We start from the raw sequence: 62920 nt of genomic DNA, 5'->3' as shown, positions 1-62920 counted from the left end.
CTTCCAAGTAGCTGGAACTACAGGCGCGCGCTACCACGCCTGGCTAATTTTTGATTTATTGTAGAGATGAGGTCTCGCTAATTTGCTGAGGTGGGTCTCGAACCCACGGGCTCAGGCAATCCACTCACCTCAGCCTCCCAAAGCGCGGGATTACAGGCTGAGCCACCAAGCCCGGCTTAAATTTTATTTTATTATAAATATGTGGGGTACAAGTCAAAATTAGGTACATGAGTGACACAAATCTCCATTTTCTATTTTTACCAAGAATGGAGCAAATATCCACTGCCCTCTTTGACTTTCATTTTATCCTTCTATTGATAATGTTTGTTTTTAATACTGCTTTACTTAGTGTAGAAAGTGTAATTTTGTTCCTGAGATTCCAAAGATAAGTGACAATACTTTCTGATACTAAGTTTTTTACTTTAACCCTTTGGAGTATTTTATGTCTCATCTCTGTTGTGCGCTACATGATTTACGCAATTACTGCCTTGGCTTAAGACACTTAAAAATAAGATACTCCTTTGCATCCCAAGTAATGTACAAAGTTCCAGACATTATCTCAGATATCATGTGATTACTTTGGGGAAAAGTGCTGCCTCAGCAGAAATGTTGTAGCTGTGATTGATTTGTGGAGACATCAAAAGGCAATGAAGGGAGACCAAAGGCTGAATAAAGCAGTCATTTCAAGTATAAGTAATCCCAAGAACAAAGTTTTGCTCATTTGTAGTTTCCACAATTTTAGAAAGTTAGTTAGTGCCTGGAAATTTTTCTTAGCCCCTTCTGTTTGTGTACAATTTTCTTGAGACTGATTTTCTAGCATATGGTATGCCCCGACATGAGAGTAATTCCTGAGAATGTATTTATTTGGTGACTCATTAAAAACTAAATTCACATTTTTACTAAGCTCTACAGTTTTGATTTTCTATGAAAATTGTTGGGCATAGCATTATATATTGTTATATATATGTGTACACACACACACACATATACACATTTGTCTTGGAATGCTTATATTTAATTCCTGTGAAACTTTGGCCACTACTTCCTTTATCAGTCTAACTTTCACTTTTGTGTCTTTACTATAATTCCCTCTACCTCTACCTCTCTTTCCTTCTGTTAGCTCTAGTTCCCTATCCTCCTCTTAGGAATCCAAAAGCCTTATTTGGGAACCTAAATTTTCCAAAAATTAAAGACTTTTCTTGCAAAGCATAGCCTGCGACCATTCCAAGTCCCTGTGCTGATTATCCTCCCATGTGGCCTCCATACCAATCCATATCTCTAATGCCTTTCTGTGCTAACTTCCCACCCCTGACTCTGATTCATTTTGGCTTTAGGTTCTAGGAGTCCAATATAAGCATTTTTTCTTTGGTGTTGGTGGAATCATGTCCCTTCAAAAGATACATTTAAGTTCTAATCCCCAGTACCTATGAATGTGAAAATGGGGTCCTTGTAGATGTAAGCATACTAGATTAGAGTGAACTGAACTCTGGTCCAGTGACTGGTATCCTTATAAGAAGATTTGGACATAGGCAGACACACAGAGGGAACACTACATGAAAACAGAATCAGGGATTGGAAGAAGGTACCTGCAAGCCAAGGAATGCCAGGAATTGTCAGCAAACAACAGAAGCTAGGGGAGAGACATGGTGCAGATTCTTCCTTAAAGTTTCCAGAAGGAGCCAACCTGGCCAATACTTTAGTTTTGGACTTTTAGCATCTAGAACCATGAAATAATACATTTCTGTTGTTTTAAGTGATCAAGCTTATGGTGATTTGTTACAGTAGCCCTAGGAAACTAATACCCCTTCCTTTCATATATTTATAAAAATTATTTAATTTTAACAAAAAATAAAATCAAGTCTGGGTGTGGTGGCTCATGCTTGTAATCTCAGCACTTTGGGAGGCTGAGGTGAGAGGATTACCTGAGCCCAGGAATTCGAGACCAGCCTGGACAGCATAGAAAGACCTTGTTTCTACAATAAATAAAAAAATTAGCCAGCTGCAGTGAATTGTGCCTGTAGTCCCAGCTTCTCTGGTGAATGAGGTGGAAGGATCACCTAAGCTCAGGAGATTGAGGTTACAGTAGCCATGATCATGCTACTGCACTCACGCCTGGGGGACAGAGTGAGACTCCAACTCAAAAAAAAAAAAAAAAAAAAAAAGGTACCTCATCTCATACTAGGCGAAGCAGGGACCAAAAAGGAGGCCCAAACTTGATCTGCACAATGACCACTTGCATACCTAATCCTGAATTGTACCCCACATCTTTAAAATAAAAAAAGAAAAACAATAAAACTCCAAAAATAAAATAAAAATTAAGTAATGTTGAAACTATTGACCAGACTTCTGGGTTGCAAACAATGGAAACTAATGTTGGCTACTTACAATAGAAGTAAAATTTATTAGAATGATAGTATCAGCTTACAGAATCAATAGGAAGCTGGATAACTGGGCTGGAGACCAGGGTGCAGAGACAATAGCCATGGCAATGCCCATAGATCAATTTTGGAATTTCATGGCTATTGGACACACCCTATCGTCATGGCTGGACTCTATGTTCACAGTGAATTTTCTCTATGATTTTGCTGTTCATTAACTTGAGTTAATCCTTCAGAGCTTCACCTGCTGGTAAGATGTTCCAAGTGGAGCCTAGGTCATGAGACTGGGACTTGGCTGTGAGGGAGCAGGGACATGCCACATTTCCTGTACCTCCAGGAATGGGAAGCAGTGCTTTCTAGTGAATCATGTCTTAATTTGTCTTTGCATCTGTGTAAAAAAAAAAAGTGCACTGGATGCTTGTTAAAAATGGCAAGACCGATTTTATCTGAGCTACTGTAGTAGGAGAGAGAGACAAGTATAGAACTGAGCTCAACTCTGAATACAACAAAGACTGCTGTGGATTTATAGTCAACAAGCAGAGTGAGGGGGTCAGTGGATTACTAAAAGAACAGAGAAGAAAAGATAATTTTCATTAATCTGAATGTAGCAGAAGTTTGAGCTAAAACCAAGAACTCAATAGGCTAAATTTAAGACCTGGCTGAGAAGCAGGCTTAGAGGAGCCTGACTAAAATTTGGTCAAGGAGAGACTCTTCCACTCTGTTCACATCCAAAGGATGTGAACAATAATAATACTGAGGTAGTTATTTTGAGAATTATCTATTAAGAATTTGAAAGTGGCAAGCAGCACCTTTAAAGGGAATCTGTCTTGACTTGAAAAATAAGTGGTAATTGCCACTGATTGAAGTTCTAAGTAATGTTGCTTTGTTATTATTCACCCTCATGATTCAGCCCTTATGTAGACTTTTCTGTAATTTTTCTGGCTGGAGAAAATTGCAGTCCTTTTTAATGTTTGCATTTTCTTTTCTTTTCTTTATTATTTATTTATTTATTTGAGTTGGAGTCTCACTCTGTCGCCCAGAGTGGAGTGCAGTGGCCGGGAGCGGCCACTGCAGCCTCGTGCTGCTGGGCTCTGGCAATCCTTCCACTTCAGCCTTCCAGGTAGCTGGAACTACAGGCGCGCGCTACCACGCCTGGCTAATTTCTTGATTTATTGTAGAGATGAGGTCTCGCCTGCCGGGGGGTCTCAAACCCGCGGGCTCAGGCAATCCACTCACCTCAGCCTCCCAAAGGCGCGGGATTACAGGCTGAGCCACGAGCCCGGCTGCATTTTCTTTTAAATCTCCCAACTTTTTCAGCATTTAGAGAAGACAGGATAAACTCATTCCCATATAGTATTTCTTCATTTGCATCCTACAGACCAATTCTCAGTCATTTTCTTCCAGCTTCATTCTCCTGAAACTGGCTCCATAGGGACAAGCTTCCAACTGGGGTTAGCCAGTAGGAGAGAGAGGTCTTGTTCTCTATTTGGTGGGTTGGTTTTGGTAGCAGCTACGATATTCATGCCAATGGTTTCTGGTGAGCATTCAACTCTCACTAGACCCCCATGATACTTTCTTGCTTTTATCCATTTAGTCTAGGTGTGGAAATGGCTTCTCACTGGTTCCCTTAATCCTGCTCATAACGCTGCAAGGAATCCCTTCATTAAAATCACTTACAATGATCCATCAGACCTGTATCATTTTCCTACAAATCTGCTGGAACATTGGCCCAATTATCCCCATAGCCTGATAGTTTCCTCCTGTCAATTATATTCTTGCTATTCTTCAAAATTCGAGTCAAAACCTACTTTATCCTTAAAGCCTTCCCAGAAAGCCCATTTCCAGATAATTTTGAGTGAGTGCCTTTTCTTTTGAGGTATTTGTGTACCTATGTATTTTCACTTCTAATCTTCCCAACTCTGTAATTAGATTTTAAGTGACTCAAGGTGGGGGGCAGTATATACGATCTAATTTAAAATGTTCTTTTTTAATATCCTGCCCAATAGACCTCTACAAGATCTTGCATATTCTGTTGTGATCAATAAAGTAGCTGATATAATGAAGCTAAGTACATAAAAAGTCAGATTTTCTTACATCATAGCAGTGTAAGTTGCATTTAATATTTATTGAGATGCTTTGAATTCCTGGAAATCAATGTATAAACAATTATATTCTCAAACTTTTTTATGGTTTAAAGAGGAGGGGAAAGAGGAAATTTCTTTTTGTGTGTGTCAACTACTATGACTCTTTTAACTAGTTACTATTAATAAGAATTAAGGAAGTCTACAACTTAATAAAAAAAAAAACTAAGAGATTATCTAGCTAGTGATTTTCCAGAGCCACATTATTAATAATATAGTAGAAATGAGAAAGAGATTTGCACTTCTTTTAGTGCAAAGACAACCTGGCATAGTAGAATATATATAGACCTTGGTATCACACAGACTTGGATTTGGAACCCATTTTCACATCTTATTATTTAGAATATTTCTTAACTCTTCTGGGCTTCAATTGCCTCACTTGTAAAGGGAGGAAAGCCATTTACCTCTCAAGATTGTTATGAGGAAAAATGAATCATAACTTAATATTCCCTAAAGGAACTGGTTAATGGAATGACTGACAAATATGCTTTTTTAATCACTTCCTCTGGCCACTGACATTTCCCAGCTGTCTGTGTCAGAGAATTCTGCTGGATAATAGTCTTTGTGGAGTGGTTGCTGGTGTCTGATAAGCGACTGCATAGATATGGTACCCATAGCATTCATGGACTGGTGCATGTCAAATGTCTCCTTTCACCATGAGAATGTGAAGATTAAAGAGGGCAATGATTGTATAACAGAGCTTCTTATGAATATCTGGAGAGGCAACTTTTATGTGACCTTTGTACCTCTTCCCTGTTTTGAATTACCATTGAGGTCTCACTAGAAATGGGATGTTAGCTTTATATCATGAGAAGAGCATTACTTTAAGTCAGGGCATAAATCTGACTTAAATGTGAATCTGTATTTAGGCTTCATCATGTACAGTTTGTAGCTCTTGAAAAATTATTTAATCTTCATGAAGTTCAGTTTCCCCATATCTCAAATGTGACTAAATTTTATTTTGGAGTTCAAATGGGAAATGAATACACACACATGTATACACACACACACACACACACACACACACACACACATACACACACACACACACACATATTTATATATGCATACAGGTGAAGTATCATACACATACACAGATACATGAACACACAAACATATATAGGTTGAGCAATTCTTATCCAGAATGCTAGGGACCAGAAATGTTTTGAACTTCAGTTTTTTTTTATTTTAAAATGTTTGTATTTTATCAGTTCAGTGTTCCTAATTGGAACATTTGAAATACTAAATTCTTCATTGAGCATTTCTATTTATTTATTTATTTTAAAGATGTGGGGTACAATTCAGGGTTAGGTATACACATGTTCATTAGGCAGGTACCCTTGTGTTGGGAGCCGGCCACAGAGGCCCACTGAGCATTAGGGATCAGGAAGGGCTGTTGACCCCGAGACCACTAGGATGCGTTCGGGAGCTATTGACCCCATTTCTTCCCCGTTTCTACTCAGCACTAACCAGATTAAGCTCCTGTGAGCTCAAAACATAAAAACTCTGAGATCGGGATGAACACAAGCTAACTTTAGAAGCTCATTGCTCCCATTCTTCCACAAACTGCAGTTTTGACTTTCACACAACTTATAATTCAAACTTGTGTCATATCTAAGAGCCTTAGTATTGGTCACAGGCTTCTGGGTCATGATCTTAGGATTTATTGGAGGTGTAAATTGTAGAATATAGTTTTAGAAGACAGTCATTTTGTTGAAAGAATGCAGCTGGGTTACTTGCAGGTAGCTCACTGTGAACTTTGGACTGGGCCACATTCCAAACATTCTGGGATGGGCCACTTTCATTTATAAAGTAAATACTTAAGCTTCTATAGAATTGTTTACCTTGGCATAAATCAATCAGTTTAGGATGAAAAAGGTTTATAGAATATGTCAGTCACAGATTAGGTTATCCTTTGTTATGGGATTTTAAGATCATCATATGAAAAGGGTTTAAAGGCAATCATTGATTAAGTTTTCATGGATTAAGTTTTCTGGTGGGTGGGGGACACCCCTCCCACATCTGACTTTGTGTATAAAAGACCCGTTGTAATTCCCAATAACACACATCGCTTCTGCACTAGACTGGAGTCCAGTCTCTTCTTTCTCTTCTTCCCCCCAATCACCGATGCTGTCTCTGCCTTTGGGGTACCCTGAACCCGGCTGGAGCTGGTCCCCAGCACCTTGTTGATGAGGTGTGCCCCTCCCTCCCCTGGCAGTTTCCCTCAACTGCCAATCCCACTGCCCCTCCCTGGCAGTGTCCCGCTACTGCCAATCCCTTTCTTATAGTGTTATGATAACTGTTCAAGATCTGCTTATGAGTTAGAACACATGGTACGCTGTTCTTTGTTCCTGCAGTAGATCACTAGGTATGATCAATTCTAAATCCATCCAAGTTGTTGCGAAGTGCATATGTTTGTCCTTCTTTATGGCTGCATAATATTCCATTGTGTACATGTACCATATTTTTTTAATCCAGTCCAGCTTTGAGGGGCAGCATGGTTGGTTCCATGTTTTTGCTATTGTGAATAGAGCTGCAACAAACATACGTGTGCAGGTTTTTTTTTTTGTAGAATGATTTGAGTTCATCTGGGTATATTCCCAATAGATTGCTTGGTCATATGGAAGGTCAATTCCTAGTTCTTTCAGAAATCGCCACACACTCTTCCAAAGAAGTTGCACTAGTTTGCATTCCCACCAACAGTGTAAAAGCATTTATTTTCTCTGCATCCTTACCAGCATCTGTTGTTTGTTTTATTAATGATGGCCATTCTTACCAGGGTTAGATTGTATCTCAATGTGGTTTTGATTTGCATTTCTCTGATGATTAGTGAGTCTGAACACTTTTTCATGTGTCTGTTAGCTGTCCGTATACCTTCTTTTGAGAAGTGTCTATTCATGTTTTGGCCCACTTTTTAATGGGGCTATTTGTTTTTTCCTTTGGTGTGTTTGAGTTCCATATAGATCCTAGATGTTAGGCCTTTGTTAGATATACAGTGGGCAAATATTTTTTCCCATTCTGTGGGTTGTCTCCCTGCTCTCTTGATAGTTTATTTGACTTTTCAGAAGGTCATCAGTTTGATGAGGTCCCATTTGTCTATCCTATTTCTTATGTTATGGGCTCTTAGGGTTTTCATCAAGAATTGGCTGCCAGTTCCAATTTCCAAAAGGGAGTCCCCTGCATTTTCTAAGATTCTTATAGTTTCGGGTTTTATGTTTAAGTCTTTGATCCATTTAGAGTTAACTTTTGTGTGGTGGTAGGTAGGGGTCCTGTTCCAATCTTCTGCATGTGATCAGTCAGTTTTCCAGCACCATTTCTGAATAGGTTCTCTTCTCCCCAGTGGTTGTTGTTGGAGGCTTTGTCAAAGATGAGTTGGCTGAGAAATTGAGGCGTTGCTTCCAGAATCTCTATCCTGTTCCATTGGTCTATATGCCTGTTCTTGTACCAATACCAGGCTGTTTTGATTACTGTAGCCTTATAGTAAGCTTTGAAGTCTGGACGTGTGATACCTCCTGCTTTGTTTCTCCTGCTAAGGATTGTTTAGACTATTTGTGGTCATTTATGTTTCCATATGCATTTCTGTATTGTCATTTCCAGATCTGAGAAGAATGATGTTGGTAATTTAATAGATATTGCATTGAATCTGTAGATTGCCTTTGGTAGGATGGACATCTTAATGATGTTGATTCTTCCTATCTATGAGCATGGAATATTCTTCCATTTGATTGTGTCTTCTTGGATTTCTTTGAGCAGTATTTTGTAATTCTCATTGTAAAGGTCTTTCACTTCTCTGTTTAGAAAGATGCCAAGGTATTTTATTTTATTTCATTTTTGTGGCTATTGTGAATGGGATTGTGCTTTTTATTTGGCTCTCTGCCTGCTTGTTGTTGGTGTACAAGAATGTAACTGTCTTTTGCACATTTGTTTTATACCCCAAAACTTTGCCAAAGTCCTTGAATAGTGCAAGCAGGTTTTTGACAGATTCTTTTGGATTTTCAAGGTATGAAGATTTTGCATCATATCTCAGCAAAGAGAGATAACTTGACTTCCTCTTTTCCTATTTGGATACCCCTGATTTCCTTCTCTTGTCTAATTGCCCTAGCTTGGACATCCAACACAATGTTGAACAAGAGGGGTGAGAGTGGGCAGCCTTGTTTTGTTCTAGTTTTCGGGGGAAATGTTTCCAGTTTCTGTCCATTTAGTAATAGCTGTGGGTTTATCATAGATGGCACTTACTATTTTGAGGTATGTTCCTTCTGTACCTAGGTGTTTGAGGGTTTTTATCAAGAAGGGACACTGGATTTTATCAAAAGCGTTCTCTGCTTCTAATGAGATAATCGTGGTTCTTGTTTCTACATCTGTTGATGTATTTAGTTATATTTATGGTCTTGCAGATGTTGAATCAGTCCTATATCCTGGAGTGAAGCCTACTTGGTCATGATGGATGATTTTTTTTTTGAGTTGGAGTCTCACTCTGTTGCCCAGACTGGAGTGCAGTGGCACGCTCCCAGCCACTGCAGCCTCGACCTGCTGGGCTCTGGCAATCCTTCCATCTTAGCCTTCCAAGTAGCTGGAACTACAGGCATGCACTACCACGCCCGGCTGATTTTTGATTTGTTGTAGAGATGAGGTCTCACCAAGTTGCCCAGGTGAGTCTCGAACCCATGGGCTCAGGCAATCCACTCACTTCTGCTTCCCAAAGTGCGGGATTACAGGCTGAGCCACCGAGCCCGGCTGATGGATGATTTTTGAGATGTGTTTTTGGAGATCTGAATTGCTAGAATCCTGTTGAAGATTTTGCATCTATGTTCATAAGGGATATTGGCTTGTAGTTCTTTTTTTTGTTGTTGGATTTTTATCTGGTTTGGTTATCAGTGTGAAGTTAGCTTAGTAAAATGTTTGGGGAGAATTCCATCTTTCTCAATTGCCTGGAATACTTTCAATAGGATTGGTATCAGTTCCTCCTTGTATGTTTTGTAGAATTCTGCTGGAAAGCTATCCGGTCTAGTGATTTGTTTTTTTGTAGGTAGTTTTCTTGTGACAGAGTCAATTCCTGGGTCATTATTGGTCTATTTAGTCTCCTTGTTTCAACTTGGAGAGGTAGTGTGATGTTACAAGGCCCTCCATTTCATTTAGGTTATCAAGTTTGTTTCCATATAAGTGCACATAGTAATCTCTGATAATCTTTTGTATTTCTTTGAGGTCAGTTGTGATTTATCTTTTGTATTTCTGATTGTGTTTATTTGGGCTTTTTCTCTCTTTTTCTTGATCATTCTGGTTAGGGGTTCATCAATCTTGTTAATTCTTTCGAAGAACCAACTTTTTGTTTTGTTGATGTTTTCTATGATATTTTTGTCTTCTATGTCTTGGATTTGGGCTCTTACTTTGGTGATTTGGACCCTTCTGCTAAAGTTAGAGTATTGGTGGTCTTCTCTTTCTAGCTTCCTTAAGTGATTTGTTAGGCTCTCAACTTTTAATTTCCATTTTCTTGATAGGTGCTAGTAGAGATATAAATTCTCCTCTTAGAACTGTTTTCATGACATCCCAGAGGTTTTGGTAGGATGTTTCTTTATTTTCATTTGTTTCCAGTAATCTTAATTTCTGCTTTGATTTCAGTGTTGACCCAGTAGTGGTTCAGCATCATGCTGTTTAGTGTCCATGTCTTTGTGGGGTTTGGGGAAATTTTGTGGGAGTTGATATTTATTTTTATTCTACTATAGTCTGAGAAGGTGCAAGGTAATATTTCCACCTGATGGAATTTGTTTATGCTTGATTTATGGCCAAGGATTTGATCGAATTTGGAGTACATTCCATGTGGTGATGAGTAGAATGTAAATTCTGTGGTTGTTGGGTGGAATAATCCGTAGATATCTATTAAGTCATTTGGTTGAGTGTTGAGTTTAGGTTTTGGATTTCCTTGTTGAATTTTTGCCTTGATGACTTGTCTGGGACTGTTAGTGGGGTATTCATGTCCCTTGCTATAATAGTGTTAGAGTCAATATCTTTTTAAATATACTTGGTTGTTGCTTTATAAATGCTGGTGCTTCTGTGTTGGGTGCTTATATGTTTAGGATGAATTTTTCTTATTGATGGATTGAATCTTTTATTATTGTGTTGTGTCTTTTGCATCTTTTTAATTTTTTTTATAGTTTAAAGGATGTTGCATCTGATATTAAGTTCATGACTCCTGCCTTCTTTTGTGATCCATTTGTCTGGAAACTTGTTTTTCACTCTTTAACTTTGAGTCTCTGTGCATTTCTTATGGTGAGATGAGTCTCCTGGGTGCAGCAAATAATTGGGTCATGGTTTCTTATCCAGTTGCCATTTGGTGTCTTTTCAGTGGTGCATTTAGTCCATTCACATTCAGGTTAAGTATTGAAATGTGATTGTTTATCCCTGTCATGAGGTTCTCTTATAGAGTTTTTCTTTGTTTGCTTGTTTTCTTTTGACTTTGGGGTTGATGCATGTTTGTGTTTTCAAGTTTGTTGTTGCAATGCACTCTCTTTGATTCTATGCTCTGTTGTTCTCTTGGGAAGTGTATGGTCATTCTTTTTTTCTGTCTTCTTTGCTTAATGCTTTTTAAAAGTGTCTCCTGTAGAGTTGGCCCAGAAGTTACAAAGTCTTTTAGGGATTGGGTGTCTGGGAAGGATTTAATTCTCCATCACTGAGGATGCTGAGCTGGCTGGGTAGGAAATTCTTGGTTGAAATTGTTTATCCTTGAGGACTCTGAATATTGGACTCCAGTTCCTTCTTGCTTATAGTGTTTCTGCCAGTAGGTCTGTTGCTATTCTGATTGGTTTCCCCCAGTAGGTAGTCTGACCATCCTCTTTTGCTGCCTTTAGGATTTTTTATTTTGTGCCTACTTTGTGTAGGCAAATTACTATGTGTCTAGGAGTTGGTCTCATTTTATGTCTTGTGAGGAGTCACTCTATCTCTTGTGTTTAGGGCTGGTCACATCTCTGGTGATATGGGGAAAGTTTTCTTGGATTATCTCCTGGAATACTTTCTCCAAGATGTTTTCTCTTTCCCTTTCTTCTCCTGGGATACCAATCAGGCATAGGTTTTGTCTCTTGATATAATCGCACATCTATTGTAGGCTTTGTTCATTCTTTCTGAGTTTTCTTTCTATGTTTTTTACACATCAGGTTAATTCCATGTTCTGGTCTTCAAGTTCTGAATTTTTTTCTTCTGCTAGATTAATTCTACTTTCCATGCTTTTCATTTTGTTATTTATTTCCTTGATGACATTTTTTATTGCCAAAATCTGTCTTACAAGTTCTTTCAGTGTTGCAATTTGTCTTTCTTGAGTCTTACTCACTCTTTCATTCATTACCTAATCCCTGTCATATTCTGGTGCCAGTCATTGGTGACTTCCATTGTTTGGGCTCTGAGGTTTGATTTTTCAGGAATTTCCCCTTTGTTACACTTGAAATTACTTGTAGTGTTCCTTGGTTTTTCCTAATTTATGACAGATCTCTTACTTTTCTCTTTAGTTCCATTATTCAGTGTCAGTGGGAAAGGTTTTCACTTCTGATGTTAACTCAGGCCTCTATTCTTCTCTGATCTGGGGTCTGGATTTGTTCTCTTTTGAAACAGGACTGTGGGTGGGAAGCTTTGCTGTCTCTTGTAGTTTTTAAAGTCGAATAAGGTAGGGGATGGGGAACTAGGATTCAGAAACTACTTACAAATCTCAATGTTCACTGATTGTGTTATATGTTCCCTGAGACTCACTCCCCATCTCCACTCTATATGATGATGTAGTGAGTCCATGTGTGTAACCCTTGAGTCCAAGATACAGTGATAGTAATGAGGAGAACAGAAAAAAATAGAATAAAATAAGATGGACAAGAATTTAAAGAAAGAAAGAAAGAAAGAAGAAAAAAAAACAGAACAATGAAAGCAGAAGCCAAAGTAAAAAACAATTGAACACACACACAGAGACACACACACACACCTAAAAACAAACTGGAATAACATCAAAGTGAAACAAAACAAACAACAACAGCAACAAAAACAACAACAATAAAAACCCCTGGGAAACTAAACACACACACACACAGGCCTCACAAAATGAATGGAGAAGAAAAAGAAAGACTGGAATAAAAAAGAAAAAAGGAATTCAGGTTGAACCCTCTCACATATATTCACACACACCTTAAACTAAAAAAAAATTAAAAAAGAGAAGAAAAGAGCAAAACAAACTAACAACAACAAAAAAACTGAAAGAAGAACACTCAATCATTCACATGCACAAACAGAAAGCAAAAAATGAAAGAAAAAAGTAAAAGAAAAGAGAAGAAAAGGTGGGGGGAATGCACATCAAAACCTCACATACACATTCATGCACAAAGGAAAAATACTTAAAAAAAAAGATGAACTAAGAAAGTCAAAAATTTTAAAAAATAAAAAAAAATTCAATATTAAAAAAAAAGAAAAAACCCTGGCCTCTTGGGCAGGTTCTGTAATTGTTCCTCTCGTATATACTCGTTCCTCAGGTATATGCTTGTGTGAAGAGCCCCAGTCAGGCTTATCCTGGAATGGGGTTCTCCTGTTGCAACTGAGGTCCAGATTCCACCTAGGTTTGTCCTTCTCATAATACCCCAGCTGTGTGGGTCTGATGTTCAGAAGGTTGCAGGGGAGGAGGGGGGGTTGGGTCAGCCCTGGACTCATCACTGATCTCTTTGGAGTTCTTCCTCATCCCTTTCTGGCCACATTCTTTGTCCTGTGATGGATCAGGGTAGGGGGTGGGGCATCTGATACTCAGCACTCATCAAATCCCTCCGAAGTTTGTGCTTTCAGGATATTCCCTCTGGGCCATGATCAACCCCTGAGTAGTCGATCCTCCGGTCACAGAGATCAGGTCTGTTGCTCCATAGTGAGCAAGTCAGGGCACCTTCCTGTCCCAGTGGTGAGGTGCCTGTTTTGTCTCCTCTGGTGGGACTCCCTCTGCAGCCCTTGCTGCCAGTGTCTGGCCAGATGCTTCAGTGGTGAGGTAAAGTCTGGAGCTGGCATTCTCTTCTGCTGTAGTGGTGAGGCATAACCTGGAGCCAGTAGTCTCCCCCCACTGCTTCTTCACAGGAAAACTTTTGTCCATTAAAAAAAATGGTGCTCAGCTTCTGTGACCTGGGAAGTGCCAGGGACCAAGCAGAGCAGCTGCAGCACCAGCTACTGCACCAGAAGGCCCTGACCACTTGCTCACGAGTCCTCACTTAATTAGTCTCTCCCAGCATTTTCTGCCCAGGAAAGGTTTTGTTGATTTTAAAAAAAGGATGCTTGGCTTCTGTGTCCCAGGAATTGCTAGGGTCCAAGCCAAGCAGCTGTGGCACCAGCTGCTGCACCAGGAGAACCTTGGCCAGTAGCTCCCTAGCCTTCACTCATTCAACCACTCACACACCCACTCACTCACCAGCACGTACCCCAAATTTTCCATACACTCACTCACTCACACCAGAACTCACATATTCTGACTGACTCTGCTGCCATCTTTCCCCATAGAGCATTTCGTTTGAGCATCATGTCAGTGCTCAAAAAGTTTCAGATTTAGAGCACTTCAAATTTTGGATTTTGGGATTACACACACACACACACACACACACACACACACACACACACACCACACAATGAGCAATGTAAGGAACTGAGGAGGGAAACAGTTGACTATGAAAGAAATGCAAAGTTCCTGCCATATGACATATCAGATAAAGACCTATGCTACTAACAGTGTGACTGTGAGCAAACCACTCACCCTCCAGGAGAATCTAATGTAGAGTTCTGATCCATTTGAATTCAATGAATATTCACTTAGCATATGACTCATTTAAGTCATTTAGCTGAAACAGAATCTCTATCTTATGTCAAGGCTTTATCCTCCTAGGTGGTCTTTTGAGTTAATTAGTTATTTTGAATACTATATAAATGTTTTTCTGAACTATTAAAAAACAAGGAAGCAAAATATCCTCCTTAGATTGGGACTGTGCAAAATATTTTACTTAATAATATTTAGATGTTTCCTAATCTATGTACTCACCTTCCTTAGCAAAGGGCAAACAGAACTCTATGTTTTTTTGGTTAGACTTCCTTAGTTTCCATTAAGTCATAGGAATAACCTCCATCTCAGGAAGCCACGGCCCAAGAGACTCCACTCAGAATCAATTATCTTAGATCATGTGATATTAGCTCAATCTCTGCCTCATATTACCATAGCTCATGCTACGGCAAAAAGCAGTAGACAAACTCTAGGTTGCCCCCTTATAATCTTTCCCTGTTGACGTTTGTATCCTTATTATTTTCTCCCTTTAGGTGTGGGTAGAAGGTGTGACTTGCTTCTAATCAAGAAAATGTGATGAAGGTAATGAATGTCACTCCTGTGTTTATGTTATATAAGACTCTGTCTTGCTAATAGTCTTGCTCTAGAAACTCTCTTCCCAGCTGGATTTGAGAGAGTAAGCAACCCATGTTGGGAGGTACTTGTGGCAGGAAGCTGAGCAGCCTCTACTTACTGAGAATAACCTCCAGTGACAACAGCAAGAATCTAGGGCCCTCAGTCCTATTGCAAGGAAACAAATTCTACCATCAACCTGGGTGAACTTGGAAGTGGATTCATCTCCAATCAAACCTCCAGATGAGGCCTGAGTGGACACCCTGATTACAGCCTTGTAAGGCCCAGAGTGGACCCGCTAAACTGCACCTGAACTTCTAACCCATAGTAACTGTGAGAGAATAAATATACATTGCTTTAAATCTCTACGTTTATGGTCATTTGTTACCCAGTGATAAATAATATAAAAAGTACATTATTTTATGCAATTTACTATATACCTATTTATAATCAGAAAATGCATTTGGGGTCTAAATTTTTCAAGATTTTCAAGTTACTTTCTTTCTAGTATAAGAAGCAAAGAAGAAAATAATGGTATCTTAGCAAATATTATAAATCACACCTAAAGTATTATGCTTTTAAATGTGTTCAATATTTTAAAGATGTAAAACAGTTGTGACCTTTGAAAAACAGGTTTTCTTCTTCATTAATATAGCTTGATAATATTTGGGGTTACAAGAGAATGAAGATATTATTAAATGTTCATTGATGAGGATTACATTTGTTGCATATGATAATTTCAGCAAAATATAGTTCATCAACCATGTTGGGCTTTAGTTAATATTTTTTCTTAATATTGAAACTTTTAGTTGCGTAACATGGAAAGATTGACAAAACCCAGATGGTTTGGCACAATTATGGGTTATGGGGACCTCATGAATTAGGCATTGCTCTCATAAAGCCCCAAAGAGTTTCCACAAGTAGGAACTTGCCATATTTTTTTTGAACGATCTATCACAGAAACAAAGAAACTGAGTACCACATATTCTCACTCATAAGTGAACCTTGAACAATTTTCATAATACTGTATGAAAGGTAATGGCAATAGTGGGAAATTGCCAGAAGGAGGAGGGGTGGTTTTGGCAGTAGTGGGAAACTACTGGCAGGGGGTACACCTCATCAACAAGGGTACCTGCATAATGAACATTTGTATATCTAACCCTAAATTATACCCCACATCTTTAAAATAAAATTTTTTTTTAAAAGAAGGAACTTGTGTCTCTTTTTGGTGGTCTACAACATCTCAGCTTAAGCCCCAGAGATAGGAAGCGAGGGTCTAAGCGCTAAACTTTAATGAGCCAGTCATACAGTAGCAAGAACTAGCTCCTCAGAGTCTGAGAAAGTTTCTGCTTCATTGCTCAAAGTCACTTAGTAAAAATATGTAAAACTTTTCTTCCAGAGAATGTACAGAATTTACCAAAAAAGAGAACCATTACCCGAACTCAGAGTGTTTTTTCTTTTCAAACAGCATATCAATGAATACAACCATTTGCCAGTGGCCATACCATATTTTGTCAATAACAAATTCTGGTGTGTGTTATTCAAATCTTGATAATCGTATGGAATATTGCTCTGGGCATTGCCATAGGAAATCTTGAAGCACTGTATATGAACTAGTGATTCTTAACCTTGGTTGCATATTGGAATCTCCTGAGAGCTTTAAAAATCTCTACTCCCAGGTCATACTATAGAATTAGACTAGAATCTCAGGGACTGAGTTGAAGTCATCACATTTTTTAAAGCTCCCTAGGCGATTTCCAAGGTGATGCCAGTGTTTAGAACTACAGGGACTTTAATTTATGTTTTATATTAACATTTTCCCTGTGGCCACACATTTGATGATTTCAACTAAAAGGTAGCACAGGTAAAAATCAGGAAATAAGCAAAAACACACACACAAACTAACAAAACCACAAGAACAAAACAATAGCAATAACTACAAGCTTTATCCCCCCACCAAAGTGCATTTGCTTTTTCATTACATATTTGCTGAACATTCATTTTAATCTATACATGCAGCTAAGGGTGGTTAGTAAGAACAATGACCCAGGCCCTAACCATGTAGAATTTTTAATGGGGTAACTAATATAGATAAAATATTATAATATATATACTACACTATATACTATATATATGTGTATATATATATATATATATATACACTATACTATATAATATATAGTATAGAGGAAAGGAATATAATTCAGATAGGGCTAGGGTGTGTATGAGTAATTGAATTAGTTTACACTTGATTTGAGTCTCAAAAGAAAGGAGGACTATGATGAAGTATGGAAAAGAATTACAGACTGAGGGAACAGCATGTATAAAAATACAGAGACAAGAAAGAACTTGGTCCCTGTAGTAGGCAGAATAACATTCTTCCTCATCTCCCCAAAGATGTCCATATCCTAATTCCTGGAACCTATGGATATGTTATGTTACGTAGCAAAGGGGATTAAGATTGCAAATGGAATCAAATTATGAATCAGTGAATCTTAAAGTAAGGAGATTAGCCAGGATTATCCAGATTGGCCCAATGTAATCACAAAGGTCCTTTAAAGTGGAAGAGGGAGACAGAATCAGAGAGAGAGATGAAAATACTATGCTGCTAGCTTTGAAGAGATAGGAGGAGACCAGGAGCCAAGGAATGCAGTGGTCTCTAGAAGCTGAAGACAACAAGGTAATGAATTATCCTTTGTAGCCTGTGGAAGTAACACAGTCCTATTGACACCTTAATTATAGACTTCTGACCTCCAGAACTATGGAATAATATATATGTGTTATTTTGAAGCCATTAAGTTCTTAGTGATTTGTTACAGCAGCAGTTGGAAGCTAACATGGCTCCTTTCAGGGAACTGCAAGTAAGGATATGTATGGAATACATTGTTAGCGAATCATTGAATGACTTTGGCAGGGGAGGAAATGAAACAGGGTCATATTACAGAAAATCCACACTTATAGCAATGTTGATAATGAACTTGAAATAGGGTCAACTGCAGAAGAGAGCAGGATATGAGGTAGAAAAATTAGAGAGGAGACTGTTGTAATTTGAGTAACATAATAAAAAAGAATGATAATAGCTGTGTTTTATTGAGGGTTTTTGAATGACCCTGTATTTTATAGCTTACATTCTAATCTTTTATTCTTAAAAAATTCTCAAGAAAACTAATACTCAAATTTTATAGGTGAAGTGTCTGAGACTTGGGTAATGTAAAGAAGTTGCTCAAGATTATGCAGCTAATTAGTGATGAGCTAGGTTTGGAACCTGTCTATTGACCTCAATGCCTATATCACTATGTCGAAAAAGAAAGGCAGATAGTAATGCACTGGAGAATGAGTGAGAAGATTTTTAAAAGGATAAGAAATCAGGGCCATTGGAAACAGTCTTCAATACTACAGAAGCACTTGAAGGTTTCAGAATAATAACCAAAGAAAATGAAGCTAAGTCATGACTAAATAAAAGGTTAAACATTGAATTTTTTCTCTTTCTTTCTTTCTTTTTTTTTTTTTGAGTTGGAGTCTCTCTCTGTCGCCTAGACTGGAGTGCAGTGGCCACTCCTGGCCACCGCAGCCTCGACCTGCTGGGCTCCAGCGATCCTTCCATCTTAGCCTTCCAAGTAGCCGGAACTACAGGCATGCGCTACCACGCCCGGCTGATTTTTTGATTTATTGTAGAGATGAGGTCTCACTGCCCAGGCGGGTCTTGAGCCCGCGGGCTCAATCCACTCACCTCAGCCTCCCAAAGGCACGGGATTACAGGCTGAGCCACCGAACCTGGCTGAATTTTTTCTATTTCTATTAAATTCTCAAACCCTTTACAACTGTATCAACAATTTTTAATCAATATGTAAAATATTTGCTACCACTATGCATCCACACTGTTTAGTGCTGTTTGATGGGTGAGAATTAAACTGATAGAATCAATGGAAAGTGAGTGCAACTGACTGTAATAGGTAGCAAATTATAACACCCAATCCAAATCAAGAAAGATGGCTTGCTTTTTGGGAATATGCAGGAACTTTCTGTAGGACATTAAAAGAGATCACAATAAAATAAAAGATCACATAAACACCTACATAATTATGAAAGCTGACCATGTATACAATATATGAACCTCTTCTTAGTGTGTCGTCAAAAGTTCCAACACTCAAAAGTACTCATCAAACTCAAAAAGGCTGAAAAAATTAGTGGACTATGCTTTGTTTGCTCATCTCTGTCTCTTCAATGCCCTACATGGGGTCAAGTTAATATTTATTGACTTGACTAAATGCAGCATGTTTAAGTACATTTTCTTGTAATTATTTCCTATAATTTGGTTATAGGATGGGACCATAATAACTTGAGTGGTCTGGATTACAAAACCACAAATATTTTCTATGGGGGGGGGGAAACAAATAATTAAAAAAAAAAGGCATCTGAAAGAGGAGAAAAGAGCAAATAGGTCTTTACCACTGTGGTCTCAAATTGAACACGTACCAATGTTAAGATAGATGAAGAGACACAGATCCCCAGAACGATAGGAAGAGTGAAATCGATGAGCAGACTTGGAAAGTGCAGAGCAAAACAAAACCGTGCAGACTGAACGGCAAAGAAGCTGTCAATAGGTCAGAGGTTCAGAGACGCTAAGTTGAAGAGATATGACAGACTGCTGAGACCGAGAAATTTTGCTTACTGATTGCATGGATCAATATGAGGGAGGTTACTAAAATACCTCCCTACACATCATGTTATATGTCTGTCCAAAATGGGATTCCCCTTAATCTCAAATTGTTCCTCTTCATCTTTTAGACACAAGTTTTGCTATCAAGCTTAGCCTCTGTCATATTCTCAGTTTACAGCTTTCAAGTGTTGGGTATGCATTAGGCATTTATTAAATGCTAAAACTAATTGAATACTGTAACTGCTTATATTTAGTGTAATTGAATACATTGTATCAGTTTCTGGATGTTCAGTCGTCCTCAAATGCTGGCTCAGGAACTGGCTGTGTCAGAATCATCTTGAAAGAATTAGACATTATAGTTTTGTAGTTCCTGCCCCTGGAGATCCCAATTCAATGTCTGATGATGTTCAGATTCAGATATCTGTATTTTTATAAAGTGTCTCAAAGGACTCTATCAATAATTCAAGTGTCAGCACGTTTTTCTTTATAAAGGAAGATAGTAAATATTTCAGACTTTGCAGGCCATATGGTCTTTGTTAAAACTACTGAACTCTATCAGATAGCATGAAAGCTACAATAGATAACACATAAACAAAAGAGTATGGCTATTTTCCAATAAAACTTTATTTACAAAAAGCAGGCAGCAAGTTACTCAAAAGGTTGAACAATAGAATTACCATATGATCTAGAAATTCCACTACTAAGTACATGCCCCCAAATAACTGAAAGCAGATACTCTAACACATATTTGTACACTGACGTTCATAGTGGCATTATTCACAACAACCAAACAAGGAAGCAGCACACGTGTCCATCAATAGATGAATAGAAAACAAAGTGTGATGTAAACATACAATGGAATATTATTCAGCCTTAAAAAGGAAGGAAATTCTGACACGTGCCATGACATGGATGACCCTTGAGGATAATTGTTAGGTGAACTAAGCCAGCCACAAAAAACCCCCAAATACTGCACAATTCCATTTTTATGGGGTACCTAGAATAGTCATATTCATAGAGAATGAAAGTAGAATAATAGTTTCTGGAGGCTGTGAGGAAAGAAGAATTAGGAGTTATTGTTTAATGGGTACAATTTCAGTTTGGAATGATGAAAAAGTTCTTGAGATAGATGGTAATGATGGTTGCACAACCATGTGAATGTGCTTAATGCCACTGAATTGTACACTTGAGGAAGGTTAAATGGTTAATTTTTTTGTTGTATATATTTTACCACAATAAAAATAATTTTAAAACATAATTAAAAAGCAGAAAGCAAAAACAAACACATGGAAGGAGGCATAGATTTGGCCCATGGTTGTGGTTTACCAATCCCTGGTCTCATGTACAGTCAGGGTATGTAATCACTAGCAACAGTTCATATCCTTTTAGAGTTAGTATGGCAGTCAAACCAACCTTTACTTTCCTTTGATTTGGGATTATTTTCAGAAACAGAAATCCCTGGTGTTTAACAACATGCAATCTTTGCCAACTTCCATGGAAAATAAAGTCTTCTCTGTCATACTCAGATCAAATGGCATTCTGTATTATTATGATCTACTCTAGTCCTCCAAAATCTATCTGCCACTAAATACTATATAGGTCAATTTTTACCCCCTTCTGGAAATATACCCAGAGGAACTCAAATCATTCTACAAAAAGAATACCTGTACATGCAGGTTTATTGCAGTACTATTCTCGATAGCAAAAACATGGAACCAATCCTGCTGCTTATTGAAAGTGGACTGGATAAAGAAAATGTGGTACATATATATACAATGGAGTACTATGCAGTCATAAAGAAGGACAAAACTATGGACTTCACAACAACTTGGATGGATTTAGAGTCTATCATACTCAGTGATCTATCACAGAAATAAAGAATGAAATACCTCATAAGTGGGTCTTGAATATTTATCGCAATGCTACAAGACAATGATCGGCAGTAGTGGGACACTGCTGGGGTTGGGGGGAGCATATAATATCACTAAGGGTACCTGATCCTAAACCAGAGGAAGTGAGGACAAGTGGGAGACCCAAACTTCACCTGCATATAGACCACTTATGTACCTAATCCTGACATGTACCCCACATCTTTTTTTAAAAAAATACTAGATAGGGTTTTCCATGTGGAGATATTCCAAATACATTATTTGCCTCCAGTTGATTTTGTCCAGCCCTTTTGTCTCTCTCTCTTGATTCTTGTGTCGGTTAAACTGCCTTTTATCCACAAGTGAGGGCAGAGAGACCCAGTGTTCCTCTAAAACTACTCCCTGTTGGGCAGTGGGGTAGAAGTTCTCTCTCACTTTTGGGGATTTGAGTTTGGTGGTAAGTTTTCTCCCTCCAAATGCTATCAAGTTACTTATTTTTTTCCCCAATGATAGTTTAAATAGTAAACTTTAGCAGAGTGCCTCTTCAGTTACAAACTTAAAATTAGTGAATAACTACAATTTAATTAGGTTTTATTTATAAAGAAATGACCTATTATTTTTATGTATATAAGTAAAACTAGAATGATATTTAAAATGAGGTAATCACAGATGTTTCATCTACAGAAATTTCTTCAGTCCAACAAAATTTTGTACTTTAAGGATTGAAGTAAGAGTGACAGGATATAAAACTAGTTTCCTGATTCAGAACAGCATCCTTTGTCCCCTCAACTTTCTGATCAAACATCTCAAAGAAGGTCTAAAATAACTTGTCCAATCAGCTTAGTAGAATAATGTACTTATAAGGTAGAGTATAGATTCATACTTAAAGAAAAATACTTTTTATGTTTGCAGCAAAACCTCACAGTGAACCAAACACTGCCCTAAAAAATAAAGTCTACAGAACATAAGAGGAAGTAAACTGACTCAATTGGCATGTTGGATACTTATCTCATTGCTTTGTTAGAATATGGTTTATTTTTCTCATATTTGTCACTAATACTTACACACCTTAGAAAAGTATAAAAACAATAAATGGTGGGAGTAAGGAATTAAGGGAAGGGGTGCCGTGTAATTGTGTGTGTGTTTGTGTGTGTGTGTGTGTGTGTGTGTGTGTATGCTGAACATATAGTTGTTGCAAAGCAGCTTACTGTGAGAGTAGTGGAACTTTACATATTTTTTATGTATCACACATAGTGAGTTTAGGTACTGCTATGGTCTGAATGTTAGTGCCTCTCACCATCCCACAAATTTATATTTTGAAACCTAATCCCCAATGTGATGGAATTAAGAGATGAGGTTTTTGGGAGGTGCTTAGGTCATGAGTAGAGCCATCATGAATAGGGTTAATGCCCTCATAAGAGGATGAGGAACCTGGAGATCTTCCTTTTCATCATGTGAAGACATAGTGAGAAGGTAGCACCTGTGACCAGAAAGCAGGACCTTATCAGATGCCAAATCTGCTAGTGCCTTGAAGTTGTAGTTCTTAGAACTATGAGAAATAAATATTTGTTATTTATTGTCATCTAGTTTATAGTATTTTGATAGCATTTTGTTATACCAGCCTGAACAGACTAAGACACGCACCTAGTCTAGACATGTTCCTGTCTTACTTCAGTTTCCCTGAGAGATTCTGAAATGGCACACTATGATACAACTCTCAGAGAGCACTCCCAGAGTTGGCTGTTGTTTTAAAACTTGTTTTTCTGAGGGTCATATCTATGGTGGTAGTCAAACCATCTGAGTGAGCTGTGGTCTACACAAAGTTCTATGTTTAAGTGCAGGTACTGATGTGGATGTGCTCTATTCATTCACGTGTTTATGCAACAGCAAAAATCAGTACTTCCTTTGTCCGAGTAGGCAACGTGCTGTAGCTGCCAAGGATGAGGAGATGAAGAAAGTCTAATTGCAGGAGTAGGAGTCCTGGATCAGAGTTAGTGGAAATAAATAGGAGTAATTGAGATAAGGGGTAAGAGGGTGAGCCTGAAGAGATTAGAAAGACAATATGACTTCACAGGTAAGAAGTTCCTCCTATATGCCAGTCTCGTGCTAATTGCTTAACAGACTCAAACTCTTCTAGTCTTTCACAACAGTATGCAAGTTCTATGATTATGCTCATTTTACAGGGAGATTGAATAACAATGGTTACTAGTAGAACTGGAATTCAAATCTAGTGTCTAACTCCAGAGTTGAAACTCTTCAACATATGCTCTTTAGTAAAATATTTTCACAATCCTTGCATACTGTAGACGGATAGAATAATGCCAACACTAGTGCTGTAGAAGTTAATGCCTTAAAAACTGACAACATAAGGGGATTTATGATGGGAGTGGAGAGAGTGTAGATTGACTCTAAATCCTAACTCAGAGAAGCTGGTGCCGACATATGGGTCCATGAGAGTATTGTTTAACCCTTCATTTTTCTCATTGCTTAACCTCATTTTCCTCAAGTGTGATTGAATGTTAATTATATTATATAGTTTATAGTATTAACATTCGAATTAAATGAGATAATGCATAAAAAGTGCCTTGCTCAGTAGAAAGAATAGAATCTTAATAAAAAATCCTTTATTTTCATGCCTGGCTAACTCCATATTCCAGAGTTACTCTGCCATTGATTTTGTTTGAGTAAATGATCAGTAATCATTGTTCATAATTTTTTCTATGCAATATTTATGTGTTTGAATAAGGATCATGAAAATTGTGAACTGAAATTAAAAACAATATACCTAGAAGGAAAGAAAATCAAAAAAATATCCATTGAGTCAGCTTATGTATTACAACTTCTTTTTAATAGTGACAGAACATAAAAAGCACAATTTAAATTGCATTTAAAATTAGGGCCATAATTTTCATTGTTTTAGAGAGCAGATTACCTTCCCAAGGACTTCTGAGTGTGTTGCAGAAATATATATTTTTAATAGACAGGGTCTTTCTCTGTTGCTCAGGCTGGAGGGCAGTGTGCTATCATAGTTCACTGCAGTCTCGAACTCCTGGGCTCAAGTGGCTCTCCTACCTCAGCCTCCTAAGTAACTGGAACCACTGGTGTGCACCATCATGCCTGCCTAATATTTTATATTTTTTTTGTAGAGATGAAGTCTTGTTATGTTATCTAGACTGGTCTTGAACTTCTGGGCTCAGGTGATAGTCCTACCATGACCTTCCAGCCTACTGAAATTATAGATGTGAGCCACTGCGCCAGATTGAAATATATTAAAAAACTCCCCAAACTAGGTCAAATTATAGACCTACCATTACCCATCTATTGACTATGGGATCTTTAGTCTACTTATACTTTTTACCTCACCAAAAACCAGTATTTTTAGACTCAAATTGATGAAGAACATAAAGTGTATTAGCAAAGTGTGAGACAGTTTATGTCAATAGCAATAAAGCTCTCCTTTCCCATCACTTCAAAGTAATACAAAATTCTCTAACAAAAAGTTTTCTTTATTCTTTCCACAAAGTAAAGAATGTTATAGAAGCCTCAATGTCTGGGTCTCGTGTTTGTCATATTGTTCTTGAAAAGACTCTCAAAATACTAACTGCTCTCTCTTCAAGATGGATGGTTCCAGCATTTTAGTTAGGAATGTTACTTATAGAGTTCATAATTTTTAAAGAAGGAACGTATTTTACAGTTGAGTGGAATTGTGTCTTACAGCTGGTAGCTCTGCTGTATTAGGGAAGTCATTGCTGTATCGCCCAAAGCAAACTTCTAAGGCTATCTTTGTGCCTCAGAGATCAGATAGCCAGTGACAAGCTGCCAAGAAAACAGGCTGGAGGGGCTACATTCAGTTTCTTCCAACTCTGAAAATTGGTCGACCCAGCCCAAGCATATTGTCGGTGTTTTATTAAAAGTGTTGATTTAGGGAATGTTGTGTTTGCCATGCATTGTCATGCCTCAAAGCCTTGGTTTCCAGCCTTTATTTATATGCCTAATTGTTGCCATGGAAATTCAATATTTAAAGAGGTAATTATTGCTGATCTTGTTGCATGTGTCCATTTCTGATGTCCAGCTGTTAGCTCTTTAGCTCCAGTCTAGCAGATTAATTACTGCTATTGATTACTTTGAGCTTCTCTCTTCACACCTGCAGTCTGTGTAATTAGCTGGTGGCCTCCTCTGAAAATTAGGAGCAGTTTCATTCTGGCATTTTGCCATTTCCCAGCCATGTGAACTGCACTGACGAACAAAAGCAAATCTATTTTAAATAGAGATATCTGGGTAATGAACTCTTTGTGTTCTTGAACTATCCGTGGATAATTCAAATTACCCTCTGTTAGCAAATATTGCACCTCATTTGATGACTATCTGCAAAGAAAAAATTCCAAAACACTGGTTTTTATTCCCATTTCCACCTTGCAGAAATTTGCTCCTGTGTGTGGTTAAAAAAAATGAAAACAACTTTCTAAGTCTGCTTCTGAGGGTATTGGGGTACTGAAATAAGTTTCCTAATGGAACCCAGTGGAAGCAGCTGTGTTTGCACTCTTAAGTATTCCTCACATCCGGGTATTAATATTTATCCTTTCATTGGATTCATACTCCCAACTCCGAAGACATTTGAATCACCATTCTTGGGAGTCACTAAAATTCATCAGGAATAAAAAGTTTTCTATTAAAATTAACTTAGAGATATGAAAGAAATATTGGAGGAGTCTTTGAATTTTTCTTCCCAACTGTATTTCAGCCAGTAAGATTTTTTTTTTCTTTCCTGCTCATTGGAAACCAAATTTGGCATTGCCAAACATTAAAATCTAGAGTTCTGCCTCTGATGTCCTGTTATGATACTTTCTCATCTGTTGTATGTTACTGCCTAAACACTCAGGAAATACAAGTTGGTAGTAGAATTGGGAGTGGACTTCCCAAGTAATGACATGCAATGATTTCTAACATGGCCAGCTGTTCCTCTCCATGCTGACAGGGTCCCACCAGTGGTCCCTTTAGCTATTTAGCTTGTGTTGAGTTATTATCCTAAAGGCTATTGCTTATTATAGAAAAAAATAAAGTACTTTCCTCCTGCCCATTGCATGCATCTGCCAGCTTTCATTTGATGCTTAAAGTGGGTAAGTATGTCCCCAAAACCACTTAGCACATGGAAGGAAAAAAGTTCAGAAAGTTGTCATTTGTCAGAACGATAACAATATCATTCCACTATGTCAAGCACAAATGCGCTTGGTTGGATCACAGCAACATGGGAATGTTCAATCAGCTCCAAGACAGCCTCTGTGGAAGCAAAGAAACAACATCCTGAGGTTCTAGAGAATCAGGTGGGAGATGGGTATGCAGTGGAAAAGAGTAAAACGAGTACAGGCATCCACTCATCAACTCAAATGAAGCTTTGGGGCATCTAATGGGGAGGCTGAACACCGGCCCTCAGACCAGAAGGTCCCCAGCTGGAATCTCATCATTTCCGCTGTTTCCAGATTAAAATTTAAATTGTGTGCTGCCATTTGGAGGCCTTCTGGGCAGGGTCTCATAGAGTCACCAGTTATTAGGAATGCCTCCTATTATCACAGCCCTAAAAGCTATTTGAACAGCAGCCTAATGTGACTGTGATTTCCAAGGACCATTTGCTGTTATTGCAGCTCTGCTCGGATGTGAGTGGGAGCAACTAACCAAAGTTGCCTTCTCATAGTACCAGAGAGGAGGATCAGAGGCACCAGAGAAATATTTAACTGGCTGTAAATGTAAATTCACCCAAAATAAACAATCTTTTGTTTTCCCCATTTGGGCAAGGTCATCTCTAATTCCGGCAAATAGCAACACTCCCTTACAAGGGTATAAACTTTAGAAATTTACATTAATTATAATTTCAACTCAACTGAAAATATGAAAATTATGGAAACATTAGTTTTAAAGGGGTAGTACAGTAAAATAAAAAGGGATAATTGTACATAATATTCCATACTTACGGATGATATATTTTCTTTCAAATAGAAATTTATACATGTATACAGTTTCTCTTTGAGTGCCACCACAAAATTAAACATGTTAACTTTATGGACATGTATAGGCAGTGCGCATATACAGTATATGCAGTGTGAAGTTAGACGTGTCACAGGTCTCTGGTATATGAAGTGGCTTCAGCTATTGGATTTTTAGCACCTGCATAAGAGAAATGAAAAGTATTTAGTTTTGCTTTTTAAACTTGATTTTTAAAACCAGTAAAGTTTCTAAAAACATGATGAAGAATATCTTAATTTGTGTACGTATGTGTTATATCACCATAGGGTGTTATAAAAAGCTATGTGAAATGAAGGTTGAGAAATTATCTAGTGAATAATAAAAATACTGCGTTGACATATATCAGGTACTTATTATACGCCAGACATTGTGTTAAGTGATTTAAATACATCATCTATGTTAATTCTTATAGTGGATATATATTATGAATGTTATAATTCTCTGGATTTTACAGAGGAGGACATTGAAGCTTAGAGGTTTCATTACTTGAACATGGTTACATTTAGTAAACGACTTCATTTTTAAAAAATTTGCCAGGCTTTCACTTACTTCTGGTTATTTTACAGTTTTGATGATGTGCTCTATTTGTAAGAATTCTTTAATATTTGAATGAATGAAATGAAATATCTGCTCATAAACTTGGTGTCTTCGGACCCAACTAATATTAGGTAATCCTTAGTCTGACATTTAGTTTTTTCTTAATTTATTGTTACTTATTACAAGCAGTTGTGTAAGGAGTTCCAACATCTTGTTATCTTGTCCATAAGTTAACAGACCACTTAACAAAACAGGGAAAGAGCAGAACTGGGCATTTGTGCCATTGTTGTCTGACCTGGGTCAGGCAGAATACTCATTGACTGTCATAAGTTCTCCTGTGGGGAAGACTTTTTGCTAAAAAATACAGATTATTATTGATTCCATTACTGGAAATGCAGGGAAAGTCTCCTTCCCATGATCTTGTTACTGTTTTATTTCTTGCTGTGTACAATGATTTTTTGTTTCACTTTGATGCCTGAAAAATTCATTCCAAGAAGATGATCAGAATAATATTTACATTTATGTATAATACACATATGTAGAATATACTTTGCTTTTCCATATATATGGGAAAACAATATATAGCTATATATAATCATATATAAATATATTTATATATGTGTGTGCATGCATTGCTGTACCATACACCACACATAGATGCACAAACACACAAAATTGCTGTTTCATGCAGTGTTTCTAAGATGTTTTCTGCCAAAGACCTTTGAGGGAATAAAGGGCAGAACTTTCTGAGTGTCAGTATGTACATAAATATCTTCAGATTCTATGAAAACATCTTCAGTTTTTTAGGCATAGATTACTGTTAGAAGGACAGTCATTTTATGATCTACAGTACACATTAGATAGTCATCAAGAAGTTCTCTTGGAAAAACAGAGGATGTCAGAATTTTTTTATCTTCTATTTTCCCTTTCTTTGCCTAAAAATGTCCCATCTCTAGCATCAACTTTTGGCCTAATGAGCGGAAGCTACATTAGTAAAATCTTAGGCAGATAAATTGACTCAAACTTTAGTTTGATGATCCTACTTAAGACATTCAATTAATTCTGTTTTGCTACAAGCTAATTTATGACTTTGTATTTATTCAAAAAATGTTGAACACTCAAAGCAGTAGGAGACAAAGTAATGAATTATTCTACCTTCTTTCATGTGCTCTCATGTGTTCACTACACCAAGTGAGGAAGAGAAACAGGAAAGAAACCCTTTTGATGTAAGAAATGTGGGTATTTTCTTGTCACATCAGGCAGCCTTTAACTGATATAAATACATACTTGGGCCCTCTAGGAGATGATAATTAGTGCCACAAATATTAGTTTATTAATTGCTATTACAATTTTCTTTATTTAACCTGTAAATAGTTTTTAAAAATTAATCCTTCCTTCCTTCCTTCTTTCCTTCCTTCCTCCCTTGCTCTCTCCCTCTCTCCCTCCCTCCCTCCTTCCCTCCCTCTCTCCTCTTCCTCCTTCCTTCCCTCCCTCCCTTCTTCTCTTCCTCCTTCCATTTCTTCCTTTTCCTTTCTTTTGTGACAAGACTCGGTTTAGCATGGTTGTAAAACCTGTTTTCTTTGTGGTATATGATGACTGACAGTTTGATAAAGTTGTGCTGTATTAACAGATATTATTATCCACTTTTCTGTGACAAAGCTTAATAACTGATCTGTACAACTTGAGAGAGAAGATAAAAATCTGAGTGTTTTAAAGTAATTTACAGCCCCATGCCACACTCGGCGTGTTTTTAATGAGCTTCTCTAGATCTACAGGTAGTGAAAGTTTTCTCTGCTGATGTGCAGAGCAACTTGTCAAGACATCCTGCAGGGAAGTGTGTTCAAAGAAGGTCAGTCAGGGAATGAAACTGCATGAGGTGATGCTGTGGTACATAATTGACTTCCTCTGTCTCTGGAATGTGATAGAAGGCGAGGTTGAGAGGAAGCTGCCCCTTCTCAATTTCCTTTCCTTCTTTCTCACTTTATTAAAACTGCTTTTCTTACACCCCCTTCTATCATTTATCTTTCTTTTTTGTATTCTGCCGACTAAAACTCTAATTGCAACCCATGTTGCCTTTGTTGCTGAATTGAGAATACGAAACATTTCTTACAAATAACCCCACATTTCCAGACTGCCTTGTTTTTTAAGTCTTATCTTTTTCATCCAGCTTTCTAAGGGCAAGCAAAAATCATGTTCCTCTCCCTAGCATAACAGGTGGTGTTATTGTGTGTGACAGGTTAATCTTGCTATGCTGCAAAAGAAAGTCATATTGTTTCAGACGCTTTGCAGTGATTTTTTTTACTATTCCTACTCTTGTACTTTGGAGCCTTTGCTCTTGGTCCACCAATCTCAACAGACTGCCCTGGCCCCTCCTGCTAATCAATAACTGTGAACAAAATATGCATTGTCAAAGTAATAGATTTTCCAATATCTTCCCATACTAATTGGAAAAGTAGGTACTTAAGATGGGAATATATCAGTCAATTTAAAATAAATTCTGTTTTCATGGTGCGAAGAAAAGTAATTGTACAGAGTGTATTTATTTTGCTGTGTTTTTAAACATAGTTGTAGGTCCTTACCATATTAGACAGTATTTTGTGAAATGACTGCTTCATTCTACCCAGAGACATTCAGAAAGTAAACTTGGATACAGTCAGTCATAAAATCATCTGCCAACAGAGTGACAGTTACCTTGACAATGCTGATAAAAAGTAGAGACAGCTCTACCAGCGGGACTTTAAGGTAGCAAGTCTAACAGAAGTTCTCTGCTCCCAGACGCTGGTCCCTGGGCTTCCTGTCTCAGAAGCACAGCAGCAGGCATCATGGATGATGAAGAGATTCCTCAAGGATAACTTTTCCAAGCCTGTCCACCTCACAGTTTTCCTAGGATACAAGGCTGGCATGACCCATATTTTGTGGGAAGTTGACAGGCCAGTATCTAAGGTGAACACAAAGGAAGTTGTAGAGGCCGTGACCACTGTGTAGATGCCACATGTAGGCATCGTGGGTTGTGTGGAAACCCCACATGGCCTTCAAACTTTCAAGACCATCTTTGCTGAGCACATCAGTGATGAGTGCAAAAAGTGCTTCTGTAAAAGCTGGCATAAATCCAAGAAGAAGGCCTTCACCAAGTACTACAAGAAATGGCAGGATGAGGATGACAAGAAGCAGCTGGAGAAGGACTTCAGCAGCATGAAAAAGTACTGCTAGGTCATCTGTATCATCACTCACACCAAGATGCATCTCCTTCCTTTGTGCCAGATGAAGGCCACCTGATGGACATCCAGGTGAATTGAGACACTGTGACTGAGACACTGGACTGGGCCTGGGAGAGGCTAGAGCAGCGAGTCCCTGTGAACCAAGTGTTTGGGCAGGAAAAGATGATAGACATCATTGGGGTAACTGAGGGAAAAGGTGACAAAGGGGTCATCAGTCGTTGGCATACCAAGAAGCTGACTCACAAGACCCACCAAGGGCTGCATAAGGTTGCCTGTATTGGGACATGGCATCTTGCCTGTATGACCTTCCCTGTGGAATGGGCTGGACCAAATGACTATCCTCCACTACACAGAGATCAGCAAGAAGATATATAAGATTAACCAGGGCTACTTTACCAAGGATGGTAAATTGATCAAGAACAATACCTCCACTATTTATGACCTGTCTGACAAAAACATCAGTCCTCTGTGTGGCTTTGCCCACTATAGTGAAGTGATCAATGACTTTGTCATGTTGAAAGACTGTGTGGTGGAGACCCAGACGTGTTTTCTTTTGGGTAAAGTTTTAGTGGAGACCTCACTCCCTCTTCCTTTTCTTTCTGCTTTCCTTCCTTCCTTCTTCTATCCCTCCCCTCTCATCTTTTCTGGTTTGTCTTTTCTTTTCTCTTCCCTTCATAAATATTGACTGAATACTTTCTATGAGCCAAGCCTGATGTTGTGGAGATGCACATCAAACAAGACATATAAGTCAATTACTACCTGCTTTATCTCTTAATCTTGGAATCTAAACAGTAATTCCTGATTTATTTTTTTTCCCTCAACCTATGCCACTATCAGAATGCTTGCTGACTCTACCTCCAAAATTTGGAATCTGGATCTGTTACACCAAATCAACTTTTACACCCATCTGCCTTAATGTCAAGCCACCATCACTTTCCCCTAATCTATTACATTTGCCATCTAACTGGCCTACCAGCATACACGATTGCTTTTCTTATCATTCATCTTCTAGTAGCTAAAGTGATATTTAAAAATATAAATCAGAGCTTGTCATAGTCTCCATTTTTTTAATCCTCCGGTAGCTTCCAGTGCTTTGTATTTGACAATGAGTTCCTAGTTACTTTGGCCTTACATGGTATGGCTCCTTTCTATCTCCCTGATCCTTTGCTGGTAGCTCTCCCTCTTGCATGCAACTCTCCAATAATACTCATGCACTTTCTGATTCTCAGAAAGCATGTGCCTGCCTTAGAGTCATTTCCTTTGACATTCCCTCTGCCCAGAGGGATCTTCTCCCTTATTGCTATGACTGGTTTCATCTCTTCATTCTTGTCTTAGTTCAGATGCTACCTTTCTAGAGAGATCTTCTATCATCTGCCTCCACCCTTAGTCACTCTCTATCACATTGTCTTATTTTATTTTTCACATGACTCTACCTCTAATAAAATTATTTTATTCATTAATTTGTTTGCACATTAATTTTTTCCTGCTCTCACTAGAATGCAATCTCTATGACAGCAAGTCATTCTCTGTTTTGTTCATGACTATATCCTCATTCATGACTATATTTCCAATGCTGAGCATTGATAAATTTTTTTTGTATTAATAAACCCTATGCCTAATGGTTTCTTTTTTTTTATTTTGTAAATCTGATGAAGGCTAATGGCTTCTGCTTAAGAAACTTATATCAGTGCTTCTTCAAAATTCAAGTCTGATGTAACAAGAGTATATTTGTCTGCTCGGGTTGCCAGAACAAAATACCACAGACTGGGAGGCTAGGTATCCAAGATCAAGGTGCTGATAGGGTTGGGTTGATTTCTCATGAGGCTTCTCTTCCTGTCTTGTTGTCAGTTGTCTTTCTTTCTTTGTCCTTACATAGCCTCTCTTCTCCATGCATAGACATCTAGTATCTCTTTCTCTTCATACAAGGAGCTTAATTCTATCAGATTGTAGCCCCACCCTTATGTCTTTAATAACTTTGATTTCATCCTAATGGCCCTATCTCCAAATACAGTTACATTGGGGTCAGGACTTCAACATATGTTTTTTTTGAGGGAGAGAGGGTTACAATTCAGTCCATAACAGAGGGTGAGGAGAAAGTCATTTTTATTTTAGTTGTCTAAACTATAACGGATTTGTGCAATTCTACATGGGAACAGATTGAAAATTTGGCATATGTGCTTTGACCAAGGTATTACTTGACTTGTATCGTGTCTCAGTGCATGTTATGGCACAAATTGTATATTTTAATGTGATATTTTATTGAACTTCTCTTGTTGATGTGCATAATGGAGCACAACCATTATAATTTAAATTTTAATTCGTTTTTTTTTAGCATAAAGTTTTGACTAGGTAACATGCGATGTTAATCACATGGAGTTTGCCTTTCAATATTTCCTGAAGCTTTTAATGAGCACTGATACTATGATGTGCATAATTTTTCCACAAACCAAGCTTATCTATAAATCCTAAATAAAGTCATCCCAAAATAGATGAAATATAAATTATGAAATGGTTATTATTCTTATTTCTTTTCTCTCACCATGATTTCCTTTTTCTTCTCATGCTTTCTTTTTCAGGAGGGAATATTGGGTGAGAGATGATCCTCTTAATTCATTTTATTTCCTATTTTCCTAGGCATGAATATTTAGGCGGTACCTAAGGATGGTTTCTAGGCAGTGAAAGAAATGGAAATTACTTACCCCAGGAACCCTGCTTATATTCTTATTAATTCAGTTTCATACTGTTAAATGAACAACATCGGTGGGATCAGAAGATTTGGAAATCCTCTACCACAGACACTCCATTTTTATTCTGCGTTTTTAGGGTGAAGATATTGTTTGCTTACCTAAGTTACAAGGTACTCCAATATATTTACACATGGAACAATTAGTTGGAAAGAATCATGTATGAATTAAGTTATAGCCTTGTTTTGTTTTCTTTCAGGAATCTCAGACAGAACAAATGAGCCTACACAGATAACAGTTTTCTGTGGCTAAATCATTTAATAAGAAATTTAAAACATTACATCAATATGGTTATGATCATTGTGTGCACAGGACAAAGCCAAGTACATTTATAGAACAAGTCAAATTGAGAAAAATTTGGAAGGGGATTGCTTAAACACTGAAAAGCTCCTGGAGCAATTGATTACAGAATTTATGGAACTGAAATTTATGAAAACCTTCACATAGCCCCTGATAAACTGGCTGCTCTACTGTAAGATAGTGTGGGACAAACACTTGATAACATATTAATTTTCAATTCTAACTTAACAAGCAACATAAATATTAAGGAGTAACATAAAAATTGTCCTATGCATATTCAAGTGGCATATAACTAAATTTAGTATTGAAAGTGATTTGGCTGGGATGGGGTGAAATTTTGAAGAAAGAAAAACTGCATGTTTTACGAGATCAAATCCATTTATATGGAATCCATCTGAATGAATGAGCATCTTATTTAACTGGGTAATGCTGTGTATTCCAGCTGCAGAAGAAATGATTACTTCATTTCAAACCTCCTGACTGCCATGGAACCATCTGGTATGTGTGTGTGTAGGGGTAGGTAAGACTCCAGTTAACACTAAAGTCTAATTCTTTCTTATTTACCATTTCATATCACACCTGGGTACAGAGTCAGAATTAAAACTAGTCTTGAATCCTTTCCACTCACATTTAAGCACATTCTTTTCTACTTTTCAAACTTACATAAAGCTGCCCATTCTTAAGGAAGATAGTTGGAATGGAAAAGAATAGCAATTATAGTTGAGGAAATCTAAACTGTAAAGCAGGCAAGATTTTATTTCATTTCATCTACATTTAGAGGTTTCTTTTATTTATTGCTTTTAATCAAGAGGAAAAAGGTTTATATATGTTTATTCTCCATGTGCTACTTTGAGCAATGTTCATATGTTATGTGAAATGATTATGCTAAATGTCTGTGAGAACTTGAGTCTTGGTGTGGATACATAGTGAGTCTATGGGACCCAAAAGAGAACAACAGGAGGATGGCAGGAAAGTCAAGGGACTGTTAAAAAATGAAGAACTAGTAAGACATGGGCAAGTGGGAAATTTCATGAGAAATGGAATGGTTTGAACAGATTGTGTGTATGTTTTTCTCTCTGAGACCCCTAAGATCCCTTCTTATATATTGCATGGGGAAAAATAATCTTTGCTTTCTTTTTAGCTTCTTGAGTATGTACTTTCATCTTTGCTGTACATCCTTTTAAGCATAGCTTAGAAAAGAAAGGGGGAAAAAAAAGGATACTATAATACAGGATCTCAACATGGTAACTGAAAGTTGGTTTTAGATATTTTCCTGGCCAGGTAAGACACAAAGGAGATCATTATTAATGCTTGCTATTCATGTTAAACTATACATATGACTGCAATAGAAAAGACTGGCATAAATCATTCTACATACAGAAACAGCATCTTTTAGAACAAAAGACTGTCTGAACATGCGTCTTATGGTGTAAAATGCATACGAACATGGCCCAGGGGCTTCCTCTATCTGTTTGGTCTTTGCTAGACTGCTGGTAGTGCCCAATTCACTTAGTAATCAGAGATGTCATCAGTGATTGCTATTTTGTGACTTTCAGAGCCTTGATTGTGAATTATGTTTACAGATTGCTATTTATTTCTGAATAAGGCCCTTTGTATTTCAAGGATCTTTTTTTTTTTTTTGAGTTGGAGTCTCACTCTGTCACCCAGACTGGAGTGCAGTGGCCTTCCCGGCTATGGCAGCCTCGACCTGCTGGGCTCCGGCGATCCTTCCGCCTCAGCCTTTGGGGTAGCTGGACCTACAGGCGTGCGCTACCATACATGGCTCATTTTGATTTATTGTAGAGATGAGGTCTCGCCAAGTTGCCCAGGCGGGTCTCGAACTTGCGGGTTCAGGCAATCCATTCACCTCAGCCTCCCAAAGGGGATTACAGGCTGAGCCACCGAGCCCGGCTATTTCAAGGATCTTAAGAGTCTTACAGTCTGTGGTAAAATTGAGTTTTCTTCATATACTAATACATCATATGTCATTGTATTTGTCAAAATTTTGGTCCATAGAGCCAGGCAAAATTCCTATGTGTGAGCAATGAATTTGTCCAAGTTTTGTTTGTGAGAATAATTTTGTTAGCTACCTTCTTTCTGCCCTACCCCAAATGGGATATGTAATAACTAATGCATATAATTTCAAAATAACATATAATTTCAAAAGAGAAACACCCTTGGCTTTAAAGTCCATAAATGTTGAGCTAATTAGTCCATAAAAGTTGAACATATCTTACTGATGACACTGTGTTATATCTGATGGGGTATCCAAAAAGGTAAGACATGGTCTTAGCCCTGAAGAGGATTTCAGTGTTTGGGATGCCAAGCTCTATACAGACTTCAAGCAATAAATTTTATATGATATTTTGTGATTAAAGTTATAAGTATATGGCATTTAATAAGCAGTTTTTCTATAGAGGCCTGTATGTTGATTGCAGAGTTTAAAATGAACTTATTCTAAAGTGCATCTACGTGTTTTTGTGACTTTCAGAGCCTTGATTGTGAATTATGTTTACAGATTGCTATTTATTTCTGAATAAGGCCCTTTGTATTTCAAGGATCTTTTTTTTTTTTTGAGTTGGAGTCTCACTCTGTCACCCAGACTGGAGTGCAGTGGCTTTCATGTGGTTTGAAAGCCATTCTATCTATGAATTTGTACATGGACCAGTCTCTCTATGAACCAGGCAACTATGAAAAGTCATTAAAAACAAATATCTTATTCTAGATGGGAACACGATTGCAAGTTAAAGAGTTATTAAAGACACTATGAGAAGGGTGAATATTTGAGAACTTTTGTCTTAAAAGAGTCAAATAACAAATATTTAGGTATTTCCAAGCTCATGGCATCATTGGCATGTGGTCTTGTTGTGTGATTTATATTCATAAACACATCAGAAATTGGAGAAAATCTGGGAATTTAACCCTTCATTAAAGTCATCGGTTTTGTTCTTCCCTGCAAGATAACTTTTCCCACTAGGAAAACTGTTCAAACAGGTTTTGCCTATTTCTCTGCTTCCAGAAAATATAGCATATAATTCCCATGCTAAAAAATGCATCAAAGACAGAAACACCAGCTTGCTGACACCCTCATAATGGAGTATGGCCAATGCAATTGTTGATCTCTTACAGCTTTTTGAAGCAGTTAAGCTCTGAATAGGTCCACCCTTCTGTTATTTAGCCAGCAATCTGCTCCCTTCCAGTGAATGGAATAAAAGCTGAGAGGCAGAATTTCATTTCTGTTCAAATTAGAAACCTGTCTCCTTGGGAGCTGGGTCCTTCCTTCTCCATTAAATCTTCTACTACCAAGGAGGGAGAGAGAGAGGAAAAAAAAAAGATCTTGGTTATATAGTATAATGATCCTTCCAACAACTCATTTTGTGATTTTTTTTCTTTAATTGAGTACTAGGAAAGCCAAAATGTGAGCGCTATAAGCAAATGCATTATTCTTAGTACTGCTACCTATAATTAACACCGCCCAATGGAATTTTAAAAATATTTATAAAAAAGGCAACAGAGTAACAATTACCATTATCCCCAGCTAAACTCTTCCTCCTCTATGTTTTCATCAAGAGAGCGGTGTTGTTACTTCAACAGGCACAGTGTTGTGGTGACTTTTGTGATACAAATAAAGCAAGACTAAAATTTTAATTGTGAAGTTTAAAAGGAAAGTAATTGCTTAGTGTTGGCTAATTCCATCTTTGTGCGATGACAGCAGCTGCGTTTCCCTGCCTTGTGTATTTTAACAGATGGCATTATTTCTTATGGAGTGTTACAGTAGCGACCGAGGTGACACTGAAGGAAAATTCTGTGACAGTATGTTAAGTAAGATATTACTGACAGCCCTGCTGAGCGGTGATGCAGAACTGCACGTTGTGGATCTGTTCTCACCTCTTCAGCCCCCACCAAATGGTCTTCATTTGTGGCATGTGGAACCAGAATGGAAAGATGAATGGAAAATTATGTTCTTTTTTCAAATTCACTTGTTTGCATACCATTAATAGGACTGAGATGAAGGCTCAAATATGGCCACAAAAAAAAAAGATGCATTTATCAATCCAGCACCATCCTATTGTGCCTTTCCCAAGGCAAGAAATGGAGAGACACCAATAGGCCTGAGTTCTCGGCCAGGATCTGCCTCAAGCCACTTTTCTCTGAATTGGTTTTCTTTGTATAAAATGCTGGAGTTGTAGTAGGGCAAAACAGTCCCTTAGGATCCTTTTTACTCCAACTTCCTACGATTTTGAAAGTCCCGAGCTTTGTTATTTCATAGCACAGAACGCAAAGCAAGTAAATGCAGGATCGAAATTAGATTACACTTTGCAACAAAGAGAAAAAGTCAGCGTGTCACAGGTCAGAAGCTCTGGTCACAGTTTAGCCATGAAGCAAGTTCCTGAGTCACTCTGTCAGTGTCTTCACCTCCTTCACAAGTCTGTAGTCAAGATCTAATGAGATTATGCCACTGAAACATGCTTATTAGTCTAAGAAACATCGCACAACTCACCTGTGCTAGACACTATGCCACTGGGGATTCAGTGGTAGAGGATGCGGAATCCTTATTTTGGAAGAGAATGTCTAGTGGAGGAAACAGATATGTAAATGAGAAACTACAGTAGGTATAATAGAAGCTTTTTTGGGCACATATCTAGGGTGATAGAAAAGTATATTAGAGGGCAGCTCATGTCTGGAGCCACAGAAGGCTTCCAGGAAAAGGTGGATTCTTAGTTAAGGCAAAACATAGGTGGAGGGTGGAAGAATAAATGGCTTGACCAGAAGCTTCTTGAATCAGTATTTGGAAGTCATTATGCTTTGGTTTTTCTTCATCGCTGACCTTAAAAGTAGCAGCTTACTAGTATCTTGAGTCTTGATTAGCAGTGAGTACTATTATTTAAATATTCTGCCTCATTTCTAAAACAAATGGGTTTGGATGCCTGAAAAATGATAAAGAGAATACCATTGGTGACTGTCAGACTCTAAATGAGATTCGAAGCACTGTTTCTAGATCTTCCTTTTCACAAATGCTTATGTGAGGCCCCAAGAGTTGTTCAGTGTGCCTTGAAGGCAGGTACAGATGAATGTACTTTGGTTGGTGGATGGAGAAATGACGGTGGCTTTATATATAAGATGAACTTATGTATTTTAAAACAATCTTTTCTAAGAGAAGGGCTATCAACTTGCTGCTTAGTGACTAAAAAACCCGACTCATTTCCTTTCCCTATAGCCTGACCCTTCTCCACAGTAATGCTTGACATTCTAAAGTTTAATTAAGATCACCCTCTTCGTAGCATACCGCTAAGAGAATAATGGATTTTCTTTTTGTAATATGATGCCAAGTAAAGGGCAAGTCACCAAGTCTGTCATTGTCTCTGTCACTTTCTGTGGAACCACATAGAGACTTAAGTGACATTTTTGATAAGAATATGAACCTGGAAGAGAAGAGAGCCTTTGATATCTGCCACAAAAACTGAGCAGCATCTCAGTGAGGGGATATCCTGCTGTACCATTTCTTCTTCAAGCTTTTGTCCTTTCATGAGACCGAAAGCAATAAATAAGAAGAAAAACTCTGTGAGCCCCTTGTACTTCACCTGAGTTATCAGTATTTGCAATTTGGATTCAATTTCTCCCTCCAAATTGGAAGAAAGAGTCAGAAGTAATTTAAAACTTCTGTAGGATGGTGGTTTTTAGTTGGGCTTCAATGTTACAAATTTTCAAATATTTCTAGTGCTCCAAATCTTCATATTTGGTCTATCAATTTAGATGTCTTAAAAATAACTGAAACTCAGTATGGCCACGCATGAATGTATGATATCTCACCCTTCCATTAAATCATCAACTTTGGATATCTGCATCAGAATTTCAAAGGAGAAACATTTTTGTTTAGATGAAATCCTTGGCTGTCCTTTTTCCACCTGCCAGGAACCTAGGCATCAGTTGCTATCAAGACCTCAGTATGGGAGAAATCACATATATCAGGAGAAACTCCCAAAAAACCAGAATTTATTTATAAAACATTACATATTTATTCCTACATGCTTAAACTTCAGTCACCTTTAAAGTACTACCCATTTGATGCAAATAAACCTATCAAGATGCTTCTTCCTAATATGAATAGAGAATATACGGCAGGCTGTTTTGAAGACTTACAATGGTTTCATTGGGCATGTCAATATATTTCAAAGATGTAGTGTTTGTCTTCATTTGAAATTGGATTCAAGTATTTTTAAAGATCTCATCAATCTAGAAAAATAAAAGGAATTCTTATTTTTTAAAAAAATATGATTTTTCCACTTCTCAAACAGTTTTTGAACCCATCAGATTTGATGCCACTTTGATCTTCAGATTTGAAGAAAACAGTGCTTCTACTGTTTTTTGTTTCACCTCTTCTCTATCAGTTAACTGTTTCTCTTTGAGGACTTGTTTCATCCCAGGTAATAGATACAAGTTGCTTGGGGCAAGATCCGGTGAATAAGGAGGGTGGGGCATGGGAATTATGCTGTTTTGGGTCAAAAACTGCTGAATAATCAGTGTGGTGTGGGCAGGTGCAATCCTGAACCACCCATTATGAAATGGGTGAACACATTGAAAGAATCTCTGAAAAATTTTTTAATGGAGCTGAATACAACCTCTCATAATGCTAACTGGTACACTGATGCTCATGGGTTCCTCTTACCTAGCAGCGAAGCCTGTACTACAAGAGGCCTGTCCTCCAAAATATAACTCCATTTTTTTGCCCCCTTGTATTTCCAATGTAGAAAACTATTGTGTTATTTCTCTCCTGAAAAGGAGGAGGAAAGTGAAAAGAGAGAAGGAAATTAAAGCAAAACTAAGAATGAAGAAAGGAGAAGTCAAGAAGATAGGGAAAAACTGAGATGAATTGAGAGCCCAGGGAAATTTCATAGTGATTGGTGAGAAGGTCAATAGATATTTTAAGAAAAGAGATGCTTGAAGTTCTCAATAAAACATTAAAACATAAACTCTTCCTGATCTCCTTTATGAAAATTTGTACAGGCTGTGAATACATGTGTGTGTGTGCGTGAGTGTGTATGTGTACCAGGTTGGCATGAGGTACAGCAGAGACAGCAGGAGCAGAGAGGGATGCAAAGGAGGAATATGAAGAAAAATGGAAGGCTCTTAGGAGTTCCAGTCACCTCTATGAGGACATCAGACTTTTATGGATTGTAAAATTGGAGGTTCACATTTTGTTTCACTTCTTCCACATTGGCAAAACATTTCCCTTTGGCTCAAGAAAATTGCTTTCATTTTAGTAGGATAATTGGGTCTTCAGGTATCATCTTAGTTATCAGCTATGTCTGTTTGCTACAGAAGGCTAGACACATAAAATTTGACCTTGACATTCTTCACCTTTCGCAGTATACTCATCTTCCATATCAAATATTATTACCCGTTCAGTCTGGTTTCTCTTTCTGAATTACTGCTTGTCTTTGGAGTCTAGAACTCAAAAAGTGATATTCTTTGGGCAAAGTAGAATATTGTGTTCAGAGTATCTGTAAACAGGAATGAGCAGGCTTTTATTGGAATTTTTTTGGGGGGCAAAACCCACTGTGGGGTAATTCCACTCCAAACCACTATATCATATAACTTATAATGATGAGATTGACTCAAAAGAAGCACCACGATTGCACTACAGCATCTGTAGGAGAGATGACTATGGTGGGTTACAGATGGCTGCAAATTCTTTGCTGTACCTTTTATCAAGGGGTGATGTATATAGACCCTTTTCATGAATTTGAACTGGCCCTGTAATTGATTTTAATCAATAGAACATGGAAAAGAGGTTGCTATAAAACATTTGAGAGATTGACATCTCCTTCTTAGATTATTTCCTCTTGGTAGCCAGTAGTTACCTAGGTTACTACAGATTTCTACCGTAGTTTTCTGATATTCTTGACTCTGTAATGCTATGAGTATTATCAAGCTATTTACTTGGAGGGAGAAAGAGGCATATAGAGGTGCACTGGGACACCAGACATGTGAGTGAAGACTTGAACTTTTAGCCTCATCCACTCACCAACTGAATGCAGCCAAGTGAATGGCCTCAGTCAACACTACCTGGAGCAGAAGAACTACTCAGGTGCGTCTTGTTAAGAATATTGAACCATAGAATTATGAGCAAATAAAATGTTTGTTGTTTAAGTCATTAAGTCTGGTGATATTATTTATGATGATATGCAAAGGCAAAAGAATTAGGTTACATGGATCTAGAAGAGATGTTTTCAATAGTTCTGCTGATATTTGACCATTAATACCATACCTACTCTATGTTAAGTTTTACATACCACAGACTTCATTGCCTTTATGATAACTCCAGAATTTTTGGCAAAAATTAACTGTTTTAATAAAAAAAGAGTAAAAAGTAGTTGTATCAAGTCTTACTATAAAGCAATAGTAATCATGACAATGTAATATTGGTGAAAGAGTAGACAAATAGATCAATGGAACAGAGCAGAGATCCCAGAAATAGACCTCTGTGCGTATAATCAACTAATCTATAATAAAAGATCAAAAGTAATATAATGAAGAAAAGATACGCTTTTCAACAAATGATGCTGGAAAAACAGAACATTCACATGAAAAAAATAATGATAATCTAGACACAGACTTTGTACCTTTCGTAAAACTAACTAAAAATAGAACATCGACCTAAATGTAAAATGCAAAACTATAAAGCTTCTACAAAAAGTATAAGAAAAACATAGATGACTTTAGGCATGATGATGACATTATATAAAACACCAAAGCATGATCCAGGAAAAAAGTAGTTGACTAGCTGGACTTCATTAAAATTAAAAATTTTGGTGCTGCAAAAGACAGTGTCAAGAGAATGAGATAAACTACAGACTGAGATTAAATATTTACAAAAGACATGTTGTGTAAAGAAATGCTATGCAAAATATACAGAGCTGTTAATAGTTAACAATAAGAAAACAAGGAACTTGACTAAAACATGAACCAAAGATCTTAATGGACACCTCACCAAAGAAGACAAACAAATGACAAATAAAAATATGAAAAAATGCTCCATAAGATAGGTCATCAGGAAAATACAAATTAAAACAAAATGACATGCTACTACATACCTATTAGGATGACCAAAATCTGAAACACTGACAACACTATATACTGACAAAAGTGTGGAGCAAAAGGAATGCTCTTTGCTGGTGGGAATGCAAAACGGTACAGCCATTTTTAAAGACAGTTGGACAGTTTCTTACAAAGCTAAACATACTCTTACCACATGATCCAGCAATCATACACTTTGGTATTTACTTAAAGAAATTGCAAACTTATATCCATAAAAACACCGGCATGTGGATTTTTATAGCAGCTTTATTCATAATTACCAAAACTTAAAAGCAAAGAAGATGTCCTTCAGAAGGCATACCTTCTGTATGATACTATAATGGTAGATACATATCATGGCTTATTTGTTTAAACCCAAAGAATATGCAACACCAAGAGTGAACTCTAATGTGAACTATGGACTTTGAGCAAAATGTGCCGATGTAGGTTAGTCAGTTGTAACAGATGTGCCCTCTGGTGGAGTTGTGGATAGTGGGAGAGGTTATGCATGTGTGGGGTTGAGGGTATATGAGAAATCTCTGTACCTTTCAATTTTGTTGTGAACTTAAAACTGCTCTAAAAAGTAAACTCTTATAAACAACAAATAAAAAAAAAAAAGTAAATGTAGTCAAAACTATATAATCCTAATATTAAGAAGATGGGTGACAAGAAAAAATAATGAATATAGATGTAGTTTTCATGGTTTATCCAGCACATTTTCATTTAATTCTTATGATAGCTCTCTGAGGTAGACCTTATCTAAGTTTCACAGATAGGGGAATTGATTCTCAAGGGCCACATAGAGGCTGTATTCAAATCCATGTATTCTGCTTCTATATTGTTACTTCTAAATAAGTTTAAAATCAGTCAAGTCTTGAAATATTTCCCTACTAGCAATTTAACAGTTGTTGACATAGAGTTGCAGGAATTAGGCAGATCTCTCTCAGTACTTCACTGAAGCATCCCTCCTAATCTGTTCTACTGTAATCTGACCAGTTGCTTGAACAAGAAGTGGCACAGGTTAAACTGGAACCTTGAACCAAACTAAGTAAATTCAAAACTACCGTCAGTATTTGGATTGTCTGGAAATTTGTATTCCAAATAATTGGCCCAAAACTTTTTAGCAGAGGTTTATGATAGAGTTAGTTCTTTAGAAAGAAGCCAGCCACAATCAACAAGATCATTCTCTGACTTTTCAAAGTAATTATGAATTCTTAACTAAGGCTTCTTAGTTCCTTTCCCTGTTAGAGAAAAAAAAAAATTTTTTTTGGATCATGCCCAATAATGTGGCATGTGCAATTCTACTTTATTTTTTAGTATTATAATCAATTTCAGATAAAAAACCGTCCATATTCAAAATCTTGGAATGAATGATTTCTAAGTGCATTGCTTGTAGTGTGACCTAGATAATGTGATGACAGCCCTTTGGAACGACGTCAAGACTGCTCCATACACATGCCCTTTATGAACAGGCATCACAAAATGACAGATTGAATTACACATCCAGTTTTTCCTATATTACTATATACCCAAATATCTCCCAAACTCATTTTAAAACATGAACCAATCTGAGATACTTCCCTGGTTAATTATACATTTTGACCTGGAAAGATGGGCCTGGGAAGTAATCTTAGATTGTAACTTTAAACTAAGGAGACACAAAGCAGCAGTACTTGAGAAGTAAAGATAAATTGAGCCATCATGTGCAGCAGGAAAATAATGCTCAAGCAGCAGTTATAAATACTAACATACAATTCAACCCTCCCTTTGTGCAACAGAAGAGGTGTTGGTTTGTGATTACTAAATATTTTGTTTCCTCTTTTAATTTTTATTTTGCAATTTTGGGGTACAATTCAGGGTTAGGTATACAGATGTTCCTTTTGCAGGTACCCTTATTGATGAGATATGCCCCCCTTCCCCAGGCGGATACCGGCTACTGTCAATCCCAGCTCCCCACTCCCCACCCCCCTCTCCCCGCAGTTTCCTGCTACTTTCAATCCCTTTTCTACAGTAATATGGTAGTTGTTCCAGGTCCACTTATGAGTGAGAATTTATGGTACTCAGCTCTTTGTTTCGTGGGTATACTCATAAAGGAGCTGTGGAATTTCTTCACCCTAGTGATGCCACTATTTCTATAGTTAGCTCTGAAAATTGCCATTTTATAGAGAGTTAGCTTTAACGGATTTTAATGACCGCTAGCCATCCAAATTCATTTATCCGGCCTCTTATTGCTTGGGTATTTAGTATGTTTTCATGTTATTTTTTTCTGTTAAAAACAATGTTGCACTAGAATTTGTAAAGAAGTTTTTAGACTTACACGAAATTTTCTTAGTGGAAATTTCTAGAGTTAGAGTGGCTGGGTGAAAGTGTTAGGCATTTGAACTGCATTATCATATAAAGTAGCTATTTAGTAAGTGTGTCTGATATTGTTTAGGGTAGTCATTATCTGCCTCACTGGTTAAACTTACCTTAAAGTGAAAATAACCCAGATTACCTCCATATTTGTGGGTATGCTCATGGATAGTCATTAATGTAAAGACAGCTGGCCTCCTAGAACTGACATTAGAAATGAAAATATCTCCTTATTTCTTAAATCTTAGGGAGAACAGGATTAAACATCATACAGTTTTTCCTGAGGGAAGCAAATCTGGTCAGAGTTGAAATAAGATAGTATTAAAGCACAAATAAATATTTAATTTTAATGTGACTCTCAGCACCAAATATTGCACCTAGAGGTGGTATTTGACCAGATTTAGACCAGAAGGATGAATGAATAAGCATCGACTATGAATGTTGTTTTATTTAAACTGTTCTTGTGTACTACTATTCCAAATCCATCCTATACTTTAATTCTTGATTTTGAATTTTCAAATTGTTTTCTGTTTTCAACCTTACCTTTAGAATCTTTTATGGTTTTTCATCCATATTCATAATCAGTGTTTGTTGCCTTGATTCCTTCTATTTTTTTCCTTTCTTTTGTGTGCCACACTGATGACTTGCTTGGACACTAGGGGATTCTTAAAACATGTTGATGGCATACTAACATTATCTTTTCTTTTGTTTCTTTCTAAATATCCAAAATAATGCTGATTTAAAATGAAATCCATTTACTAAAACTACTAAAAAGGAAATAAAAAGCGACTTATAATTGGAGTATTATCAAATTATCTCTGCTTCTGTTTCTATGTCATTTTCAAAGTAAAGAGGAAAAGGAATAAAAAAACTGAACTTATAGAAAGATTGTTTAAATAAGACATTTTAAAGTAACTTTCAGTCTGGGCTTGGTGACTCAGCCTGTAATCCCAGCCGCTTTGGGAGGCCGAGGTGAGTGCATTGCCTGAGCTGGCGGGTTCGAGACCCTCCAGGGTAACTTGGCGAGCCCTCATCTCTACAATAAATCAAAAATTAGCCAGGCGTTGTAGCGCACGCCAGTAGTTCCGGCTACTTGGAAGGCTGAGGCAGAAGGATCTCAGGAGCCTAGCAGGTCGAAGCTGTGGTGGCCGGGAGCATCGGGGCAATGGAGTGAGACTCCAACTCAAAAATAAATAAATAAAAATAAAGTCACTTTCTGTATGTGATCTTAACTTGAATCAATTACCACATTACTATTAAACTCTCATCTGATTGAATGACTCATGTTTAAAAAGTATTATTATTACTTTAAAACAGAGAGATGCTTATTATTTTAAAAATTCAAATTATTAAATAAGAATAAAGATTAATGTAAAAATAATCACACAAAATGTATACATCAGAGATAATGACTGTTAGAATACTAGCGAAAAACTCTTTTAGATACCTATATGTGCATAGGCTCATGTGCCTGTGCATCCAATTTTATGTAATTGGGATCATGCTATAAAAACTGTCCTTTATATAGATACTTAAAAATAACAATAATGAGTACATGTATACAAATTTTGAACATTAATTCATGAAAAACATTCCACATTATAGTTTTAAATGAATGCATGGTATTGCCTAGTTTATGCCATAATTTATTGACGTTTGAAAGAACATTTATTTTTACTTTTTCTCTCTTTTCTTTTTTTTAATTTTTTTTTATTTTAAAGATGTTGGGTACAATTTAGGGTTAGGTATACAAACTTTGATTATGCAGGTACCCTTGTTGATGAGGTATGCCCCTCCCTCCCCTAGCAGTTTCCCTCAACTACCAATCTCACCCTTTCTCCCCTGGCAGTTTCCCACTACAGACAATCCCTTTCTTATAGTATTCTGATAATTGTTCAAGGTCTGCTTATGAGTGAGAACATATGGTACTCTGTTCTTTGTTTCTGTGATAGATCACTTAGTATGATTGATTCTAAATTCATCCAAGTTGTTGCGAAGTCCATATGTTTGTTTTTCTTTATGGCTGCATAATATGCCATTGTGTATATGTACCACTTCTCAAAAGAAGATATACAGGCAGTCAACAGCACATAAAAAGTGCTCAGCCTCACTAATCATCAGAGAAATGAAAATCAAAACTATATTAAGATACCCTAACCCCAGTAAGCATGGCCATCATTAATAAAACAAACAACAGCAGATGCTTGCGAGGATGTGGAGAAAAAGGAATGCTTCTACACTGCTGGTAGGAATGCAAACTAGTGCAACCTCTTTGGAAGACAGTATGGCGATTTCTGAAAGGACTAGAAATTGACCTTCCATATGACCCAGCAATTCCCCTATTGGGAATATAACTGGAGGAACTCAAATCATTCTACAAAAAAGATACCTGCACATGTATGTTTGTTGCAGCTCTATTCACAATAGCAAAAACACAGAACCAACCATGCTACCTTTTGAAGCTTGAGTGGATAAAAAAAAAAGTGGTACATATTTTTCTTTCTTTTTTCTTTCTTCCCTCCCTCTCTCCCTCCCTCTTTCCTTCACTTCCTTTTTCCTTTCTTCTCTTCTCCTTTTTTCTTTCTAGGTGTCTATCAAAATGATTTCTAGAAAGGGTATATGAACTGAAATTCTTATCAACAACTCATGTGTGTCTGATTTTTCTACTCTTTTTCAAAACAAATTTTGATATAATTCATCTTTGACAATCTGCTAGTATAATCTATGATTGCTTTGATTTGCATTTCTTTGCTTATAAGTTAGAAAGAACGTCTTTTTACAATGCTGACCATCTTAAAGTTTTTTGGGGGGAGTAATTGCCTGTTCATGTACTATATTTAAAAAATCGTAAATAATTTGTTTGAACTCTTTGAATATTAACTCTTTGTTATATGCCTCACAAATGTCATCTCCCAGATTGCATTTTTATTTTTTAAAATATATTCCATATGCTTTATTTTCCTCTTATAGTGAAGTTTTAATTTCCGTATGGTCAATTTATTAGTGTTTTTGCTTTATGCTTCTGAGTTTTTATGATATGCTAAAAAGTATTCATTGTATTATTTAAAAACAAAAATCCATCCAAATTTCAGTCAGCAATTTTATGTCTTAATTTTACTCTTTAAATAAATGAGATGGTGTACCAGCATTATCATTTTTCCTTTCAAATGAATAGCTTGTTGTCCCAAACATTTGGCAATATTTTTCCAACAAATTACTAGTTTATTGCCACAATGACTTTAAAAAATAATTGGAAATATTTTTAAACTCTCTTTTGCCAAATTTTCAAAATTATTTATTGGATTTTTGAATGGGTATTTGAATACATTTCTAAAAGCTTTTCAATGAACTCAATACATGAATTAATTTAGAAACATTTATAATGTAATATCTATTTAAGAGAACATTAATTCCTTTACTTATTCAATTTTTTTTCTGTTGCATCCTTTAGTAGAATGTTACAGGATTGCTAGTAAATTTACAGATTTATTAAGATGATGTCTAGTTGTTTGTTTATTTCTTTGAGAATAACTGAAAAAGAACATCATTTCATATTACTGTTGATCACTTTCTTTTTTCCATGGGGACCCACACTACTTTATGTCCTTTTGAATTAAAAAAATAATTTTTAAGAATCCTTTGCATATTAAGGCTAATAACCCCTTGTCTTATGCTTTGTAAATATTATTTCCCATTTTGATTGTTCATAAAAAATGCTTATAGTGCTTTTATTTTGTCATTATAAGGATGTGTTTAATTATATACCCAATTTATCAGTCTTTAATGTTTCTTGATTCTTGTGACAAACAAAATTAAGTATATTCTGTATGGTCAAGCCTTTAAATTTCAGCTATTCTAGAGGGTGTGTAGTGGTATCTCATTGTGGTTTTAACTTGCATGTCTCTAATGAATAATAATGTTAAGCATCTGTTTATGCATTTATTTCCCATCTGTATATCTTCTTTGGTGAAGAGTGTGTTCAAATATTTTGCCCAGGTTTTATTGTGCTGTTTGTCTTCTTATGAGTGAGTTTTACAGCATTATTATATATTATAGGTTATAGGCTCTTTGTTGGGTATAGTCTTCAAATATTCTTTCTGTTTGTGTTTTGCTTTTTCATTTTTATCGCATTTTTATTTGAAGAACAAAATACTTTAATTTCAAGTTTGATTTATCAATGCTTTCCTCTCTTGGATTGTGAATTTTGGTGTCCCATTTTAAACATCTTTACCAAGCAGAACGTCTCTAACATTGTCTATAGTTTATTCTGTAAGTTTTATAGTTTCAGCTCTTATATTTGGTGCTATGTCTTATTTGAGTGATTTTATTTATTTTATGAGTAAGAACCAAGTTTCACTGCTTTTTTGCACTCAGCTAGTTAATGAATTGTTCCAACACCATTTGCTGAAAAGATGATCATTTCCTTTTTTAAATGGTCTTACCACATTGTAAGAAATCAACTGACGATATATTTGCAGGTTTATTTCTAGGTTCTATTCTGTTCTATTTGTTTTTACGTCTATATGTCGACACCATACTGTCTTGATTATTGTGGCTTTATTTTACATCTTGTAATCAAGTAGTGTAAGTCCTCTACCTTTGTTCTTCTTTTAAAAAAATTATTCCAAGACATTTGCATTTCCATATAAATTTTAGAATCAGCATGTCAGTATCTATAAAAAAGTCTGCTAGAATAACATATTATATAAGAATCTTACAACCATATACTTCTATTCACTTCTCTTGGCCTTTGTGCTATTTTTGTTATACACTTTCCTTCCACACATGTAATGAAGTCACGATACATTTTATTATTTTTGCTTTAGACAATTATCTGTTTTTTTAAAAAAAATTGTTTTGTTTTAGCTCAAACATTTATATTTTGTAAATTGGAGGCTGGGAAGTCCGCGGTCAGGGTGCCAGCATGGTTGGGTCCTGAGGACAGCTCTCTTCTGGGTTGCAGACTGTGGTTTCTCCTTGTATTCTCACATGGTAGAAGGGTGAGAGCTCTCTGAGGACTCTTTTATAAGGGCTCTAATCTGTTTCATGAGGGCTCCAACCTCATGATCTAATCACCTCCCCAAATCCCCATCTTTCAACATCATCACACTGGGAGTTAGGATTTTAACATATGAATTTGGGGAGCGGGCACACATTTAGTCCATAATATTGATAGAACATTTTAAACAACAAAAGATATTTTATATTGAGAAAATATAATATTCTGGTGAGATAGATACAAGGTTTTATTTTTTATTCAGTTAAATAGCATCCTTTCAAGATTTATTTTCCACAACTTAAATACAACATTTCTAGCAATGTCTCAGGGGCCATCGTGGAGATTAAGTATAGTTGTAAAACAGTGCATCTCAAATGTTTCAGCCAAGTTCCTCTAAAAGTGGAGGACACTGATCTGCATCGAGAGGGGAAAAAAAGGGGTGCTACAAGCATTTTCTTCAAGGTTCTTTAGTTAATTATAGTAATTTATGCAAATTGTGCACTCTACTAGAGACTGAAAGTTTATGCTAATAGAAAAATCATATTCTTTCCTTAAAATTTTCCAATAATGTTGCTTTTCCAGGAAGAAACGCTATGTTCACTCACTTGTTTAGAATAATCTGATTCATCACTATCTAGTAAATGTACTGTTTAAGAAACAATATTTTTAAAAGGTTTAACAGGGTTCAGATTGTTGAGATCATATTATCATATTTGTTCCCTCCAAAGGGCAGCTGTCTTGTCCCTATCAGAGTTTTCCTGGTTCACTTACCAGTGACATCTCCTCCTCTTCAATCCCAGGGAGGATACAATCCATAAAAGCTCTTTGCAGCACACGATTCATTCTGCTATCAACTGATAGTAGGTTCTTTTGTAACATAACTTCTTTCCAGAAATATTTGTTTTATTCTGAGAAACTTAAGATTATTTAGAATGCATCAAAATTGTTTTAAACTTGAATTTTATGATGGTTAACTCACAGATGATTTTCAATAGTAGTGTGAATTCAGTTGTGTATGACCATACTTAAAGTTGTGTAATTTAAGAATGTAAAAACTGACTTGCTGTCTTAAGAGAAAGTATAAATTGCTGTCAATTTATGTTTATAGATGTTTCTGTCTGGACCTATGTATGCTCCAGATGTAGTGTATAAGTTTAGACTATTTTCATGTTGCAAATTCAATCTATAAAAATATCTTGTTAATATTATAATATTGCATTTCTGTGTTCTAGCTGTAGCATTAAAAGAGTAGCACCATGTCTTATTCAACTTTGCATCCCATCCTTTTACTGGAAAGCAGCATGACCCAATATAAGAGCTTGAATTCAATATATGAACTGAATCTTTGCATAAGTGCTCTAGGAGATTCAATGACTAAATTTCTCACAAATGGATACTGTAATTTAACCTATGATTGTGACCTTCATTATAAACATATCTGGAATCAAATTATATTAGTTTCTCTGAAGTTTTATGATTTATTAAAATCTTTGGGTCTGGTCACTCAAGTAAAAAGCCTATTTATCACAATTAGGAAAAATCTCATCTAATAATAAAAACAAATTCTCACAGGCACTATAAGAATTTTCTGATTTGTTATTAAAAAAATCAGTGAATGACTTTAACAAAGCACATTAAAAAATCTATGTCTTATGTAACTAAAGACTGGCATGTCCCCACAGGCTTCAAGTTGGTTCGTATTCTGCTGTGTGGCTGTTTGTTATTCCATTGTTTTATATGCAACAGACTCCTTAGAAACATCATACAGTAAATTCAGTATTTTTGTTCTCATTGGTCTTGCATGATGACATTTGATTTTATTATTTAAAAGCATAAGATATTTATGTTATGCTGTCATCATGCTACATTTTTTTTCTGTTCTGTTGGTTGTTTAAAACTCAGATAATCTCTATCTTTTATTCCTTCTTCATTAACTGATCCTAATTTGCCAGTTATTTTGCTGAACACTTATCTTTTCAGCTGATTTAGAAAAATTTTTTAAAAATCTTTTATACCTGCGTATTTGTTATTTCTGAGGTCCTCCATTCCTTTGTTTAGATTCAGATTTCCTTGTGGAATTATTTTGCTTGAAGGACTTTAACATAGCATATTTTGCTTGAAGAACTTCCTTTAAAATTTCTTAAAATGCTTATCTGCCAACCATGTATCCTTTCAGCTTTGGTGTATATGAAAATGTATTTATTTTGCCATTGATTTTGAAAATATTTTTCCTGGTTTTAGGATTCCAGGTTAACAGTTGTTTTCTTTCAGTTCCTTAAAGTTGTTATTACATTTTGTTCTGACTTGCTTTGTTTTTTATAAGTCTGATGGTATTCTTTTTTCTTCATAAATAATACATCTTTTTTCCCCATATGCTTTTAAGACTTTCTTTTTTCCACTGTTTTGAAACAATTTGATTATAATGAACTTTGGTGTTATTTTCTTTAACTTCCTTGTGTTTGGGGTTTGTTGAGGTTCTTAAAACTGTGGTTTTGTAGTTTTCACCAAATTTGGAGAATATTTTGGCCATTATTTTTTTGTTGTTTTGTTTCTTCCCCTTTCTCTTATCTTTCTGAATGCCAATTAGATGTATATTGAAATGACTAGAGTTGTCTCACAGTTTTCTCATGTACTTATGTTTTTTTCTCCCATCTTTGTTTTATTTTAGGTAGTTTTCTATCGTCACATATTAAATTTCACTAATGTTTTCTTCTGCAATGCCTAATTTGCTGATATTCCATTTGATATGTTTCTTCTTAGATATTGTATTTTTTCATCGTTAGAAGTTTTTTTTCACTTTTATATTTTCCATATTCCATATATCTGCTCAGAGTACTTACCTCTATCTTATTGAACACATGTATATTTATATTTGTATTTTTATTATCTTTTATACTTATTCTGTTATCCTTGTCATTTCTAGGTCTGTTTTTAAGTTTGATTCTTCTTGACATTATGTGTTATATTTTCCTGTTTCTCTGCATGCCTGATAACTTCTGTTTAGGTGCCAGATAATGTAAATTTTATGTTATGAGTTTTAATTCTTTCATATTTCTTTAATTATTTTTTGGGTTCAGAGATTCATTTAAGTTAATTGGAAAGAGTGTGGTCTTTTTGAGGTTTTCTTTTAAGCTGTGTCAGCAAGGACCTGCATTCTGACATCACATCTCTGACCTGGAGTGTCAGACACCAAGTGGGTGTTCTGCAATTCAATTCAATTCTGACACTCTGTGGTGTAGTGTCACACTGCAGCCACAAGTAGAGCCCCAGGTTGCCTGTACTTCTTCCTGACTTGATTACAGGTTCAGAGATTTTTATACCTCCAACTTCCTCCCTAACCCCAGTTTTGTTAATTCACTAGAAAGACTCATAGAATTCAGGAAAGTGCTATATTTATGATTCAAGTTTTATAATAGAGGCTACAATTCTGAATTAGCCAAGTGGAGGAAACATATAGGATAAGATTGGGTGGTAGTGTAGAGGTTCTATATCCTTTTTTCATGGAATTGGGTATGTCCTCTTCCAAGGACAGCAATTTGCTAACCAGGAAGCTCTCTAGAGTCTCCATGTCTGATTTTTTTTTTTTTAAATCAAGCTTTCATTACTTAAGTATGTGTCTTAGTCACCTTGGGCTACCATAACAAAATACTATTGACTGGGTAGCTTAACCACAGTACATTACATTCTCACAGTTCTGGATATTGAGGAAGTCCAAGATCAAGGTGTCAGCAAATTTGACTTTTTTTTTTTTGAGTTGGGTTCTTGCTCTGTCATCTGTCACTCAGGCTAAAGTACAATGGCACAATCATGACTCATTGCAGACTCAACTTTCTGGCCTCTGCTGTGTACTCATATGGCTTTTCCCCAGTGCGTGTGATTGGTGATAGGGAGAGAGTTCTATTTTTCTTTTCTCATAGGGACACTAATCATGAGAGTACCACCCTCAAGACACAATCTAAACCTAATTACTACTCAAAAGCCCCACCTCCAAATATCATCTCATTGGGGATTATGGCTTCAACGTATAGATTTTGAGAAGATAAGAACATTTTATCCATAACCGTATGATTTATTAAATTATTGACCATGTGATTGAATTCAATCCATAGTTCCCCTTTCTTCCATTGAGACTGAGCAACTGAAAAATCCAACCCTCTAATCTTACAGTTGGTTTTTCTGGTGACCTACCGCCATCTTGAACCTATCTGGACTCTCACCCCTTAGTCACCTATTAGTATAGCACTATCAGTCAGGAAATTCTAAGGGAGTTTGAAGCTCTGTGCCACAATACATACAAAAACTATATATATGAAATACATGTATCTCATATATATATAGTTGGTCCTGTGGAGATATATATATATATATCAAAGCAAAACAGAAGTACAGTAGTCTAGAGCTAATTCGGTACCTCTATTAAGACAGTACAGTATGAATATTAAAGTTGATGCCCATGTATTATAATGTTCTACAAAAAAATAGCTAGCTGTTGAATATTCCTGGCCTTATGTGAGTTGCTTCTAAAGGAAATTTTAAGTTCCTTCTAAAGGGATTTGTTACCCAGTATATTTTGTTTTTTGGAAATAGTTGAGATCCTCAAATGCCTTGTTACTTTAGCTTATGAGCTCATTTTACCCCTTGGCTATTTGCCAGTTTGTCAAAGGAAGCATGTGTGGGAAAGTCAGAACACAGTCTGGGTCAGTCCCAATAAACTCAAAGATGAAATGTAGATGGACCCCAAAATGGACCCCATTGTTGTATTTGTGACAGGATCACCACTTAATAATAATTATTTATTCTTTTAGTATTCTGCTAGATTCAACTTGATATTTTACTTAGATTTCTTTTGCATCAATCTATGAATGGTTTTTGTCAAATGTTTGATATATACCTACATAAAATTTAAGTACACAGTACTTTATTACTGGATAAAATAACACTCTTCATCCCAATTCTTTTTCTTCCCTAGCCCACTGTAAGATACTGTATTATGCAAAAGGCATTCAAAAACAAAAATGCCCTGGTTTCTGTCTTGGAAGCATACATAGTCTAGCAGAGGAGAGAAGAAAGGAAATAAGTATTTATAAAATGGTATAAAGGTATAATAATAAATGCATATTTCAGGTAATCTGAGAGCACAAAGAAGGAAGTTTTTGGCATAAAAGTTGTTCAATAAATAATTGTTGAACTGAACTCACCTTGTTTAGAAGAGGTTTCACAGGGCTATTGACTTTTGATATTATTAATAAATAAAGAAACATAAGTCATATTCTTTCCTACTTAGAGAAATAGAAAATATAAAGACCTGATTTTCCTTCATCTGTCTTCTTCATAATCAGTACCTGAAATTTCAAATATAATCTGATTTTTTTGTCTTCATGAATTTATCATGAGTCCTAGTTAGCATCTGAATTGCTTCTAAACCCTTTACCAAAATCATAGCTATGCCCATGAGTTCAACAAAATATTCCAGACAATCATTAAGTAGTTTGAATCCCAGAGAAATTTGGCATTGAGATGCTTACCCTTTAATGATTAGAAACTATCTAGTTTCAAAGGAAGTGATTCACATTTTCTTGATATTTCGATTATGCTCCTTTGTTTTCCTAGGATGTCAGCCTTTCTTTCTGTTTTACCTATTTCTTTTTTTCTTTTTCTCACTAGCTACTTTCACAGGGTAGGAAGGGAGAGAAATGAATAAACATGTATTGACATCTATACTGTACACCCCACTGCTGGGCAGTTCACAGCAACTCTATGAGGAAAATATTCATGCCATCCCCACTTTCTCAGCTGCACAGAGGCTCTGAGTAACTTATTCATGGGCACAGGATTTAGTTATGGAGGCTGGAATTCTAATGCACATGTATCAGAGTCAAAAAGGTGCAAACTTTCTACCATACTGTAGAAATTGTTTAAAGACTGAAATACGTAAATTCTATAAATTTATGGCATACTGGTGCTTTTATCTATGAAAGTCTAACATCTATTAATAAGCTGAAATGAAAGGATCACTTAGAAAGTTTGATCTAAAAAAATATGTATTATACAGCTTTATCTTCAGAGACTATGATTCAGTTAGTCACTTGTAGTGTCTTCACATTTACATTTCTAAGAAGTTACTTATTGATTCTGATATCTAGCCAGCTTTAGAAATGAGAAGTTATTCCCACTGTCTCCCAATGGTGGAAATTACATTGTGAATCTAAATTCATTAATGCCTTTCATCATGATTGCTATCCTGGGAGTGATTTATGGAGTCCATTCATGTCAGAAACACGGAAATAAGAAAGGTAAATATTGCCATGAAGAGAATGTTGACTACCATGACACCTGAAGGACTTCATGGAAGAACCCAATGTATAGATGCTATTTCATAGCTGAGACTCCTATTCACCATCATCTAGTATAGATCTCTTAACCTTGGCTGCACAGTAAAACAAATTAAGTTGGAATCTCTGGGGTGGGACTTGAACAACAATATGTTTAAAGGACTGTAAATGATTCTAATGCATAGACAAGGTTGACAACACTGTTTTTTCAAGTAAAGTGAGTTCAAGTAACAACTTTTTGTTTCTGAAAATGGAAACAATTCTAATAAAAATATTAGATATTTGCTTTTATTTATTAATATTATTGAAATTTTAAATATTAAAAGGAGTCAAGGATAAAAGAATGAACAGCAAAATAATATGTCTGACATGAGCACTTATTCCATCAACTTTCTAATCTTCAACTTACACAAAAAGACTCTCATACTTTTATACATTCTGAGAAGTGTCTTCAACTTTTTAAGAGGCAGATTATAGGAAACTTACAGGTTATTGTGGATGATGGCTCTATGAGAAAAAATAAAGTTTATAACTGTTAATTTGAGCTTAAATTGATCAACTCAGTTTCCCCCCAACTTGTGTACTCAACAAGTAGCTTATGCTAACCATGGGTCAAACACTCCCCTGGGCACTTGGGTATGACTGAAAACACAACGTAATTTTTGCTCTCATTGCTCTCTAATGGAGCAGAGACAAATGAGACAAATATTACAGTAAGTTAACTAGAGGAGGCTATGAAAAAAATTAGGATAATCTAATGCAAAGACATTTTGGGAATTCACCCCCAAATTCATTATCTTACATCTTCTGTGCAAAGGCGAGAGAAAGAATATATGAAATAAAGTGAGTGTTTTTCTGTGACAAAGGACTAACATATACACACAAGCAAATATGACTTTCAGTGTACACAAGTGTAAATTTCTGATTAGTGTTCTAGGAATTAATTTTTCTTTGGTGTGTAGGAATCTGTAATTATTTTTGTAAACTATTTTTCATTTACCTGTAATGTGATCTAATGCAATGCTATTATTATTATTATTATTATTATTATTCGTTGCATACAGATAAGACAAATAAGATGCTAAAATTTGCATTTCCTTTCTCCTCTCTCTATACCCCTTAATCATTCTGAGGGGTTGGCAGGTTGGACTAGAATTCTAGTTTTACATTTGGGACAAAGCTCAGTGTGCTACATTGATTCATAAAGTGAAGAGTTGGAGACCCTTTATTATTTGAATAAACTTCATTGTTTATTTTTATAATGTGTTCTTTTTTGTTTCACACCTGTTGACTATCTATACACCAAAGATAAGTTGGATGGCATATATTTTAAGTAATATTTGAAGATAACTATATTAAATGATATTTTACAAGTATTGCAAATATCCTTCCTTTCCTCTCCAAGTATTGCAAATGCCCTTTAGTAACACAAAACTCTCATTAATAGCCATTGAAATGTCATTTTTTCCTAACCTTTATGCTTGAAAGTTTGAGGTCTGCTATTGACTTAATTTTTTTTAATGCCCTCAGGATTTCTCTTCATAATTAAAAAAAAAAAAGAAGACCACTTAACAAGAATGGTATTGTCTTTATAAATACCTGTGGCAAAAGAATAAAGTCACTGTTAGGATTAAGATTTTTGCCAATATCCTTTCAGGTATATTTTGTAGAATAAATTGTGAATGAAGAACAAACAAAGGCTGGAAGTTATAAGCACACGTATTCCTTTTTAATATTTTAAAACCAACCAAGGAAGAATTTTCATCTTAAAAAAACAGTTTTTTTTGATAATCATTTTGAGTAAAGACAACCTACCAAATGACACCAAAAAGCTTTTTTGATAGTAGATGAGAGTGGAGTTATAACCAAAAAAAATTAAAGAAAGTATTTTCTTTGCAATGGTCTTGATGGTCTTGGTATTTTTACTTTTTGGAAGTCTATTCGAGTGTCAGAAAAATCTGCATTAAATCTCTTGATCTTTTTTATCAATAGCTATCATTAAAAATTGAACTGAGAACATCTATGGGGAATGTTATTGTTGAATTATGAAAAGTAAAAACTCTCATACTCATCTGATAGGTTCGAGGTAGATGCCTCCAAAAAAAGCAATTTGAACACATACCGAATGCTTAATTAGTTTTATGTTAGTGTTTACTCTTAGAATAAAGAATATTCTTGAACTTTGTTAAACAGAAAAGAACTATTAGGATTTTTTGCATGTAAAAATCATTCAACCCTCCAATCACACTTGTTTGTTAAAAATTTATAAAATTAACTTATCTACTGGTTTAAATCTCCACATTCTTTTACTTCCACATTATGGTTTTTAAAAAGCATGAAGGCACTTTTTGTGATGCTGCAACTACGAAATGTTCTATAGTAAGGGATTATTGATTGTGGTGAGTCATACGGGGGCTGCTAGGGTATGACTCTTTGCCGGTCTTCCCTGAGACTTTCTTCTATCTATCATTATTTAACGGAATGATATTGTCTCAGCATGGACACTGAAGACAGAGGTGGCTACATTTCCCACCTCTCCTGATTCACACCCTGAAGGGAAAAAGATGTGTTGTTACAAAGAGATTGAACCTCAGAGCTTGCTCTGAGAGAGCAAAAGTTTACAATTATCAGAGCAAAATGAAGAAGTATAAGACATGGCAAATACTGGATGCTTAGAGGTAGGCGTTGCTGCCCTCAGTCTAATGGGTAATAGAGTCATTAATTCTGCTGATTAACTTGGCCTTAGGGTTCATGAAAATGACATCCACCTCTTTTTTTTTTAAGCTCAAACTGTGGAACGAGAGAGCATTAAAAAAACAAGCTAATTAGAGAAAAATCAGGAGAAAAGAAGCAGAGAGAAAAGAAAGACAGTTTGAGCATTAATGAGACTTGTTTGGGGAGAGAATGTGACAGGCTCTTCAAAAGTATTATTGTCAAATGTGTCACTTTTCATAGATGGCTAGAGCTACCTTTGAGCTTCATGCTGATAGCTAATGATTTGAAACTATAAAAAGATTGAAAAGGTAAAAGGGAAAATGTCAGACTCAACTGGATTTTAATGAGCTTATTATTATTATTTTTTTCTCTAAGAAAAACAGTGCTGAAAAGTAGAGAAAATTCCGCATTCTTTCTATCCCTTGCTTGCTGGATTTCCATTAATTTCTTAGAGCTACAGTTGGCAAAGGAACAGTGGGAGAGGGATATCAAACATCTAAACTCAAAGACCTGGGACATTTCACTCTTCTGAGAGGATGGGTGGTGGTGAGGGCAGCATCAGGGTTTGGATGACAACAATAAGGAGAGATTGATGGAGAGGACAGCAATAGCGCTTGTTTGTTTTTTGGTGACATGCTGAGCTGAAGCCATCTTCACACTGTGAGATGTAACAAAGAAATCCAAAGTGATTACGCAGGTTCATTTGTCAGTATCACTGCTCCCGTGATTGCTGTGTGCAACAATGAGATGACAAGGCATTTATGGCTGATGGTTGGTTATTAGTGGCATTATAAGAAGCATTAGAGCAGAGTAGGATCCATAGACCAGGGAGACAATAGCTTTCTGGGCTCTGAACTCAGCAGGGTAGCCTTGTCATTAAATTTGGTCGTGCCAATTTAATTTTTTTAAAAAAAATAAACTGAGAAGAAACTTTGAAAATGAATTCTGTAACCCCATTTTTACCTTAATAAGAACTGTCAGGATTTCACTCCTTGGGCTCTTAGTTATGTATTAGTAGGCTGAACACATAGAAAAGGCTCATATTTTTTAAAAGAATTGAATGCTAGTGGAAAAATCAGAACCAAATTTCAATTCTTTTTTAGATGATTTTCTTGTGGTCCTTGAAACATTACATTCTGATTACAGCACAGTACCTAGGAACAAATTACTAATCAGGTACTAGGGTCAGACCAACAGCCTTACTAATGAATTTCTGATGAATTCTTTTTCAAAAATAAGAAACCTAGTTTATGGATTTGAAAGTGGGTAACCCAGTTCATTGCAAAGCAAAGAGGCAGCATATAAAATAGCAACCTGAATTTCTTTGTGTTCTTTCAGAGTTTGTCATCTGCCATCTGCTGGTGCATATATTCCTGAACTCATGGTGTTCATGTATCTGGGCTCGCTATGTCCAAAGGTGTGATGTAATATATATATACACACATGTATGTACCTAACCCTCATTTGTACCCCACATTTTAAAAATACAATAAAATAATTAAAAATATGTTATTCCATTTACCTATAGAAGGATTGTAAACAGAATAGAGACAAAATACTCATCTGAAGAAGATCTTGGGTCACCCTCAATGATCAAGAATATACAGAAGGGATTATTTTAAAAGGATACTTCTATTTTTTTCTTAACACTTTTCATTCTCAAGTTTTAGAACACATTAAAATACCAGTTCATTCTCAGGCAAATTCCATATAGTAGAAATTAATAATTCTGCTGCAGGGTAAATGAAAGCACGGCAATTAAAATGAACTTGGATAAGGTTGTAGTCATTGTCTGATTTACAACTAGAAGCTTGGAAATATATTTCAAAATTGCCCTTATTTTTTTCAAAGAAATTGATCTACACTTTTATTAGTTTTCAGTGAGTTTTCTCCACACTATTGTGGATCACAAAAGTAAGTTTTCAACAATGACAACAGGATGGAATCACTTTAGGTTTCTCTGTTGGGAATATGAACCCTTGAAAAAATAGCCTTTAAAAAATAATGGGGAAGGAAGAGAAGATCAGACAAAGGTATTGGGGGGTTTCTTTCTATTTGTTTTACATCATAGTGTTCTGTCTCCGTTGGTTTATATCTTATTACTTGCTAGAACCCAGGGCTCTGTGTTTTTATTCATCTTCAGGTAAGAAGCTGTAAATTATCTAGGCTAATAGAATGAAGTGACATGAAACAATTATCTTCATTTTGAGATTTACATATTCTAGCAACTCAAGAGTATGAGATGATACAGAAGTTTAACTTCTCTACCACCAACACCATTCTTAACTTGATATATTACTCACAGATTCCACACAACTTAAAAGTCGAGTGTTATTCACCTAAAGGCAGAAAGTTTAATCACTGACTTCCAGAAAAAAAAAAAGCAAAAGAATGTTCCTGTTTGTTAACAGAGAGATGTGCAGATACTCAAATACATTTGATTACCTTCATAGAGTTAGTACCTAGAACTGAACCATATGTGTTAACTGAGGCTGTTCTACATGAAACATAGAAAATATTTTTACAAAGCTTATTGGAGAAAATAAGAGCTGGGTCCAACTGATCCAACTCTTTATTGGGGAGTGCCATTTCCCTGAGGGCTTAGTTTAGGAATTTCCTCTTCTTCAAGCTTTTCCTGATTCCTGTGAACCCTGTTAATTATTTCTCCTTTGTGCTTTTCTGTCATTGCACTTAGGATGTTTTAATTATAATGATTTATTTAAATGGCAGGGATCTTCAATTTGAGGACAACAATAAAAAGAAAAGAAATGGGCACAAATATTCACAATGATTTATCTTATTTGCCAGCACAGTTTTTTTTTTTTTGAGCTGGAATCTTACTCCGTTGCCCAGGCTGGAGTGCAGTGGCACGCTCGTGGCCATCCCAGTGTTGACCTGCGGGGCTACAGCAATCCTTCTGCCTCAGCCTTCCAAGTAGCTGGAACTACGGGCGTGCGCTACCACGCCCTGCTAATTTTTTATTTATTGCAGAGACGAGGGATTGCCAAGTCACTTGGTTTGGTCTCGAACCCGTGGGCTCAGGCAATCCATTTGCCTCGGCCTCCCAAAGTGCTGGGATTATGGGTTGAGTCACCGAGCCCGGCCTGCAAGCACAGTTTTAAAGTAAGATATAATGATTTAGATAAATCCAAATCAGCTTCAATCTTTCTATCATATTTTTCTTGTACATCTTTTTTTTTTT

General features: G+C 36.3%; 1 pseudogene; it reads left to right on the top strand.

Annotated features, from left to right (window-relative positions):
- Window positions 1-30744: 30744 nt before the first annotated feature.
- On the top strand, window positions 30745-31755 carry LOC103277235 (annotated as a pseudogene).
- Window positions 31756-62920: the final 31165 nt, after the last annotated feature.

The sequence above is a fragment of the Carlito syrichta genome, unplaced genomic scaffold (assembly GCF_000164805.1).
Source record: "Carlito syrichta isolate Samal-C Ts95f unplaced genomic scaffold, Tarsius_syrichta-2.0.1 Scaffold316693, whole genome shotgun sequence".
NCBI lineage: Eukaryota > Metazoa > Chordata > Mammalia > Primates > Tarsiidae > Carlito > Carlito syrichta.
Note: the sequence above shows the minus strand (reverse complement) of the source record. Positions and strands in the feature narration are given on the sequence as shown.